This window comes from Cydia fagiglandana, chromosome 24 (genome assembly GCF_963556715.1).
Source record: "Cydia fagiglandana chromosome 24, ilCydFagi1.1, whole genome shotgun sequence".
NCBI lineage: Eukaryota > Metazoa > Arthropoda > Insecta > Lepidoptera > Tortricidae > Cydia > Cydia fagiglandana.
The window spans coordinates 7,562,920-7,635,008 of NC_085955.1; the positions used below are offsets into that span (position 1 = coordinate 7,562,920).

General features: G+C 39.3%; 5 protein-coding genes and 1 long non-coding RNA gene across 6 annotated transcripts; 2 read left to right on the top strand and 4 right to left on the bottom strand.

Moving 5' to 3' along the window:
- Positions 1 to 1,087: 1,087 nt before the first annotated feature.
- LOC134676660 (zinc finger protein 709-like) lies at positions 1,088 to 13,987 on the bottom strand. The gene is made up of 5 exons (XM_063535059.1): positions 13,793 to 13,987; positions 12,815 to 12,956; positions 12,144 to 12,206; positions 8,114 to 8,244; positions 1,088 to 7,711 (listed from the first exon to the last, which is right to left on the bottom strand). Exons 1-5 carry the CDS (start codon positions 13,919 to 13,921, stop codon positions 5,267 to 5,269), a joined length of 2,910 nt encoding a protein of 969 aa, XP_063391129.1. The 5' UTR covers positions 13,922 to 13,987; the 3' UTR covers positions 1,088 to 5,266.
- A 12,750-nt stretch (positions 13,988 to 26,737) lies between these two features.
- Positions 26,738 to 28,480, bottom strand: LOC134676224 (zinc finger protein OZF-like). The gene has a single exon (XM_063534545.1). The coding sequence runs from the start codon at positions 28,386 to 28,388 to the stop codon at positions 27,030 to 27,032; it is 1,359 nt and encodes a 452-aa protein (XP_063390615.1). The 5' UTR covers positions 28,389 to 28,480; the 3' UTR covers positions 26,738 to 27,029.
- A 7,116-nt stretch (positions 28,481 to 35,596) lies between these two features.
- Positions 35,597 to 37,991, bottom strand: LOC134676223 (zinc finger protein OZF-like). The gene has a single exon (XM_063534544.1). It carries the CDS (start codon positions 37,870 to 37,872, stop codon positions 36,262 to 36,264), a length of 1,611 nt encoding a protein of 536 aa, XP_063390614.1. The 5' UTR covers positions 37,873 to 37,991; the 3' UTR covers positions 35,597 to 36,261.
- Positions 37,992 to 45,974: 7,983 nt separating this feature from the next.
- Positions 45,975 to 46,715, top strand: LOC134676671 (uncharacterized). The gene has a single exon (XM_063535070.1). It carries the CDS (start codon positions 45,975 to 45,977, stop codon positions 46,713 to 46,715), a length of 741 nt encoding a protein of 246 aa, XP_063391140.1.
- Positions 46,716 to 52,268: 5,553 nt separating this feature from the next.
- LOC134676136 (zinc finger protein OZF-like) lies at positions 52,269 to 54,339 on the bottom strand. The gene has a single exon (XM_063534418.1). The coding sequence runs from the start codon at positions 54,147 to 54,149 to the stop codon at positions 52,731 to 52,733; it is 1,419 nt and encodes a 472-aa protein (XP_063390488.1). The 5' UTR covers positions 54,150 to 54,339; the 3' UTR covers positions 52,269 to 52,730.
- Positions 54,340 to 55,429: 1,090 nt separating this feature from the next.
- On the top strand, positions 55,430 to 57,453 carry LOC134676158 (uncharacterized). The gene is made up of 2 exons (XR_010099883.1): positions 55,430 to 55,703; positions 57,050 to 57,453. It is a non-coding gene; the product is annotated as an uncharacterized LOC134676158 (long non-coding RNA).
- Positions 57,454 to 72,089: the final 14,636 nt, after the last annotated feature.

Below are 72,089 nucleotides of genomic sequence, written 5' to 3' on the forward strand. Positions count from 1 at the left end.
TGTCCCCTTTCAGTATCGATAAACTTGGATTTGTTTGCTCCACCCCAAACTGGGATACAATATGTCATGGTCATGACGGATTGAGCTAATTTATTAATTTATTTATTCTCTATCTTAAGTGCAAATTTCTAGTTGTTTGCTCATATTAACCAGTAGGATGTATAGATGATGGTTTTTAACGGCCAACTTTTAAAGCATTAATTTGTAATGTTTTACAGCTAAATAATTAAAACCAAAATATTACTTTGCTAATCCGCGTAAAAAGATAACGTGCTAGTCAATCAGTGCTAACCCGTTATACTTACTTGCGTATTTTTTGCATGCAATTAATGTTCCCACCCTCCCACCGCAAAAATAAATACGCAAATAAATATAACAAACCACCACCAAAAGAATAATACTCGACACGTGTTTCGCCTCTCTACGAGGCATCCTCAGGAGCTGTTGACGGTCTGACGTCCGGCAACGGAAACGTTGCCGGAGTAAGTATAACGGGTTAGCACTGATTGACTAGCACGTTATCTTTTTACGCGGATTAGCAAAGTAATATTTTGGTGTTAATTAATATGGATTTCCGCAAAGTAACGTCTCGTTTGAGTATCACCAGGGCAAAAAAGTTTGTTCTCCTCTTGTGCCTTGAAACCCTCACAACACTCAAGATTCCACTTTTTTAACCACTCGCTACGCTTGTGGTCATGTGCGACGTTACTAAACAGATTCAACTCAACAGTTCCATGTTAAAAGAATGAGAGAGATGCCAGGATTGTAACATCAGAAGAGATTGTAACTCCTACCTACATTACCTATTAACTATAAACCTATTTTGTATTTTGAAAATAGGTCCCAAAAACTATTTCAAATAAAATACTAAATAGTTTTCTTCAAAAGGTATTTAAATACAAAATAGGTATTTTGCATTTTGTATTTGCATTTTAAATACAAGTATTTCAAATAAGTCACATCTCTGGTGTAGACACTGCCTGTGTATTAGCAATTAGCACTAAATGCTTACAATTGGTTAAAATGTTTGCGTTTTGGCGACGTCAATCCGTACCTGGGAGTTTGGGTAAAAAATAAAACAAATAATTTATTATAAACTAATTTACTTCAGCGTAATAGTGCATATAAAAATTATTGACATTTGTATTTTGTACATTTTTAGGGTTCCGTACCTCAAAAGGAAAAAACGGAACCCTTATAGGATCACTCGTGCGTCTGTCTGTCTATCCGTCTGTCACAGCCTATTTCCTCCGAAACTACTGGACCAATTAAGTTAAAATTTGGTACACTGTATGTATGTTTGTGACCCAAAGACGGACATGTAACGGAAACAAATTAATTTTAAACATGGGGGCCACTTTTGGGGGGTAAATGGGAAAAAAAAATTCAAAATACATCGTGTTATGTACATTTCAAATGAAAGAGCTCAATGTAAGAATGACAAATATATTATTTTTATAATTCAAAATAAATAGTTTAGAAGTAATTCAAGAAAATAGGCAAAAAATAACCATTCCCCCCCTTTATCTCCGAAACTACTGGGTCTTTAGACCCAAAATTTTAATTTTGAAAAAAATACATAAAATAGATATTTACCTATAGATGACAGGAAAACCTATTACAAATATGTAGTCAAGCGTAAGTCGGACTAATTACTTAGTTTTTGATCCGACTCCTACGGGTTTTTTTAAAGGCAATTCACTCGCATTTCACACATAAAAAATCCATTGTTTAAACCCTTATCTGTCATTCTGACTTATGTACGTATGTAAGAAAGGGATAAAATATAATTCAACTAAATCAGGCCAGTAAAGTTTTATGAATATGAGTTGTTTTAGACAGTGGCGTGACACTCGACTTATCGGCCGCTCTCGGCTCAGAATCGCTACGAGGAATTATTAGGGTTGCCACAACTTGACGTTCCCTTGGGTTCACAACCACCGATAAGAAAATTACTCGAAATCTGACAACCCTAAACAGCCGAAAGGGATAGTGCCATTCATTAGAAAGGGGACAACATGATTCGTCCTTGAATCGCTGTCGAACTTCGGTTGTGTAGGAAGTGTCTTTTCTGTATTTGATAACTGCACTTCAATTCAAATTGTATTTCAAAGACCAAATGAAACGTTTTTTTGTTTCCTGTGAAATTTTCAAGAACTTTTCGAACTTTTTGGAAACTTTCCGTAACTTGCCTTCTGTATTCACATGTGCAATTGAAAAATAGACGTTAGCATAGTTTCTCTGGGTCCACTATACGATATTATGTCTGCGAAAATGTACCCAGTAATATGGTGACGTGAATAGCAGTAGAGTGAAATTCTATTGACTGAACCCGAATAAAACACTATGAGCTATTGTTCGAGCCGATTTAGTTAGAAGTCCTAATTTCCTAAGAGATGGCGCTGTTACAAACGCAAACTGGGTAACGGTGGTTCATCATAAAATGTACATATGTAATGTCAAATATGTGAATAAATGATTGGTAATTGGTATTGGTAACTAAGCAACTTATTCAAACATAGTGGTCCTTCGAGTTGAGAAGTGAAACGACTTAAGTGACATAGACAGTGCATTTAAAAGTGAACTTTAATTACAGGACAATAGAATCTAAAATCGAACTAAAGTGTCAGTGAGTTAGAACATTTCCAGTCTGGGGCGGTGGCAATAAAAGCAAATTCATCGAGGTTGAAAGAGGACAAAGATGCCTAATTAAAGTTATGCTCTCTAAACCTCAACGCTTTTCCACTAAAGAGCTATATAGGACCACAGGTCTACTCTCTATGAGAAAGCTATATATTTTAAGAACAATATTAAAAATTCACCATACCGTTAAATACAATCAGGGCGTAAATTCCAGAAGAAGGACATTAAGAGTAAAACCAGTACCATTATGTAAGTCTGCATTCGCAAAAAGGCAATATGAATCACAATCTGCCAGACTTTACAATGCTATAAATAATTATGTATCTATCTATAACCTGACATCAAACAAATGTAAAATTACAGTTACAGAAAAACTGAAATCCTTAACCTATGAAGAAATAGAATCCCTTATTTCTTTTGCAGTATAGATGTATTAATAGTAGAATCATACTCACACACACACACACACACACACACACACACACACACGCACACACTTAATAATAATAAAAATGTATATTTTAGCTTAAGTTAGTGTAAGGTAGTTTTTAGATTAGATTACACTAAACTAAATCAAATTTTAAATGTATAACGAATAAATTGTTAGAACAAAAATGTTAGCTGGGAAGAGCGGGGTCTCCTGTCACAGGTATAATTATACTTACTAGGAGACTCCATTAACTGTATTGTTAAAACGAAACCTTTACCTAAATATATAATTTTTCATTTTCATTTTTCATTTTCATTTAGAAATATTCCGAGAAGCCGTCAGTCAAAATTGTCATCAAAATTACAAAATTATAATTAAAGATTTCGGGAAGATAAGATTAATAAAATATATGTTAAGACCTACGAGTAAACTCAGAAAATTCGCCGCTATAAATCAGTGCTATTTACAAGATAAGAATTTGTTGAGTTGGAAAAAACAAGATTTCAGAAATAGAACACGTCAAAATTTTTTCCATGTCAAAAAAAACAATCATGATTTCGGTGTGAATTTTCATGTTTTCAAAGAATAGTTATCTCAAAATGTCTCAAGAATTACCGGGTTTGTTAGCCAAGCAAGAGAATGTTTGTGAATTAATCCTAGAAGCGCAAATGAGTTAGGTAGCTACCATGTTCTTGTTCAAGTTTCAGATATCTATTTCAAGTTGAGATTTCAGTTAGTTTTTAAAAGCTAAACATCAAGATGTCGGAAGCATTGCAAGATTTAATCGTGGAACAAGAATTTACGTATGATAGAATATTAAAAGCTAGAGAAAAATTCAAAAATCTATCAAACAAGAAACTTACGATCGGTTATATGAAAACTAGATTAGAATCTTTGCAAGAATACTGGAGCAGATTCTCGGTAAACCATAGATTAATAGTGAAGCAAGTGAAGCTGGCGGAACAAGACGCTTTACAGTATTTTAAGAATAACATCTATTTCGAGTGCGAGGAAGTGTATATTGCGTTGATAGCTGATATAACAGATGTCCTAGAGCGATGGGAAGAAGAAGCAAAGACCTTGAGTATTTTCAATTTACCACCCATGTTAGAAACAACCCAATCATTCGAGCCTACAAATACGTACACAAAAGAGGAAATCAATGTGCAATCAGAAGTCACAGTTAAGTCACAGTCATTTCACACGATACCAGTAGATAAACCAGAATTATGCGAGCAGAATCATTCACTAAGCCTAAAAAAAGAGTTTCAAGAAGTAACAAGCAAAAGCCATCATTCATTGTTGCGGAGAGAATACCAAAGTACACCTTACCAATCCAAAGAGTCAGAAACCATAAACTACGAGATAGAAAACAAGCAAGCGTTCAAGCAAGATATATAGTTCAAACGAGAGCAAAATCGAAGCAAAAAGCTAAAATAGCTACAGAGATGAGAAGAGATTTCAAACCAGAGTATAAACGAGAGATAATAGAAGAGATTAACGAAGACGTGCAAAGAGATCGATCTTTCATTGGCATGTACTTAAGAGATGAGTTTTACCACATGTCAAAGAAGTTAAAATTCACAGAGGAGATAAAGAACCATATAACAGAAGAGACAAGAGAAGAATTATACGAGAAAGGAGTCATAAAAGAAGAGATAGCGTCAAACTGCTGGAGGTCTACTGAGGTTGTTATGTGTGAGAGAAAACAGAGAGTAAGACAAAGAGAGAGGAAGATTCGAAGTTCATCAAACATCCGACTCATGGCCGTTAGACAATCCTCTAATAGCCTCCTCCTTCCAAATTTGAGAATTTGTCTCTGGAAGCCCTGGCAGGCTGAGTTTCTAAATCTAAAAAGAAAGGTGGAAGTGATACAGATGATGATGGTGCAAGTGAAGACAGTATACACACGAGCTATCGAAGAGAAGATTTTTTTTAGTAATTTTAGTAATGTTGGTTTTATTAAGAAATGACATTCTGTCATTTAGGCGGGAGTATGTTCGAGCCGATTTAGTTAGAAGTCCTAATTTCCTAAGAGATGGCGCTGTTACAAACGCAAACTGGGTAACGGTGGTTCATCATAAAATGTACATATGTAATGTCAAATATGTGAATAAATGATTGGTAATTGGTATTGGTAACTAAGCAACTTATTCAAACAGCTATTATGAACCATTTTACAAAACAAAAAAGTTATGGTATCTTGGATATATGTGTTTCAATATGTTTCATTAAACTTGTTTCATCGAAAAAAAGTGTTTCACATATTTCGCATTCGTATGATTGTTCATCGGTGTGTATTTTTTTATGTCTCTCTAATTCAGATTTTAATGTAAAGTGGTTGTTACATTCTTCACATCTATACGGCTTCTCTCCGATGTGACTCATGTTATGTGTCTCTAAACTATCTTCTTGACTTAATTGCTGGTGACGTTCATTACATTTGTATGGTTTCACGTCACTATGGACTCTTTTGTGGATCTTTAAATAATATTTTCTATTAAATTGCTTGTTACATTCTTTACATTTGAATGGTTTTATTCCACTATGGATTCTTTCATGGATAACTAAACAATATTTTTGTGTGAATTCTTTGTTACATTCATTACATTTGTATGGTTTCACGCCACTATGAACTCTTGTGTGGATCTCTAAATGATCTTTTCTTGTTAATTGTTTGTTACATTCTTTACATTTGTATGGTTTCACGTCACTATGGGCTCTTTTGTGGACATCCAAATCATATTTTCTTGTAAATTGCTTGTTACATTCTTTATATTTGTATGGTTTTATTCTACTATGGATTCTTTCATGGTAAACTAAAGATTGTTTAGCCGTGAATTCCTTGTTACATTCTTTACACTTGTATGGTTTCACGCCACTATGGACTCTTTCGTGGTACTTTAAACCATCTCTTCCTGTGAATCCCTTGTTACATTCTTTACATTTGTATGGTTTCACGCCACTATGGACTCTTTCGTGGATCTTTAAATAAGTTTTTCGTGTAAATTGCTTGTTGCATTCTTTACATTTGTATGGTTTCACGCCACTATGGCCTCTTTCGTGGATCGTTAAATGAATTTTTTGTGTAAATTGCTTGTTACATTCTTTACATTTGTATGGTTTCACTCCACTATGGATTCTTTCATGGATAACTAAATTATGTTTTAGTGTGAATTCCTTGTCACATTGTTTACAACTGTATGGTTTCATTCCACTATGGATTCTTTCATGGGCAACTAAATGTTTTTTTTGTGCGAATTCTTTGTTACATTCTTTACATTTGTATGGCTTCACGCCACTATGGACTCTTTCATGGATAACTAATGATTGTTTTGTTGTGAATTCTTTGTTACAGTCTTTACATTTGTATGGTTTCATTCCACTATGGATTCTTTCATGGATAACTAATGATTGTTTTGTTGTGAATCTTTTGCTACATTCATTACATTTGTATGGTTTCACGCCACTATGGACTCTTTCGTGGATCTTTAAATAAGTTTTTTGTGTAAATTGCTTGTTGCATTCTTTACATTTGTATGGTTTCACGCCACTATGGCCTCTTTCGTGGATCGTTAAATGAATTTTTTGTGTAAATTGCTTGTTACATTCTTTACATTTGTATGGTTTCACGCCACTATGGACTCTTTCGTGGTACTTTAAACCATTGCTTCCTTGGAATTGCTTGTTACATTCTTTACATTTGTATGGTTTGACGCCACTATGGACTCTTTCGTGGATCTTTAAATTAGTTTTTTGTGTAAATTGCTTGTTACATTCTTTACATTTGTATGGTTTGATGCCACTATGGACTCTTTCGTGGATCTTTAAATTAGTTTTTTGTGTAAATTGCTTGTTACATTCTTTACATTTGTATGGTTTCAAGCCAGTATGGATTCTTTTGTGGGTCTCTAAATTACCTTTTTGTGCAAATTGCTTGTTACATTTTATACATTTGTATGGTTTCACGCTACTATGGACTCTTTTGTGCGTCTCTAAGTAATGTTTTGTTGTAAATTGCTTGTTACATTCTTTACATTTGTATGGTTTCATTCCACTATGGATTCTTTCATGGATAACTAAAGAATGTTTGTGTGTGAATTCTTTGCTACATTCTTTACATTTGTATGGTTTCACGCCACTATGGACTCTTTCGTGGTACTTTAAACCATTTCTTCCTTTGAATTGCTTGTTACATACTTTACATTTGAATGGTTTGACTCCAGTGTGGGTTCTTCTATGTATATACAAAATGCTTTTTGTTGCAAATTGCTTGTTGCATTCTCCACACACGTACCGTCTCTCCGCTGAGTGCAAACTTAAATGCTTATTCAGTAATAAGTTATTTTGAAATGCTTCATTACAAACTCCGCAGGTATGTTCCGGGTGTGTATGTGTTCTGATATGTCGGATTAAAGTAAGTTTTGTCGTAAATTGCTGACTACACATGTCGCAATAGTAGGTCTGCTTGTTCATTTGCGGTGCGATATGGTGTTGTTGATGTGTGATTAAACTAGAGTTGTGTGTGGTGTGTGTAGGGCGAGTATCGTGTGTTTGGGTTTGTTGCTCGGCGGGTGTGTGAGCGGGCACGTTCTGCACCCTGCTGGCGGGGCTCGGCTCGCGGTGTGACGTCACGTCCTCCACACTGCTGGCGGGGCTCGGCTCGCGGTGTGACGTCACGTCCTGCACACTGCTGGCGGGGCTCGGCTCGCGGTGTGACGTCACGTCCTGCACACTGCTGGCGGGGCTCGTCTCGCGGTGTGACGTCACGTCCTGCACACTGCTGGCGGGGCTCGGCTCGCGGTGTGACGTCACGTCCTGCACACTGCTGGCGGGGCTCGGCTCGCGGTGTGACGTCACGTCCTGCACACTGCTGGCGGGGCTCGGCTCGCGGTGTGACGTCACGTCCTGCACACTGCTGGCGGGGCTCGTCTCGCGGTGTGACGTCACGTCCTGCACACTGCTGGCGGGGCTCGGCTCGCGGTGTGACGTCACGTCCTGCACACTGCTGGCGGGGCTCGGCTCGCGGTGTGACGTCACGGGACACGGCTGGCTCGCGCGCGGGGAGTGGCGGAGGCGCTCGAGCCTCACGGAGCACGCCAGCGCGAGCTGCTGCCTACAGCGCAGGGACAGAGGCGCCGAGCTAACTCCGTACTCGCCGGCTGAAGACACTGAAACGACATATTCACATTAGAGTGAGCCATGATGCAATAATACCTGCGCCAGGTATAGCATTCTGAGACATGGCGTTACACAAGCTACGTCATTAACGTGCAATAAACTATCATAAAAACGCTTTATAATAAATGGAGGTAAGTTTATGCGGGTTAATAAGTATGACATAAATTTGGGGTAAAAACGCTACCAGAGAAGCTTTGGGTAATAAATTATGCGAAACTTGGTATGCGAAATACGTTTCGGACATAATAAATCGTGCCAAATAGATGGCACCCGCTCTGGGTCCAAATAAATTATAAGAGAGTTGTTCCCTAATGGTTGCTTCGCCCGACACGGTGGTTATACGATAAATTATATCTGTCAGGGAATATTACTGACTGAACTTTAAAACCTGAGTCATTTGCGTTTTGCAGACGATTTGATTTTATTCTCAGAATGTCCAGAAAATCTAGAACAAATGCTACAACAACTATCAGACCAAAGCATAATACGATTTATGACGTGTTAATTTAATTTAAGGAATTGGTGATAATTAATTATTTATTTTTAGTTATTTTTGTAATTATTATGTATATGGACTGTTTGTCTGAAATAAATGTTACATTACATAATAGCAGGGCTTTCAATGAACACAAACAAAACCAAATTTATGACTAACGGTTCATAAAGTCACAGCATCATGGCACAGAATTTATTATTTATTCTGTGTCATGATGCTGTACTAGGTACAGAAGATTCACTCTCTAACAAAACGCGTCCGTTACTATTAGGACAGATATGACCGCTAAGTGTCGCAAGCGCCACGCGCGGCCTATGGCTAGCCACCAAAATTGGTGTGGGACAGATGTACTTGTAGCCACTTGTTGCGACGCGACGAAATCGTGGAGTCAGCCACGCCTGATCATGGTAAATAAGGAGAAAATAGACTACGTCGAAGAGTATGTACACATGGGTCAGCTAACAGCCACAAGTGATACTATAGCTAAAGAAATTGATAGAAGAATAGCCAACACTTGGAAAGGTTTTGGTCACTTTGCGAAGTAATGAAACTAATGAAAAACCAAGACATGCCAATTTAACACAAGCATCCTACCGTTTTTAATATACGGGTGCCAAGCATCGGCACTAACTGAAAAATTACGTAAAAAAATTAAAGTATGCCAAAATAGTACATCTAGAGAGAAGTAATTGGAGTAAAAAGAAGAGCTAAAATAAAACTAAACAAAATTAAAGGTATAACCAAATTCAAAGATGCGAACAAAATATGTAAAACACTAAAATGGAAGTGGGCAGGACATATGATAAGAGCAAAAACTGATAAATGGACCAGGAAGATAACAGAATGGTAACCAAGAGGCTATGAAAGGAACTAGGGCGGCCAATGGAAACGCTGGGAAGATGACCTCAAAAAAGTGGCCGGCCCAGGATGGATTAGACTTGCAAGAGACAAGGAGAAATGGCAATATTTAGAGGAGGCGTTTGTCGAAAGACAAGCTGTTGTTACAATCTGTGCCAATCATCGGAAAAGAAATACTTAATATTGTTATCACTGTAGAGCAGCAATTAGGGTTTCTGGTTTCTCGACCTTTTTAATTTCTCGAGGCACGGGAATTCTCGACCAAGATTTCTCGAGTTTCTCGAGTATCTCGAGAAATTTTGAAAGCTCCGAAAAACACCATGTTATTTAATTTTTTTTGCTTTTTTACAAATCAGACTCGTAGGAATCGTAGGTGAGATCAATAATCAAACATATGGTACATTTTTAGTCACCATAAATTGCACTTAATAATCAAAAATACAACAACAAAAAAAACTATAGGTGCAGGCGTGCGCACCGGCAATGTGTTATGCTATAGTGTATTTCTTTAGGTAATATTCAACAAAATGTAAACAAACTACAATATGGTATTTTATTAGGCAGCAATATTCAAGTCAATAAATTTAACTCGATGTGGCAAAACTTACATAAGTATTACTACATAATATTAATTACTCGTACTTACTCAACGTAACAATAAAGCTGCTAAAATTGTAATATTTTGCTAATAGGAATATATTGGGATGATTTGATTTATCAATTAGTAATTTAGTTCGGTAATATTTGTTATTAAACTTATTACATGTTCCTATAATTCGTTACAATTTTTTTTAAACCGTTTTTCAATAAAAAGACACTACATGAATGTCATAAATCATGATAGTTCAAAAGTTTCAAAACATGATAATCGGTTAAAGCTTTCTAGCTAGGGATAGCGGACGGATCAAGGTAGTTTTCATTTGGTTGGTAATAAAGGTTTTAAGTAGGTTCCTACCTGAAAACCTAAAAAAAAAACATTGTTCATATTTATTTAACTACCTAAAGAAATACGTTATAGACACATCATGTGTTATACGCGTGTTATCTTTTTACTTATCACAAGAGATTTATTTCTCGAGTTCTCGAGGCATTGAATATTTTTTTCCCGTCTCGACTTAGGACAAATTTCTCGAGATTTCCCGCCTCGGGAATTCTCGAGCAGAAACCCTAGCAGCAATAAAGGCTTATTTTATTTATTATTACTGACTGAGACTGAGAGCATAAGGATTTATGTAGAATGTGGTTTTGGAGAGTTTTTTAATGAGATGTAAGTAGCCAATTTTTTCAGAAGATACCAGAAACCTACAACAAATGCTAAATGACCTAGACAAGGAAAGCTGTATAGTTGGATTGGAAATGAACCATACTAAAACAAAAATCATGACTAACGGGGAACACACAAAAATCTTCATACAAAACAAAGAACTTGAATATGTAGACCATTACATTTACTTGGGAAAACGGATTTCATTCAGCACCGACAGCAACAGCGAAGAGATAGATCGCACAGTTAGTATCAGCTGGAGAAAATTTTGGAGTTTCAAAGAGCTCTTAAAGGGAAACTACAACCTAAACATGAAAAAAACAGTGATGGACACATGCATCTTACCAAGTCTCACTTATGGTTGCCAAACATGGGTGCACACTAATAAGAACAAACTAAAAGTTAGAACCTGTCAAAGAGCGATGGAAAGGAGCATCCTAAAAATAAAACTAAAAGAGAAAGTTAATATTAAACACATAAGATCCAAAACAAATGTCATAGACGCATTAGAGTTCATCTCAAGCAAAAATGGAGATGGGCCGGCCACATAGCCAGGATGACAGATGGAAGATGGACCAGCAAAATCACTAAGTGGCCAGGACCATACGGGAAAAGAACAGCAGGAAAACCCAAAACGAGATGGTCAAAGGATATTATAGACATAGCCGGTGAAAATTGGGCAATTAAGGCCAAAGACCGAGATAAATGGAAAAATATGGAGGAGGCCTATACCCGACAGGGGTCCTTAATATGAAAAATATATAATATAACGAAATACATTTAAGTTAGAGTTTAATGCATTTAAGGAAATAAAGAAGGCTTTAATAATAATAATAATAAGTAGCCCATTATGGAGGTTATGTAAGTTTATTCTCGTTTTCATTTACCTTCCCCCTCAAGTCGGGGCTTCCCTGGGTGCAATTATAAATAAATTATGAGGGCTGGCGTTCCTTCTTCCAAGCTCCCATCCCATATTTTAACCCGGATATGTTTTTGTTCACATATATATGAATGAAATAGCCTTTATTTCAGATAAGTATTTTGTAGTACATTTCATTTTGTTGTTAACATATATATATATCTAATCTAAATTTATATCTGTATGCCTTTTGTAGGCAAAGGCCTCCTCACATATATATGAGCAATTGAAAATATATCAAATGATATTTAGTATGGAAGCTGCCTTCCTGTAAGTAGCGCTCAATACATATCCTTTAATAACTGCTGCCAATTTATTAAACCAAATTCTGAACACCAGTTTAAATACTTACACAGAGACAGCTCGGAAGGCTCGCTGCACGCACCGTCTTCAGGTTCATCTAAGCCTTCCTCATCTAAAATTTAACAAGTTAAAATATAACAACCTATTTCCTTGATATTGGAAACAAAATATGTGATAAATAGCCACAGAATGACTGGCGGGGACCAAACAATACGAGTATGTATATATTACTATAATAATACACTATACAATAGAGATGCAACGGATAGTTGTTTCGCCGGATACCGGATATCCGGCCTGGACACTGGCCGAATATCCGGTATCCGGCCGCCGGATATTCGGCCGGCGGGACTATACCTACTTTTCGGTTTTTGAGGTGCGCATTCTGCAGGTTTGACCTGTTTCCTAGTAAACATTTGTGAGGACTCATTTTTAGGTTCGAAATAAGTGCGCGTGCAAGTCAGTGGAATTATTAAATTGTTTTAAAATAATAAACAAGTACGATTATGACCCTGTCTGTTTCTTAAATACAATTTGTTTACTCCAAAATCAAGCAATGTTACTATCCGGTATCCGGCCGGATAGAAGGTCACTATCCGGTATCCGGCCGGATAGTAAAATAATGGCCGGATAGGCCGGATACCGGATAGTAACCGGATATCCGGTGCATCTCTACTATACAAAACCACTATAGGTGTGCCTAATGCCTATAATATTTACCTTTGACCCTCAGTCCTCCCTCTAGCCTCTCCTGCAGCTCGGCCTGGCAGTGCTGCACCTGCATCTTGAAGTGGCACGCCTCCCGCAGCCGCCCCAGACACACCTGGCAGATACCACTCCTGCCATTGTTGCTCGGTGTCAGCTACAAAATGTAGAATATTTGTTTCTGATGTTCAATTTATGCCTATATTATTTGCACATAAGACTCAAAGCATATTCTATGTAGTAAAAATGTATTAGAAAGTTACAGGGCTACTTGACTGAGGTAGATATGGGCTGAATATTCGAATTTGGCATGTTTTTTTATGTTTGTATTAGGCCAAATATTTGGAAAATTAAATAGTGAGTCATGAACTTGATGGCTGAACTGAGTCAAGCTGATTTGCATGTTGTTTAGTGAAAATGTCACATATAAACTATTTTACACCCAAAACTCAGCTGCCTTCTAAAAATCACTGTGCAATTTCTGTACAAACTGCCAAAAAAAAGCGGAAAACCTATGCTTTTTCTAATACAGAATATGATTTAAAACAAATAAAAAAAATTTAATAAGAAGTTAAGATATTAGTTGAGGAATCAACACAGTAGTGTCCTATTTTATTAATAAGTAAGAGATGGAACTAGCGCAGTTTTGTCAACAAGAGAGTTATCCGTAGATTTCTATAAAAGAGGAACAAGCTAATTAACAATATGAACAAACATAAAATTGCTAGTAGTTTTGGTTTTGAACTTGATGATTAGGTAGTTTTATATATTAAAGAATACGTTTTTCACATAAAAGATTTTTTTTTAAGTGTATAAAGTAGAACTTGTAATACTTAATACCATATTGATAGAAGTTTTTTGAGGTTAGTTTTACAGCTTTACGTTTAGTTGATCCTGAGTAAATAATAATAATAGTAAACATAGCTGCAAGGGTCTTTACTCTGTGGTTACAACAGATTTCAGGCAATGAAAATATTCTGCGTCGTTACTTACTTTGATTACAAAGCATTCTTCGATCATGACCGAGTATATTTCCGTTATGCCGAGACGAGTGTACGGTGTCCTCAAATCTTTCGCCGAAGGCCGCTGCAGGCAGCAGTGGCACTGGTTTATAGATTCCATCACATTAGTACTTTAAAACTCTCTTCTATTCACCGATTTTATAATCACATACGATTATTAAATCAACAACCATGAAGCACAACCAAGCACAACAAAAGTGACATTACTTAAAGAAGTTGACAGCTGTGCGCGGGAGCGTAGCCGCTGCGTTCAGAAATTTGATACAAACACGTTTTTAACTCTCTTTGATTTTTTTCCTTTACTTTAAATACTAGTGGCTCTGTGACCTGCGGATCTCGCGTTAAGCTTAAGGCCCCTCTACAGAATGGGCCAGCGTGATCCAGTCTGGGGGACGCATTTATGCGTTAGAGAGTGATATTGATATCTCATTCTACCGTGTGGCTGCGTCCCTTGGACTAGCCGGCGTTGGCCCATTGTGTACAGGGGTCTTTAGATGTGAAAGTCAAATTCGTTCGTCGAGTCGTTATCACAGCGTACTCACAATGGTCTTAAGCGCCATAAGATAAGGACTAGACTATAATTACATAATAGCCAGGCTTTAATAGCTGTCTAACTTCGGTTTTGTAAGAAGTGTCCTTCTGTGCGGTGGTACTATAATTTATTATGTGCTGCGGGTTAAGTGTAGCAGGAATACTTAGTTCTTATGATATTCAAGTCGAGCCACGTTGATATATTGAAATTATGTACAATTTAACACTTCAGACATTATGACACACTAGACAAGTAGCCGTGTTGATGCTCTAGACCAGGTGGACCGGAAGGCCCTCACCGCACTCAGGCAAACCAACTTGTGCCCTGCCTGTGGATCAGCACTGAATGTCAACCCCTCCCCCGATAGGTAGGGGTTATGGGCGTCTGGGTAAAAAATAAAACAAATTTAATTCACCTTAATAGTGCATATAAAAATTAAGGAGGTGGTACTGGTGGTCGACGCGGTCCCAGTACATGTCATCTTGAAACTTAAAAAGTTATTATATCAATATAGGCGACAGCAGGGCGTCATCTATTGGGCATTAGCATGTCGAGCACTAGTACCATGACATTTGTATATATGCAATTTTTTTATTGCAAAACGGTTAGTGTGTGATCCTTTCGTATTTTCTCAAAGGTTACCTGGAAGAGAGCCCTTCTACCTGCTAGGGATAAGTTCGCCTTTGTCACATAATAAATAATAGCACTAGGTACAGAAGACTCACTCTCTGACAAAACGCGTCTGTTACGATCAGCACAGATATGGCCGCTAGGTGGCGACAGCGCCACGCGCGGCTTATGGCTTTCCCCAAAATTGGGGTGGAACGGATGTACTTTTAGCTACGTGTAGCAAAGCGACAAAATCGCGGACTGAGCCACGCCTGCCTTTGTACATAACATTTTTATTTTTGTTTTGTTTTGTCCGTTTTATGTAAACCTGTTTATTTGCAATAGCAAAGTAACATACATACATACACACAGTCAACATTTCTATTACAAAGTAGAACTAATCAGAAATACGACTCTGCTCCGCGTCGCGTATTCTCAGTAATACCAATATGACTAAAGCTTCTCGGTACACTTAATATTGATATAAACGGGGTTAATCATATAAGGCCCACCGAAAAATACTCACGGACGTAGAGAGTAAACGGGATAGTGTACACTGGCCAAAAAGTGTGTCCACATGAGACATCAAACCTGAGCCCTCCATCTCTTTCTAATTAGGGTGACCATAAGTCATATGTATGTGGGATATTAGCATAAGATTGAATGTATAGTTTGGCCAGGATCTTTTCTCATTCGTACATAATCAGAGAGAATCATACTGTATTTTCCCTATGCTAGTATAATTGTCCCAGAAAAGAGATGGATATAGTTCTTTTCTCTCCTGTAAAACGCTTCACAACAACCTTACTTAATTTAGTCGTTATAACAGCTTTTAGTCGTTATAAAAGCTGTTACAGATGGGATGGGCGTATTGAATCGCGATCATGGTCGATTGTGAGGAAGGTGTGGTCCGCCGTACCTACATCAAAAACACAGCTATAAGAGAGAGCGAGACAGATATCCAGGATGGGGTAAAACGTTGTACTACGTAACTAGGTAATTCGCAAATCGTGTCGATTAAAAACACTGCCTTCGGTCGTATTTTAATTTTTTTAACAAAATACCTATCACTATCAATATCATACTCATGGTGTGTTCATATACGTGATGACTTCCCTTTTGCATACTTAAGCTATTCTTTAAGCGTAAGCGTCATCGTAGATCTGTGGTCTGCAACAAAATTTTCAAATTTGCCGCCTTTGTATACTGACGGAAATGTGTGTCCAACCTATATAGAATTGATTACATCTATATAAATAGTTAGAATTAACGTTTCAGTAATTAAATATTATGTAAGTAAGTATAAACATGAGTCTGTAATGTCTAAGGACTTTGGATTTAATTTTTGGCAATTATATAGCTCCCATTACATGAATCGAATAATTAAACATGCCGAAATAAGTATATCTTTATTTATTTATTAGTATACTATTTAGGTAAACTTATTTTTACATTAAGTACGTAACAATTCTGTAAGACCGATCCAAATCGCACCGATATCATAGTCACCCTAATGAGTTTGACAGTGTTTTCTTGATTGTACACGTGTGTGTGTGTGTGTGTGTGTACACGAAAAATATGTCATCAAGTTGGGGATACCAATTAATATCCAAAGTTACTACAATTTCTACCATATTTAATTTAATGTTTTTTTTGTTATGCACATGCTTGGTTTAATCAGTTAATAATATTGACATCATAATGATTAACAAATTATTTAAAAGATATCGGAACTGTAATCGGAATATAGCACTAAAATAGTATATGAAGGTAATTACTTTCAGTAGTATATTGATATAAATACTGCCACAATGGTATCTTTTTTACATTGGCAACATGTGCGAGTGAGACACGGGGCTCTGGTTTTCTATCTCATGTGGACCGTTTTCTCTAGTCTGGTACGAACAACTTTCTGGCTCGGTGATAAGGTTCAATTTAGTATGACAAAAAAAGTGACAGTTCGCTCCCGATTAATATATAACTTCCTGAAAATACTTCGATACCCTTAGCAGTGGTATGTAAAAAAGAAGTACCTACCTAGGGCGACACGTAGTGCAACCCTATGAGGTACAGAACATTACGGCCCAAAGAATCTGGAACTTTCTGGATGCAACGGGCATTAGTAATGAACTTTAAAGGGCCATCACAATAGATCAATGCTGGTCGATGCGACACTCAAGGCCCACAACACCACAATAATAATAATAGCAGTGGGGAGACACTACTCCGTTCGGGCCAACTCGGCTCCATTCGGCTCAGCATTACTTCGAGCAATTATTAGGGTTAGTATAACTTGACGTCCCTTTACGTGCACGACCACAGATAATATAGACTTGTATTTTGACAACCCTAAATAGCCAAAACGGACAGTGCTATACATTAGAAAGGGATAGCATGATTCGTCCCTGAATCGCTGTCAAACTTCGGTTTTGTAAGAAGTGTCCTTTCTGTACGGTAGTACTATTATTTATTGTGCTAAGCTCTCTTACCAAAAAATGAAACACCAAAAGAATAAAGGCTAAATTTACAATAGTTGTAATTGTTTTAGTAAGTGGGGTGTTAGCGACGTGCTCATATTTGATATTTTATATTGCTAAATGTTGTTTTAATATATAATTAGGTAGATTAAGAAACCTAAACTTAAGGGTAGTTTTAACGGCGGCCGCGACCCGCGATTCTGTAGTTTTGTATGTGCGCCGTATGACAAGTCAGTCGGTCCATGCTATCCGCGCGAGCGCACGTACGCACATAACTGTCATTTTCGAGTTCTCTATTTGTGTACTTTTGTGTGTCTTAGCCAAATATAAGTTGTTAAAAGTTCTACTGTGTTCACCATTTCGCCGCGGCGAGACCCTATCCCTAACAAGTGGTCTTCGAGCCGAATCTACGCATGTTCCACACGCCGCCGCGTACCGTTATGGTGAAAACTCGTCGTACCGCACGAAAAGAACGCGAGCAGCTACAGATGGAGGATAGCGCATCCAAGTTGGAAGAACAGCCTGAACAACAGCCAGGACCCAGCCAGTTTCGAACGCCTAAAATAAATAGTGTGAAATCGGAACCTAAGTTATTTGCCGCGCCGGTCAAAGTACAGCCGCCATTATGCAGTGCGTCGAAACCGTTATCCGCGCCGCCGCCATTACCCGTTTCATGCAAATCTGAATCAAAACGGTCAGTGTCGTCGTCTGTGCTGGCACAAAGAAAGAGGTTACAATTGGAGGCTGAAAGAAAAAAGGCTGAAATTAGGATGCAACTTATAGATAAAGAGCTAGAGGCCGACCTAGCCGATTTAGATGGTAATAGTAATATTTACAGTCCACAAGCTAGCGAGTATGGTACACGTCCTGATGTGGAACAGTGGATGGAACACAGCGAAAAAGAGCTGGAGAAGTCGCAGCCCGCCCCCCTCGATGGTCCAGATACGGGCGACCTGCACCAGTCGGCGGCACCCGTCGCCGGCTCCTCTGATGGGACAATCCAGCTACTGGCCGCTGCCGTGAAGAACCTGACCGTTGCCTCTGTCCACAACAAACCAAACGCCAACTTACTGAGCCGTATTTGTACGCCGCGGGATTTACCTGAATATTCTGGAGATCCACTCGAGTGGCTGCATTTTAAGAAGGCGTACGAAGAGTCGACAGACGTGTGCAACTTTAGTCCAAAAGAAAACCTCTGGAGGCTGCGAAAGTGTCTGCGCGGAGCTGCCAAGGAAACCGCATCAGCTCTGCTCATGAGTGCTGCTTCACCTGAACGCATAATGGCTACGCTAGAGCTACGTCACGGTGATCCGGAATACATAATTAGCAGACTCGTGCAGGATATTAGAAAGCTGCCGCCTATGTCTTCAGAGTACCAAAAAGACATAATTAACTTTTCTATAAAGGTACAAAATTTCGTCGAAGCCGTGAAAGTGGTGGGACGCGAAGAATACGTCCAGGGACTAAGTATTGTTCCACTACTTATATCTAAACTTCCCACAGTGCTCGTGTCCAAGTGGTCTGATTTTAGTTACCCGTTAATCAAAGCCGGTACTAAATCACGCTTAAGCATTATGTCCGATTTTCTAAATACGGAAGCTGTGAAGATAGCTACAACTGCTAATATGCACCTGCAAAGTCATCGATCTGAGCATCAACAAAAGTCAAAACAATACGATAACGTTCGACCGCAAGCTATTTTCTTACAAGCCGAACGACAAAGTGGCAAGAAAACCGATCAGACTGATAAGTGTCATTTTTGCCGCGCTCAGCCAAATCACAATCTGTCCGAATGTAAACCATTTAAGCGGGCATTACGTAAGGTGCGGTGGCAGTATGTTAAACGCAATGGAATATGCTTTAAATGCTTAGATTCACGACATGAGAGAGAAACATGCCCTGCGCCGGTGTGCGATAAGGACGACTGCGGCGGGATGCATCACAGACTTCTGCACTTCGATAACAAAAATCGTCAGGAGGCGAGCGCCGGCGAGGTCCATGAACCTGCGCCGCGATCAGCTGATGCACCTACACCGGAAGTAGTGAACTGTGTCACCGCGAGTAGCAACAGAGTTCTACTTAAAACTGTCCCCGTACGTATTCGTGCAAAAAACGGCAACGTTATTGAATGTAGTGCAATGCTTGACGATTGTTCTTCAGTAACGGTGATAAGTGCTAAATTAGCTCAGCGCGCAGGACTTACCGGGCTTCGCGAATCTATGCACGTGTGCGGTCCGTGGAAACAAAGTGACGTAACATGTGATAGCACAGTGGTGAAGTTGGAGCTTTATGATAACGACAATAAGGTTCATTCTATTATAGCACGAAGTGTTAATGAGTTATGTTTACCTGAGCAAGACTTATCTCTTGTTGATTGTAGTAAATTATATCAGTATTTAAATGCAACACAGAGCGAACTTAAAAATGTTGTTACTAAGCCAGAAATGTTAATTGGTCAAGACAATTATCATTTAATTATACCATTGAAAATATTGTCAGGTAAATTATATGAGCCGCCGTACGCAACACTTTCTCCTTTAGGGTGGTGTATTCATGGTAAAATTCGTGTGTCGGGAGCGACGCGCGGGGCGAGCGCTGGGCCGGTTCACTGCACGCTGCTGGTGGGCGCGCCGCCGATGACGGCGGGCGACCGGAGCGAACAGCGCGCGCTGCAGGACTTGCATGAAGAGGTACGGCGCGCGTTCGAGGTGGACTCCGTAGGAGTGGCAGGTAAGCCTCGCCAGAATAAGGACGACGTTAGGGCTGTCGAACACCTTGAGCGTACCGCTCAACTCATTAATGGAAGGTGGCGCGTGGGCTTACCATGGAAGGATCCAGACTGCTCGATGCCTGACACTCTGCCGCATGCATTGAAAAGGCTAAAAGGCGTCACAGGTACGCCGAGCGAGTACAACATTTATTTTCTAATAATTTTGCCAGGGAACTAATGGACACTCAACGCACGCCAAAGACATTTCATTTGTCTCACTTTGGCGTGGACAACCCTAATAAAAAAAAGTTAAGGCTGGTCTTTGACGCTGCAGATAGTTCCGCGGGTTCGTGTTTAAACGACTATCTGCTCAAGGGTCCGGATCTACTGACGTCTCTCTGGGGAATCATGCTGCGCTTTAAGGAAAATCGTATCGCAGTATCTGGAGACATAAAAGATATGTTTCTACGTATCCAGATCCACCCACAAGATCAAGACGCCCTGAGATTTCTTTGGCGGGACAACCCTGCGGAACCCGTCAAAACGTACGTAATGACATCCCTAATATTCGGTGCAAAATGCTCGCCGTTTGTCGCGCAGTTCATTAAAAATAAAAATGCGCTGCGCCACGAGCAAACCGAGCCGGCTGCAGTCGACGCGATCTGCAACTCTCACTACGCAGACGACTACATTCAGAGTTTGCCAGACGAGGAGACAGCAGTAAAAATGGTCAGTACAATATCAAAGATACACGCAGAAGGTGGGTTCGAGATTCGCAATTGGACGAGCAATAGTACATCTGTGCTCGACAGCGTGCCAAATGAAACTCTCGGTACTGCTGCTGTAAAGTTTAAAATGGATCAGCAGTTCGAGGGCGAGCGGACGCTCGGACTCATCTGGTTCCCGGCCACGGACGAGCTAGGGTTCGACGTATCGCTTAAACGTATTCCTGAGCAGATTGTTTTAGGCCACCAAAGGCCTACTAAAAGGATTATGTTAAAAGTAGTCATGTCTATTTTTGATGTATTTGGATTTTTGGCACCATTCATTCATTCATTTCATTTATTTCTATAACAATAATACATTGTGTTAGAAAACTTATGAACTAATTACATACTTATAATCTAATTAAACGAAGTAAAAGATGGGACATGTCAGCAAATAAGTAAATAAGTTTTCAATAATTAAATTAAACAATTAAATAACAGGTGAAAAGTACTAATAAAATAATATAATATAATGTCAAATATAAAATGTTATAAAATCATACCTTACAATAGTTACAGTGAAATAAATATTTGATAACATGTCAATAAAAAAAAAAACAAATACTTAACTAAAAAACAAAGAAAACTTGATTCAATTAAATAATATACGGTGTACATGTCAGAATTAAATAGCTTCATTATTGTATTGGAAAAACTCTTCAACTGAATAAAAACATTTAGCTAGCAAAAACGACCTTAACCTTTAGGCTTTAACCACCTTTTACTATACAGGGTAAAATCATGCTCCAGGATACGTGGCGATCGGCCACTGGCTGGGATGAAGAAATTCCCGACGATATCTACACTAGGTGGGTAAAGTGGCTCGATTTATTACAATTAATAGGACGCATGCGCATACCTAGATGGTATCAGAAAGCATCCATAGGTGCGAGCGAGACGGAGCGAGGCTCACCCGCTGCGAACAATACCGGTGCTACGACGAGCGCTACGGCTGCTACGCGTCCCGCTACGCCGCACTCCGGGCCGAAATCGACTACGAGCGCGATTGCTGCAAGTGTAAGTATTATAAATAATTATAATAACTTGCAACTGCATTTGTTTTCGGATTCATCTTCAAAGGCTATGTGTGCTGTAGCATATTGGAGATGGGAATCAAATGGGCAGATATATGTGGCCTTTGTTGCCAGTAAATGCAAGGTCACACCTGTTAAGCCGTTGACCATAAACAGATGTGAACTTCAAGGCGCATTACTGGCAGCGAGATTGGCCGACAGTGTGCTGCGCGAACATAAGGCAACTACAGCGCAACGGTACTTCTGGTGCGACTCGGCGTGTGTTTTGCATTGGCTCCGGAATGATACTCGCAGCTACAATATATTCATTGCAAACCGGTTGGGCGAAATAGACGAGTTATCGCGCGTCAATGAATGGCGTTATATACCTACCAAGTTAAACATTGCCGATGTAGCTACAAGAGAGGTTTATGATGACTCCATATTTAAGAACGAGTGGCTTTATGGTCCGGAGTTTCTTCACGCCGACGAATCGCAGTGGCCGAGTGATACGGTGAGCCCTGAAATAAATGAACTTACTTTAGAGTATATTAATATAGTTCATAGCAAAAGTGATGACTTACCTGTGCCGGACGTCACGCGATTCTCTTCATGGCTGCGCTTGCAGAGGGCGACGGCAGCTGTTTTAAAATTCATCGAGAGGTGCAAACATCGTTCTGCGGACATTGACTGCGCGCTAATGGCGCGAGCTGAGCAACTGCTGCTAAAACAAGCGCAGCAGGAGTCATTCGGTGACGACATAGCCGCCATAAAGAATGGCAACATTTTGGACCGCAGCAGTAAACTCCGTCATTTATCGCCGTTTTTAGATGAAAACGGACTTCTCCGATGCGGTGGCCGTATATGTAGATGCCGCAGCAGATGTTGCGCTGGAAACAAAGAGGCCTATTATACTCGACGGTAAGCATGCGGTGTCTAGACTGCTGGTCAGAAGTTATCACGATAAGGCCGCGCATGGAAACCACGAGGGAGTCGTGAATAACCTGAAACAAAAATACTGGTTATTTAAACTACGTCCTACAGTGAAATCTGTAGTAGCCGGTTGTATGTTTTGTCGCATTAAGAAGGCTAAACCGGAGGTACCTAGAATGGGAAACTTACCGGAGGCGCGCCTTGCGCATCACCAGCGTCCCTTCACGTACTGCGGCCTTGACCTGTTCGGGCCGATGGAGGTGACCGTCGGGAGGCGCCACGAACTCAGATACGGGGTCCTATTCACTTGTCTTACGCTGCGGGCGATACACCTGGAACTTGTTTATTCACTTACCTCGGACTCGCTGATCATGGCTCTTCGGCGTATGGCGGCGAGACGTGGATGGCCTAAGTACCTATTCAGTGACAATGGGACAAACTTACGCGGCGCTGACACGGAGTTAAAAAAATCACTGCGGGAACTGGATGAGGAGGACCTGAAAAATAAAGGTGTTAATTACGGAGTACAATGGACTTTTATCCCCCCCGCCAGCCCACACTGGGGTGGGGCGTGGGAACGTCTGATCAGGAGTGTGAAGACGTCGCTAAAGGTAATCCTGAAGGAGCGCGCCCCTAGAGACGAGGTACTTTCCACATTGATGGCGGAGGTGGAGAACATGGTGAATGGGCGTCCGCTCACCCATGTCTCTGTGGAGCCTGGCAGCGAAGAGACGCTTACACCTAATCATTTTCTGGTTATGGGGCAAGCATCAAACTTACCTGTCGTAGGGAGTTTCGATGACTCCGATCTCTTTTCTCGAAAGCAGTGGCGTAAGTCTCAAAGGCTCGCCGACATGTACTGGACACGGTGGGTCAAGGAGATTTTGCCAGATCTCATACCGAGAACGAAATGGACCCAAGAGCAAAAGCCACTACAGGTAGGTGATTTTGTTCTCATAGTAGATCCCGCTGCGCAGAGGAACGTGTGGATGAAAGGCGTTATCCAGCAAGTCTACCCTGGCAGAGACGGCCGCATAAGGGTGGTCGAGGTAAAAACTAAGTCTGGAACCTTGAAACGTTCTGCTTCGCGCGTCGCTCGTATTCCAGTAGGTATTGAGTGCTGAGTCAGCACTCAGGGTGGGGAAATGTTAGCGACGTGCTCATATTTGATATTTTATATTGCTAAATGTTGTTTTAATATATAATTAGGTAGATTAAGAAACCTAAACTTAAGGGTAGTTTTAACGGCGGCCGCGACCCGCGATTCTGTAGTTTTGTATGTGTGCCGTATGACAAGTCAGTCGGTCCATGCTATCCGCGCGAGCGCACGTACGCACATAACTGTCATTTTCGAGTTCTCTATTTGTGTACTTTTGTGTGTCTTAGCCAAATATAAGTTGTTAAAAGTTCTACTGTGTTCACCATTTCGCCGCGGCGAGACCCTATCCCCAACATGGGGTGACACTCGACATATCGGCCGCTCTCGGCTCAGAATTGCTACGAGTTATTATTAGGGATGCCACAAGTTGACGTTCCCTTCGTGTACAACCACAGATAACATAATTACTTGAAATTGGATAACCCTAATAGCCGAAATGGATAGTGCCATACATTAGAAAGGGATAGCATGATTCGTCCTTGAATCGCTGTCAAACTTCGGATTTGTAGGAAGTGTCCTTTCTGTATTTGATGACAACACACAGTGTTCGATTTCCCTCAAAAAATTTCCCTATGCTGTTAATTGCATAAATCAATCAAGGAATGCATTTGAAATGCAAGACTAGAACACCCAGAAGTCTATTTCAAATACTTTTTTTTATAAAAAATAAATTATATTTCATGAGCTTGACATCGAAAAATTACTAAATAAATTCTACAAAAGTATCTGATGAAGAAGTCGCTTTTTAATCAATGTAGTTTGATAAAGAAGCCTTTGGCGCATATTTTCTAGTTCTTAGTTTTGGAATTTACCCTCTGCTTACCGAGTTATTCATATAAATACAGATTTTATATTTCATTTTTTTTCTCCTGAAAAACTCAAAAGTGCGACTTGTAACTAGCACTGAAAGATGGCTCTTAACTAGGTCTACTACTGGTAAAAAAATCACGTTCCACTATCGCAGCGTTTGGGAGTTACGTATAAAGGTCAAATTATACTTTTTAGGGTTGTTACTTAAAGGTCAAACAAATATGAAAGGTCGGACTAATTAAAACATCTGATTAAATTAAATTAAGGAACAACATAAGAAACTTTATTTATATTTATTTATTTAACCTTTATTGCACAATACAAGAAATTACAAATGGCAGACTTGCCAAAAGGCATTCTCTACCAGTCAACCATTGGGCCACGCAGAAACTTTTAAGTGCAGTGCACTTTATTAAACAATAAAGTCATTAAATTCAGAAAAGAAAGAAAGAAATTCAGAAGTCAAGTTATAGTTTCTTTTCGCAAGTTGGTCTCAGATTTTATGTATTTTGTGGCTCATACAAATCATTTTAATTTTCGAGAACTAACGTGCAGTCGTCAGCATGGGATGGATTTTCATCACCGTCTATTAACGAAGATCCATCATTAGCTAGATCTTCATCATCGACTTCAGCCTCTTGTAAGATTTCTTCATGAATCGGCTTCAGAAGTTCACGAACTGCTTCTGGTAGACTAATCCTACTGGACGATTTTTGGCGTTGTCTGTAGTGTGCCATAGACACGAACGGATCTGATGATTCTAGTGCACGGTGAAAGAGATCTATCATAGTTTTTCTCCTGTTCATTTTCCGGCAATGGTGTTCCCTATCTGACCGCCAAAATTTATTGCGCGATTCGGCCGCTTGCTCTGAGAGCATACCAACAGGAAGAGAACATGAATCTATGATATCTTCGCCGTGTACTAGAATTTTGTGTACCGTTACAGTCATCGGATGCCATTCATATGACGACTTCTTCACATACCTTTCCGCGAGCGTACGGCAAAAAGTACCGAACCTTCTTGCGTCGATAGGATACTCGCAACATATGGCGACAAGTACTTATAATATGTAATCCGTCGATTAACCACGCATCAAGACCTAATATCTCAGTAAATATGGCACGATATTCATCGGATAGTGCTGTCCGGGCTGAATTGCCATCATTAGTTGTACCTGAATTAGGTTTTACTACGTCCACCAATAATCCTATCTTTTTTCTTATTTCAGATTGAATAAGTTATGGATAAAATTGTTTTTTACGATTAGTCGATTTTTAATTAATCACTAGCACTGGTGCACTTTTGCCCCCGTCAATCCAGTGTTCCTGTATTTTTATTTATGTACCTGGAGTATGTCTAAACAATATACAGTTTTGTAATAGAGGAAAATTTTGAATTAATTCTGACTTAAAATTAAAGGTCAAGTTGAGGGTCAACCCTAACACTGTATTTTTAAATTCGATAACTCCCAAACGCCGCGATAGTGGAACGTGATTTTTTTACTAGTGGTAGACCTAGTTAAGAGCAATCTGTAAGTGCTAGTCACAAGTCGCACTTTTGAGTTATTTAGGAGAAAAAAATGAAATAAAAAATCTCTATTTATATGAATTACTCGGTAACCAGAGGGTAAATTCCAAAACTAAGAACTATAAAATATGCGCCAAAGGCTTCTTTATCGAACTACATTGATTAAATAGCGACTTCTTCATCAGATACTTTTTTAGAATTTATTTAGTAATTTTTCGATGTCAAGGTCATGAAATATAATTTATTTTTTATTAAAAAAAGTATTTGAAATAGACTTCTGGGTGTTCTAGTCTTGCATTTCAAATGCATTCCTTGATTGATTTATGCAATTAACAGCATAGGGAAATTTTTTGAGGGAAATCGAACACTGTGCAACACTTCAATTAAAATTGTATTTCAAAGAACAAATGTAACGTTTTCTTGTTTCCTGTGAAATTTCCGAGAACTTTTCGAACTTTTTGGAAACTTTCCGTAACTTGCCATCTGTATTCACATGTGCAATTGAAAGATAGACGTTAGCATAGTTTATCTCGGTCGACTATACGATATTTTGTCTGTGAGAATGTACCCAGCAATATGGTGAAGTGAATAGCAGTAGAGTGAAATTCTGTTGACTGAATCCGAATAAAACACTATGAGCTATTATGAACCATTTTACAAAACAACAAAGTTATTGTATCTTGGATATATGTATTTCAATATGTTTCATTAAACTTGTTTCATCGAAAAAAAGTGTTTCACATATTTCGCATTCGTATGATTGTTCATCGGTGTGTATTTTTTTATGTCTCTCTAATTCAGATTTTAATGTAAAGTGGTTGTTACATTCTTCACATCTATACGGCTTCTCTCCGATGTGACTCATTCTATTTGTCTCAAAACTATCTTCTTGACTTAATTGCTGGTTACGTTCATTACATTTGTATGGTTTCACATCACTATGGATTCTTTCATGGACAGCTAAATGATGTTTTAGTGTGAATTCCTTGTCATATTGTTTACAACTGTATGGTTTCATTCCACTATGGACTCTTTCATGGGCAACTAAATGAATTTTTTGTGCGAATTCTTTGTTACATTCTTTACATTTGTATGGCTTCACGCCACTATGGACGCTTTCATGGGTAACTAATGATTGTTTTGTTGTGAATTCTTTGTTACAGTCTTTACATTTGTATGGTTTCATTCCACTATGGATTCTTTCATGGATAACTAAAGAATAATTTTGTTTGAATTCTTTGCTACATTCTTTACATTTGTATGGTTTGACGCCACTATGTACTCTTTCGTGGTACTTTAAACTATGTCTTCCTTTGAATTGCTTGTCACATTCTTTACATTTGTATGGTTTGACGCCACTATGGACTCTTTCGTGCATCTTTAAATTAGTTTTTTGTGTAAATTGCTGGTTACATTCTTTACATTTGTACGGTTTAACGCCACTATGGACTCTTTTGTGGGTCTCTAAATTACCTTTTTGTGTAAATTGCTTGTTACATTCTTTACATTTGTATGGTTTCACGCCACTATGTACTCTTTTGTGCGTCTCTAAGTAATGTTTTGTTGTAAATTGCTTGTCACATTCTTTACATTTGTATGGTTTCACGCCACTATGGACTCTTTCGTGGTACTTTAAACCATTGCTTCCTTTGAATTGCTTGTTACATTCTTTACATTTGTATGGTTTCACGTCACTATGGACACTTTTGTGGTTCTCTAAATGATGTTTTCTTGTAAATTGCTTGTCACATTCTTTACATTTGAATGGTTTGACTCCAGTGTGGGTTCTTCTATGTATATACAAAATGCTTTTTGTTGCAAATTGCTTGTTGCATTCTCCACACACGTACCGTCTCTCTGCTGAGTGCAAACTTAAATGCTTATTCAGTAATAAGTTATTTTGAAATGCTTCATTACAAACTCCGCAGGTATGTTCCGGGTGTGTATGTGTTCTGATATGTCGGATTAAAGTAAGTTTTGTCGTAAATTGTTTGCTACACATGTCGCAATAGTAGGTCTGCTTGTTCATTTGCGGTGCGATATGGTGTTGTTGATGTGTGATTAAACTAGGGTTGTGTGTGATGTGTGCAGGGCGAGTATCGTGTGTTTGGGCTTGTTGCTCGGCGGGTGTGTGAGCGGGCACGTTCTGCACACTGCTGGCGGGGCTCGGCTCGCGGTGTGACGTCACGTCCTGCACACTGCTGGCGGGGCTCGTCTCGCGGTTTGACGTCACGTCCTGCACACTGCTGGCGGGGCTCGTCTCGCGGTGTGACGTCACGTCCTGCACGCTGCTGGCGGGGCTCGGCTCGCGGTGTGACGTCACGTCCTGCACACTGCTGGCGGGGCTCGGCTCGCGGTGTGACGTCACGTCCTGCACACTGCTGGCGGGGCTCGGCTCGCGGTGTGACGTCACGGGACACTGCTGGCTCGCGCGCGGGGAGTGGCGGAGGCGCTCGAGCCTCACGGAGCACGCCAGCGCGAGCTGCTGCCTACAGCGCAGGGACAGAGGCGCCGAGCTAACTCCGTACTCGCCGGCTGAAGACACTGAAACGACATATTCACATTAGAGTGAGCCATGATGCAATAATACCTGCGCCAGGTATAGCGTTCTGAATCATAGCGTTACACAAGCTACGTCATCATTGCTTTACGTGGCCAGTTAATAAATTGCAGAAATCTGCTCTAAGATTACATCGCTAGTACGTAACAAAATCTCACTTTTGTTTATTCTTATTCTTGGCGTTAGTTTAGCAATGCCAGATAATCTTTCCTTGATTATTGTTTATTAATACGGAGTAAGCAAGAGAACAGATAGTATAGCTATAGGAAATCGTAAAACTAGCAATTATTATGAAAATGGACAATACCTGGCACAGTAGACAACTAGAAATGCATAAACTATCATAAGAACGCATTACAATAAATTTAAGTAAATTTCTGCGGGTAAATAAGTATGACAGCTTTGAGTCCAAATAAATTATAAGAGAGTTATTCCCTAAATGTTGCTTCGCCCGACACGGTGGTTATACGAAAAATTATAACTGTCTGTCAATATTACTGACTGAGACTGAGAGCATAGGATTTATATAGAATTTAGACGGTTATACCTAAGTCGAATATCTTTTACAGTGAACATGATAATAAGAATAGAAAAGTGTACTTACGTAACAGATGTTCGCCCGGCGGCCCATCTTCACACGGCGCGACCGGGGACTCCTCGTCTGAACCTGAACATGCAAAGTGAGCTCATGTTGTTTACGAGAGTTTTTTAATAAGATGTAAGTAGCCCATTATGGTACAAATCAAAATTGTAATGGAGGTTATGTAATTGTATTCTCCAGTTTCTTCTCATTTTCATTTACCTTCCTCCTCAAGTTCCCCAGCTGCAATTATTAATAAATTATGAGGGCTAGCGTTCCTTCTTCTAAGCTCCCATTGCATATTTCAACCCAGATATGTTTCTGTTCACATATGAGCAATTGAAAATATATCAAATGATATTCAGTATGGAAGCTGCACGCCTTCCTGTAAGTAGCGCTCAATTCGTTTCCTTTTATAACTGCCGCCATTTTATTCTACCAAGTTCTGAATACCACTTTAGATACTTACGTAGAGACGGCTCGGAAGGCTCGCTGCACGCGGCATCTTCAGGTTCATCTAAAATTGAACAAGTTAAAATAATAACAACCTATTTCCTTGATGTTGGAAACAAAATATATGATAAATAGCCACAGAATGAGTTGCTGGCACCAAACAATACGAGTATGCATAAATTACTATAAAAATACACGAGTGAAGATCACTATAGGTGTGCCTAATGCCTATAATATTGAAGTATTCCCTCGATTTCTCCATAATGCCATCATCAGATCCTGAAATGATGATAATGGGACTGTGATTACAAATAACTTGATATCAAGCGTAATATTTACCTTTGACCCTCAGTCCTCCCTCTAGCCTCTCCTGCAGCTCGGCCTGGCAGTGCTGCACCTGCATCTTGAAGTGGCACGCCTCCCGCAGCCGCCCCAGACACACCTCGCAGATACCACTCTTGCCATTGTTGCTTGGTGTCAGCTGCAAAATGTAGTATATTTGTTTCTGATGTTCAATTTATGCCTATATTATTTGCACATAAGACTCAAATCATATTTTATGTAATAAAAAAGTATTAGAAAGTTACAGGGCTACTTGACTGAGGTAGATATGGGCCGAATATTCGAATTTGGCATGTTTTTTTTATGTTTGTATTAGGCCAAATATTTGGAAAATTAAATTGTGAGTCATGAACTTGACGGCTGAACTGAGTCAAGCTGATTTGCATGTTGTTTAGTGAAAATGTCACATATAAACTATTTTACACCCAAAACTCAGCTGCCTTCTAAAAATCACTGTGCAATTTCTGTACAAAATGCCAAAAAAAGCGGAAAACCTATGCTTTTTCTAATACAGAATATGATTTAAAACAAAGAAAAGATTATTTATAAGAAATTAAGATATTAGTTCAGGAATCAACACAGTAGTGTCCTATTTTATTAATAAGTAAGAGATGGAACTAGCGCAGTTTTGTCAACAAGAGAGTTATCCGTAGATTTCTATAAAAGAGGAACAAGCTAATTAACAATATGAACAATAGTGCCATGCCTTATGGGAAACGGTCGCAGAGATAGTTCAGAGCCGGAAACCGCTACCAACTTTTAGTATGTTGTTGGGCATGGCATTGGGTCTCCAAAACTGCCGGGAGACGGCGGCGCCGGCCATCTACTTCAGCGGAATGACGTCATCAAAATGACTCCCGCTTCGTTGCGAATATTGCATACTGCACCCAAATTATGCATAGCACATACACGTGTGGGGTATTAAATGAAAGCCAATTAAATAAACTATATTTTATTCATACAAAGTGTATCAAAATATGCAACAGTTTAAGAAAAATTTACAAAATAATAAAAATTACGTAAAAAAATATTCGATTATTTGGGTTTTACAACCAAACCAAAAGTCGGACGATAAAGCAATGTACTACAACATTAAAGATGACGTCTCAAGCCATACACTGATATCAATAAAATCAAAATTGAACCAAATATGTGGAAATTATGCATCAAAATGTAGATATTTGCCCATACAAATGCATAAAAGTTAAAAAAATCAAAATTGGTCATTTTCAGGATAATCCGCATAAGCTTCTAGTATGTTATTAGCAATATGACCTGGATTCTAAAACTGCCGGGAGACCATCTCTGTTGTTCCTCAGTTACAAATAATGACGTCATATAAATAATCACTCCGAATTTCGTAAAATATAAATTATAGCTATACCACGAGTCTCACATACACGTGAGTTACATGTAATGAAAGGTTATTAAATGTATTATGATTCACTTAAACATTGTTTGTAAAAAAAATTAGGTGTCAATTTATTTGTGTTTGTAGCTCAGGTCACAAAAGCTACATTTTAACCGACTTTGAAAGGAGGAGATTAAGTACTTAAAGAAACAGTATATTGCTTACTTATCAAGTAAATTTTTTTTTTATTAATTATGGTTCCATTCGAAAATGTCGTTTTCATGTATTTTATGTAATGTACATTCATTTAATACTCGATAAATAGAACTATTCTTTGCATAATATGAGCGCATTAAGGTAGAATTGTTGGGGCACTTTAGTTTTTTTTCCACACCTTCCACAGTTTTTGTCGGAAATGTAAAATTTAAATTGTGATATATAGTTGAATAACTAGTTTTTCAAATATTATATGCAAAAAAATTTTGACGGTTTTAGTTTAGCTATAAAATTGATACATATCTACTTTTTCCATAAAAAGTGGTATTTCGTTGTTTCTAGCTCTGAAACCGTACATTTTTTTTACAAACAATGTTTAAGTGAATCATAATACATTTAATAACCTTTCATTACATGTAACTCACGTGTATGTGAGACTCGTGGTATAGCTATAATTTACATTTTACGAAATTCGGCAGTGATTATTTATATGACGTCATTATTTGTAACTGAGGAACAACAGAGATGGTCTTCCGGCAGTTTTAGAATCCAGGTCATATTGCTAATAACATACTAGAAGCTTATGCGGATTATCCTGAAAATGACCAATTTTAATTTTTTTAACTTTTATGCATTTGTATGGGCCAATATCTACATTTTGATGCATAATTTCCACATATTTGGTTCAATTTTGATTTTATTGATATCAGTGTATGGCTTGAGACGTCATCTTTAATGTTGTAGTACATTGCTTTATCGTTCGACTTTTGGTTTGGTTGCAAAACCCAAATAATCGAATATTTTTTTACGTAATTTTTATTATTTTGTAAATTTTTCTTAAACTGTTGCATATTTTGATACACTTTGTATGAATAAAATATAGTTTATTTAATTGGCTTTCATTTAATATCCCACACGTGTATGTGCTATGCATAATTTGGGCGCAGTATGCAATATTCGCAACGAAGCGGGAGTCATTTTGATGACGTCATTCCGCTGAAGTAGATGGCCGGCGCCGCCGTCTCCCGGCAGTTTTGGAGACCCAATGCTATGCCCAACAACATACTAAAAGTTGGTAGCGGTTTCCGGCTCTGAACTATATTCCCATAAGGCATATGACTACAAACATACAATTGCTAGTAGTTTTGAACTTGATGATTAGGTAGTTTTATATATTTAAGAATACGTTTTTCACATAAAATATTTTTTTTTAAGTGTATATTATTAAGTAGAATTTGTAATACTTAATACCATATTGATAGAAGTTTTTTGAGGTTAGTTTTACTGATTTTCGGTTAGTTGATCCTAAGTAAAAAACAATAATAGTAAACATAGCTGCAAGGGTCTTTACTCTGTGGTTACAACAGATTTCAGGCAATGAAAAAATTCTGCGTCGTTACTTACTTTGATTACAAAGCATTCTTCGATCATGACCGAGTATATTTCCGTTATGCCGAGACGAGTGTACGGTGTCCTCAAATCTTTCGCCGAAGGCCGCTGCAGGCAGCAGTGGCACTGGTTTATAGATTCCATCACATTAGTACTTTAAAACTCTCTTCTATTCACCGATTTTATAATCACATACGATTATTAAATCAACAACCATGAAGCGGAACCAAGCACAACAAAAGTGACACTTAAAGAAGTTGACAGCTGTGCGCGGGAGCGTAGCCGCTGCGTTCAGAAATTTGATACAAACACGTTTTTAACTCGCTTTGATTTCTTTTTCCTTTACTTTAAATACTAGTGGCTCTGTGACCTGTGGATCTCGCGTTAAGCTTAAGGCCCCTCTACAGAATGGGCCAGCGTGAGCTAGTCTGGGGGACGCATTTATGCGTTAGAGAGTGATATTGATATCTCATTCTACCGTGTGGCTGCGTCCCTTGGACTAGCCGGCGTTGGCCCATTGTGTACAGGGGTCTTTAGATGTGAAAGTCAAATTAGTTCGTAGAGTCGTTATCACTGCGCACTCACAATGGTCTTAAGCGCCATAAGATAAGGACTATAATTACATAATAGCCAGGCTTTAATTGTTGTCTAACTTCGGTTTTGTAAGAAGTGTCCTTCTGTGCGGTAGTACTATAATTTATTATGTGCTGCGGGTTAAGTGTAGCAGGAATACTTAGTTCTTATGATACTCAAGTCGAGCCACGTTGATATATTGAAATTATGTACAATTTAACACTTCAGACATTATGACACACTAGACAAGTAGCCGTGTTGATGCTCTAGACCAGGTGGACCGGAAGGCCCTCACCGCACTCAGGCAAACCAACTTGTGCCCTGCCTGTGGATCAGCACTGAATGTCAACCCCTCCCCCGGTAGGTAGGGGTTATGGGCGTCTGGGTAAAAAAAAACAAATAATTGATAGCAAAAGAAATTTAATTCACCTTAATAGTGCATATAAAAATTAAGGTGGTGGTACTGGTGGTCGACGCGGTCCCAGTACATGTCATCTTGAAACTTAAAAAGTTATTATATCAATATAGGCGACAGCAGGGCGTCATCTATTGGGCATTAGCATGTCGAGCACTAGTACCATCACCTTATTGACATTTGTATATATGCAATTTTTTTATTGCAAAACAGTTAGTGTGTGATCCTTTCGTATTTTCTCAAAGGTTACCTGGAAGAGATCCCTTCTACCTGCTAGGGATAAGTTCGCCTTTGTCACATAATAAATAATAGTACTAGGTGCAGAAGACTCACTCTCTAACAAAACGCGTCTGTTACGATCAGCACAGATATGGCCGCTAGGTGGCGACAGCGCCACGCCAAAATTGGGGTGGAACGGATGTACTTTTAGCTACGTGTAGCAAAGCGACAAAATCGCGGAGTGAGCCACGCCTGCCTTTGTACATAACCTTTTTATTTTTGTTTTGTCCGTTTTATGTAAACCTGTTTATTTGCAATACCAAAGTAACATACATACATACACACAGTCAACATTTCTATTACAAAGTAGAACTAATCAGAAACACGACTCTGCTCCGCGTCGCGTAATCTCAGTAATACCAATATGACTAAAGCTTCTCGGTATACTTAATATTGATATAAACGGGGTTAATAATATAACGCCCACCGAAAAATACTTCGATACCCTTAGCAGTGCTATGTAAAAAAGAAGTACCTACCTAGGGCGACACGTAGTGCAACCCTATGAGGTACAGAACATTACGGCCCAAAGAATCTGGAACTTTCTGGATGCAACGGGCATTAGTAATGAACTTTAAAGGGCCGTCACAATAGATCAATGCTGGTCGATGCGACACTCAAAGGCCCACAACACCACAATAATAATAATAGCAGTGGGGAGACACTACTCCGTCCGGGCAAACTCGGCTCCATTCGCCTCAGCATTACTTCGAGCAATTATTAGGGTTGGTATAACTTGACGTCCCTTTACGTGCACGACCACAGATAATATAGACTTGTATTTTGACAACCCTAAATAGCCAAAACGGACAGTGCTATACATTAGAAAGGGATAGCATGATTCGTCCCTGAATCGCTGTCAAACTTCGGTTTTGTAAGAAGTGTCCTTTCTGTACGGTAGTACTATTATTTATTCTGTGCCCTAAGCTCTCTTACCAAAAAATATACTAAACACCAAAAAAATAAAGGCTAAATTTACAATAGTTGTAATTGTTTTAGTAAGTGGGGTGACACTCGACTTATCGGCCGCTCTCGGCTCAGAATTGCTACGAGTTATTATTAGGGATGCCACAAGTTGACGTTCCCTTGCGTGTACAACCACAGATAACATAATTACTTGAAATTGGATAACCCTAATAGCCGAAATGGATAGTGCCATACATTAGAAAGGGATAGCATGATTCGTCCTTGAATCGCTGTCAAACTTCGGATTTGTAGGAAGTGTCCTTTCTGTATTTGGAGCATTCCACGGGCTGTCCCGTACAAACGCATTTTATTTCCTGTGTTGCGACTTTTTTCTCGGCATTTAAAGCAGGCGATTATTTTTCTGTGCATATTTTTGACCATTTGTCATAGAAAAGGAAACTCTTATACCTTTATATCTTCAGAAACTTCGCGTTTGTACGGGACAACGGTAGACAATTTCATGGAATGCTCCATTTGATGACAACACTTCAATTAAAATTGTATTTCAAAGAACAAATGTAACATTTTTTGTTTCCTGTGAAATTTGCGAGAACTTTTCGAACTTTTTGGAAACTTTCCGTAACTTGCCATCTGTATTCACATGTGCAATTGAAAGATAGACGTTAGCATAGTTTATCTCGGTCGACTATACGATATTTTGTCTGTGAGAATGTACCCAGTAATATGGTGACGTGAATAGCAGTAGAGTGAAATTCTATTGACTGAACCCGAATAAAACACTATGAGCTATTATGAACCATTTTACAAAACAACAAAGTTATGGTATCTTGGATATATGTGTTTCAATATGTTTCATTAAACTTGTTTCATCGAAAAAAAGTGTTTCACATATTTCGCATTCGTATGATTGTTCATCGGTGTGTATTTTTTTATGTCTCTCTAATTCAGATTTTAATGTAAAGTGGTTGTTACATTCTTCACATCTATACGGCTTCTCTCCGATGTGACTCGTTTTATGTGTCTCTAAACTATCTTCTTGACTTAATTGCTGGTTACGTTCATTACATTTGTATGGTTTCACGTCTCTATGGACTCTTTTGTGGATCTCTAAACGATATTTTCTTGTAAATTGCTTGTCACATTCTTTACATTTGTATGGTTTCACATCACTATGGATTCTTTCATGGACAACTAAATGATGTTTTAGTGTGAATTCCTTGTCACATTGTTTACAACTGTATGGTTTCATTCCACTATGGTTTCTTTCATGGGCAACTAAATGATTTTTTTGTGCGAATTCTTTGTTACATTCTTTACATTTGTATGGCTTCACGCCACTATGGACTCTTTCATGGATAACTAATGAATGTTTTGTTCTGAATTCTTTGTTACAGTCTTTACATTTGTATGGTTTCATTCCACTATGGATTCTTTCATGGATAACTAAAGAATAATTTTGTTTGAATTCTTTGCTACATTCTTTACATTTGTATGGTTTCACGCCACTATGGACTCTTTCGTGGATCTTTAAATAAGTTTTTTGTGTAAATTGCTTGTTGCATTCTTTACATTTGTATGGTTTCACGCCACTATGGCGTCTTTCGTGGATCGTTAAATGAGTTTTTTGTGTAAATTGCTTATTACATTCTTTACATTTATATGGTTTCACGCCACTATGGACTCTTTCGTGGTACTTTAAACCATTGCTTCCTTTGAATTGCTTGTTACATTCTTTACATTTGTATGGTTTGACGCCACTATGGACTCTTTCGTGGATCTTTAAATTAGTTTTTTGTGTAAATTGCTTGTTACATTCTTTACATTTGTATGGTTTCACGCCACTATGGATTCTTTCGTGGTCATTTAAATTAGTCCTTTGTGTAAATCGCTTGTTACATTCTTTACAACTGTATGGTTTCATACCAGTATGGACTCTTTCGTGGTTTATTAAACTATGTCTTCCTTTGAATTGCTTGTTACATTCTTTACAACTGTACGGTTTCACGCCACTATGGACTCTTTCGTGGTACTTTAAACCATATCTTCCTGTGAATTCCTTGTTACATTCTTTACATTTGTATGGTTTCACGCCACTATGGACTCTTTCGTGGTACTTTAAACCATCTCTTCCTTTGAATTGCTTGTTACATTCTTTACATTTGAATGGTTTGACTCCAGTGTGGGTTCTTCTATGTTTATACAAAATGCTTTTTGTTGCAAATCGCTTGTTGCATTCTCCACACACGTACGGTCTCTCTGCGGAGTGCAATCTTAAATGCTTATTCAGTAATAAGTTATTTTGAAATGCTTCATTACAAACTCCGCAGGTATGTTCCGGGTGTGTATGTGTTCTGATATGTCGGATTAAAGTAAGTTTTGTCGTAAATTGCTGACTACACATGTCGCAATAGTAGGTCTGCTTGTTCATTTGCGGTGCGATATGGTGTTGTTGATGTGTGATTAAACTAGAGCTGTGTGTGGTGTGTGTAGGGCGAGTATCGTGTGTTTGGGCTTGTTGCTCGACGGGTGTGTGAGCGGGCACGTCCTGCACACTGCTGGCGGGACTCGGCTCGCGGTGTGACGTCACGTCCTGCACACTGCTGGCGGGGCTCGGCTCGCGGTGTGAGGTCACGTCCTGCACACTGCTGGCGGGGCTCGGCTCGCGGTGTGACGTCACGTCCTGCACACTGCTGGCGGGGCTCGGCTCGCGATGTGACGTTACGTCCTGCACACTGCTGGCGGGGCTCGGCTCGCGGTGTGACGTCACGTCCTGCACACTGCTGGCGGGGCTCGGCTCGCGGTGTGACGTCACGTCCTGCACACTGCTGGCGGGGCTCGGCTCGCGGTGTGACGTCACGGGACACGGCTGGCTCGCGCGCGGGGAGTGGCGGAGGCGCTCGAGCCTCACGGAGCACGCCAGCGCGAGCTGCTGCCTACAGCGCAGGGACAGAGGCACCGAGCTAACTCCGTACTCGCCGGCTGAAGACACTGAAACGACATATTCACATTAGAGTGAGCCATGATACAATAATACCTGCGCCAGGTATAGCATTCTGAGACATGGCGTTACACAAGCTACGGCATTAACATGCAATAAACTATCATAAAAACGCTTTATAATAAATGGAGGTAAGTTTATGCGGGTTAATAAGTATGACATAAATTTGGGGTAAAAACGCTACTAGAGAAGCTTTGGGTAATAAATTATGCGAAACTTGGTATGCGAAATACGTTTCGGACATAATAAACCATGCCAAATAGATGGCACCCGCTCTGGGTCCAAATAAATTATAAGAGAGTTATTCCCTAATGGTTGCTTCGCCCGACACGGTGGTTATACGATAAATTATATCTGTCAGGGAATATTACTGACTGAACGGTGAAAACCTGAGTCATTTGCGTTTTGCAGACGATTTGATTTTATTCTCAGAATGTCCAGAAAATCTAGAACAAATGCTACAACAACTATCAGACCAAAGCATAATAGCAGGGCTTTCAATGAACACAAACAAAACCAAAATTATGACTAACGGTTAATAAAGTCACAGCATCATGGCACAGAATTTATTATTTATTCTGTGTCATGATGTTGTACTAGGTACAGAAAATTCACTCTCTAACAAAACGCGTTCGTTACTATTAGGACAGATATGACCGCTAAGTGTCGCAAACGCCACGCGCGGCCTATGGCTAGCCACCAAAATTGGTGTGGGACAGATGTACTTGTAGCCACTTGTTGCGACGCGACGAAATCGTGGAGTCAGCCACGCCTGATCATGGTAAATAAGGAGAAAATAGACTGGGTGGGTCAGCTAACGGCCACAAGTGATACTATGGCTAAAGAAATTGATAGAAGAATAGCCAACAGTTGGAAAGGTTTTGGTCACTTAGCGAAGTAATGAAAAACCAAGACATGCCAATAAAGGAAAAGAGGAAAGTCTTTAACACGTGCATCCTACCGTGTTTAATATACGGGTGCCAAGCATGGGCACTAACTGAAAAATTAAGCAACAAAATTAAAGTATGCCAAAATAGTACATCTAGAGAGAAGTAATTGGAGTAAAAAGAAGAGATAAAATAGAACTAAACAAAATTAAAGGTATAACCAAATTCAAAGATGCGATCAAAATATGTAAAACACTGAAATGGAAGTGGGCAGGACATATGATAAGAGCAAAAACTGATAAATGGACCAGGAAGATAACAGAACGGTAACTAAGAGGCTATGAAAGGAACTAGGGCGGCCAATGGAAACGCTGGGAAGATGACCTCAAAAAAGTGGCCGGCCCAGGATGGATTAGACTTGCAAGAGACAAGGAGAAATGGCAATCTTTAGAGGAGGCGTTTGTCGAAAGACAAGCTGTTGTTACAAAACCCAATCATCGGAAAAGAAATACTTAATATTGTTATTACTGTAGAGCAGCAATAAAGGCTTATTTTATTTATTATTACTGACTGAGACTGAGAGCATAAGGATTTATGTAGAATGTGGTTTTGGAGAGTTTTTTAATGAGATGTAAGTAGCCCATTATGGAGGTTATGTAAGTTTATTCTCGTTTTCATTTACCTTCCCCCTCAAGTCGGGGCTTCCCTGGGTGCAATTATAAATAAATTATGAGAGCTGGCGTTCCTTCTTCCAAGCTCCCATCCCATATTTCAACCCGGATATGTTTTTGTTCACATATATATGAGCAATTGAAAATATATCAAATGATATTTAGTATGGAAGCTGCCTTCCTGTAAGTAGCGCTCAATACATATCCTTTAATAACTGCTGCCTATTTATTAATCCAAATTCTGAACACCAGTTTAAATACTTACACAGAGACGGCTCGGAAGGCTCGCTGCACGCGCCGTCTTCAGGTTCATCTAAGCCTTCCTCATCTAAAATTTAACAAGTTAAAATATTAACAACCTATTTCCTTGATGACAAAATATGTGATAAATAGCCACAGAATGACTGGCTGGGACCAAACAATAAGAGTATGTTTTTTTTTTTTTTTTTTTTATTATGCATGGGTTTACTCATGGCCACAGACTAGCCGAGGCGTAGACGTGGCCTACGATGGAGCGAGCTCGCCCAGAAGGTGCCTGTTCACTCTTGATTTGAAGGTTGCCGGGTTATAAGAGCACGGAAATATAGACGCCGGCAAGGAATTCCACTCCTTGGCAGTGCGCATAAGGAAAGTAGAAGCAAAGCGCTTCGTGCGAATTGGCGGAATATCTACCAAGTAAGGATGGAAACCGGCCGTGCGTCTAAAAGTCCGATGGTAAAATGGGGACGGTGGAATGAGCTCGTGTAGCTCTTGGGCACACTCCCCGAAGTGCAACCTGTAGAATACCGACAGGCTGGCGACTTTCCGCCGATGGGCCAAAGTCTGAAGCTTAGCCGTTAGCTTCTTGTCGCCAATCATCCTCCTGGCTCTGCGCTCCACTGAGTCCAAAGCGGCGAGTTGGTATTTAGCTGAGCCATCCCACAGGTGGCTGCAATACTCCATACACGACCGGACTTGAGCTTTGTAAAGTGTTAGAAGCTGTCCAGGTGTGAAGTATCGCTTCACCTTATTTAGGACGCCCAGCTTTCTGGCCGCAGTTTGTGCTTTAGACTCAATGAAGCTGCCGAAGCCGAGGACTGAACTCAGCTCCATGCCGAGGAGTTCCAGGCTGTCGGTAATAGGTACAGATGCACCCCGGAAAGAAGGAGTCAGGTCGAATGGACTCCGTTTTGCGGAAAATAGACACGCCTGCGTTTTGGAGGCATTGAACGTGACCAGATTGTCATCACCCCACTGGGAAACGAGACTAAGGGTCAAGTTCATTCGCTCAACCATGGCCTCTCTCTGTGAACGTATATCCTCCCTGCTGTCCCCTGCACTAGCCAAATATCTCTCAACAACCGTACTGTCATCTGCATAACCTACAATGCTGGGTTGCAGCATGTCGTTAATGTGGAGCAGGAAAAGGGTTGCGGAGAGAACAGACCCCTGAGGAACACCGGCGTCAATGGCCATGAGGTCCGAAGAGCAGCCATCAATAACTACTCTGATCGACCGTTCACTCAAGAAATCAGATAGCCAGCTACAAAAATCAGCAGGGATGCCGTAAGCAGGAAGCTTGCTAAGGAGACTTGCGTGCCAAACCCTGTCAAAGGCCTTCGAGATGTCCAGTGAAACAGCAAGCGCTTCACCGTTTCTCGTGATGGCCTCGCCGCAGCAGTGCGTGACATACGCTAAAAGATCCCCAGTAGACCGACCTCGGCGAAAGCCATATTGACGGTCACTGAGCAGATCATTTGCTTCGAGGTATGCCAGCAGTTTGCCGTTAAGTACCCTTTCCATGACTTTACAGAGCATGGAGGTAATGGCGATTGGTCGGTAATTGCAGGGATCAGCACGACTACCCTTCTTGGGTACTGGCTGCACGTTTGCAAGCTTCCAGGATTTCGGCACCGTTCTTGTTTGGAGAGAGAGGCGGTACAGGCGTGTCAGTACAGGAGACAACTCAGGCGCACACTGCTTTAGTACACGTGCAGGTATACCGTCTGGTCCATTGGCCTTATTCACGTCAAGATTCAGCAGAGCTCTGCGTACCTCTTTTTGATGTATAGCAATTCTCTGCATAGAGGAACTGCAATGAGGTAGCGTAGGTGGAAGTTTTGAGCCTGCATCTAGACGTGAATTGCTCGCAAACAGAGAAGCAAACAAGTTAGCTTTCTCTGTCGCGGAGTGGGCCAGTGTCCCATCAGGTTTCTGCAGAGGTGGCAATGTGGGTCGGCAGAAGTTGGATTCGACCGCTTTCGACAGGGACCAGAACCGCTTGCTACCAGGAGGGTAGGAGGCGAGTTTGGCCCCTATTCGACTGACGTGGTCGAATCGAGCCTTTCGAAGCACCCGTTTGCAGGACTTGGCAGCTGAGTTAAAGGCTTTTTTCTTCGCGCGAACCCTCTGTGCTCCAGCTTTGGTATCGCGGGCTAGTACCCAAGCCTGGTATGCAGACTGCTTAAGAGCCTCGGCTCGAGCACAGTCCGAATTGTACCATGCTCGGGTCTTGTGATCGAGCGATAGGTCGGAGAACGGAATGAAATATTCCATTCCCTGCCGAATCACATCCGCAACAGCCTCAGCAGAACAGGAGGGGTCACCCGAAGAAAAACAGACCTGCTGCCAGGGGAAAGACGCAAAGAAATGCCGCATCTCATCCCAGTCCGCTGACTCGTATCGCCATACTCTCCTCGTGCCCCTAGGGCAGAGATCAGGAGGAGAGTGGATCGACACGGATTTCACCAGACAGTGATCGGACGATCCTAGCGGAGCTGAGACCGAAACCGAGTGCCTGTCTGGATCAGTTGTCAGCAGAAGGTCAAGGCAATTGGGTGTATGGTCAGTAACATCCGGTATCCGCGTCGCAACATTTACCAGCTGGGTAAGGTTTAGGGATACAGGGACAGCGCTTCCCTCCCAGCGTGGCAAGTATTCTTGTACGGGAACAGCCACTCCTCGTGGTGGGCGTTAAAGTCCCCAAGGAATACGAGTTGAGCCGCGGGGTACCGCTGTTGGGCTTTATCTGCCATCTCAGTAAGGTGGTCAAAGAGCCTAGTTGTCTCCTGGTTTCCGCTGTGCGATCGGTAGACACAGGCATACAGAGTTTTCTCTGAGCCCGAGTCGACCATAATCCACAAAGTGGAAAACCCGGCAGCCTCAAAGCAACGGAGACGCTTGCAGCAAATGTCGTCGCGGACGTACACACAGACCCCAGCACGTGCTCTGAACTTATGTTCCAGTGAGTAGCCTGGGTAGTTGAGGTACGATGCGTCCGCTGGGATTTTGATTTGCGTCTCCGTCAAAAAGAATAGGTGCGGTTTTTCGGTTTCAAGATGGTGGTGGACCGGATCGATATTTGAGTGCAACCCCCTGATGTTGGTGAGGTGCACTTTCAATGGGAGGAAGTGCAGCCGGTGTTTAACCCTATTCTTTTTTCTTTTTGTTTTCATATTTGTGGAGTGTGGGATGGGTGAAAAAATGCCTGTCGAGGTGTTGCGTTTACCAATTGGATCACTTGAGCTAATCCGGACAATGAGGAGCTCACTTGGAGACTGCGGGGACGCCCGAGCCCCCCTGAAATAACCCACCGGGTCCTCCCGTCCAGTCGCCAACTGGCACGGTGGAGCTATTCCAGGATTTTTCGCTAGGTGGCGGGGCAGCCTCTCGCACGTGGCTGTCGTACAATTGGGCCCCCAACTTCCTGCGGTCGGCCACCGGCAAGACCGTGCCTCGGATCCCGCTACCCTCCAGCGAGAGCTGCTCGGCCCGACGTCACTCAAGGATCCAAAAACCGGCATTATGCAACACAACTGACAGCAAATCATCCCCCAAAGGCACTGGTACTCCCGCTCATAGACGAAACGCAGCAAGGCTGCTTGGCGCCTGACTCCGGCGGGAGGGTGGTAGCAAACCAGGCGGCCCCTTGCGGGACCTACCACCGCTGGTTTGGACGTAGTTTAAGGACATACCCGGGTCCAAAAATTGTATATATTACTATAATAATACACTATACAAAACCACTATAGGAGTGCCTAATGCCTATAATATTTACCTTTGACCCTCAGTCCTCCCTCTAGCCTCTCCTGCAGCTCGGCCTGGCAGTGCTGCACCTGCATCTTGAAGTGGCACGCCTCCCGCAGCCGCCCCAGACACACCTCGCAGATACCACTCCTGCCATTGTTGCTTGATGTCAGCTGCAAAATGTAGAATATTTATTTCTGATGTTCAATTTATGCCTATATTATTTGCACATAAGACTCAAAGCATATTCTATGTAATAAAAAAGTATTAGAAAGTTACAGGGCTACTTGACTGAGGTAGATATGGGCTGAATATTCGAATTTGGCATGTTTTTTTCATGTTTGAATCCCATCAAAAACATAAATGTAAAAAAGGAGAGCCAAGTTCAATACAAAAATTATGCTTGGCTGTGGGGTTCGCCGCAAAAAGAATGGAGATTTAAATGAGTGCCAAGTTCTATGCAAAATCCAAATATGTATTTATAGGAACAAAATAACATTATAAACAAGTATTAAACTCTATTTATTTGCTTTATTGGATACTTATAACAATTGCTGTTATTTAAAAAAAATGCGAGATCTTAAAGCAGGTTAGATTTGACTTGGCCAGTTTTCATTACATCAGTCATTTTATAAAGTTATTCAACATATATATTTTGTAATTCTGATAAAAACTGGCCAAGCCAAATCTAACCTACTTTAAGATCTCACATTTTTTTTAAATAACAGCAATTGTTATAGGTATCCAATAAAGCAAAGAAATAGAGTTTAATACTTGTTTATAATCTTATTTTGTTCCTATAAATACATATTTGGATTTTGCATAGAACTTGGCACTCATTTAGATCTCCATTCTTTTTGCGGCGAACCCCACAGCCAAGCATAATTTTTGTATTGAACTTGGCTCTCCTTTTTTACATTTATGTTTTTGATGGGATATCAATACTTATTGTAAAGAAAACTAGGCAGGTATTGAGATTTAATGTTTTTTCTTGTGTTTCCGCTGCATGTTTTTTACTTCTGTTCTTTGTATTAATTATGTGGTGCCGCGCGCCGTCAACGACACACCGTTGGCCGGTTGTTTAGCGCGTATTACAGGTTTTTTGTATGGGGACCCCCCCTATTTTTTAACTTTTTTTATTTTTAGAATTTTTTCCGACGCTTACACACAATTACCGAGCTGGATTCCAAATTTCATCCTTCTAGGTCATCTGGAAGTAGGTTAGGTTTAGGTACTATATGTCAGTCACAATAAAAAAGAAATTTGTATGGGAACCCCCCCTATTTATTAACTTTTTTTTGTTTTTAGATTTTTTCCTACGCTTACACACAATAAGCGAGCTGGATTCCAAATTTCATCCTTCTAGGTCATCTGGAAGTAGGTTAGGTTTAGGTACTTATATGTCAGTCACAATAAAAAATGGTTTTTTTGTATGGGGACCCCCCCTATATTATAACTTTTTTTAATTTTTAGATTTTTTCCTACGCTTTCACACAATAACTGAGCTGGATTCCAAATTTCATCCTTCTAGGTCATCTGGAAGTAGGTTAGGTTTAGGTACTTATATGTCAGTCACTTCCGGTTGCAGCTGTCAAAGAAGCATCGTTAGGAATTCGGTCCGCGATTAAATTAAACGGAAAGTGGTTATTTCTCGTCAAATTACGTCGCAGGATACAAAAAACAGTGATTTACATCGAGTACCGCGTGAAGTGTACTGAAATACAGCCTGTCCTGTCGAAAAAGTGATAAAAAAGTGCTAAAACGTGACGAAAACCATATATAGATACGTATACATTGCGCTATAAACACGAGCGAAGATTACGCACTTCCGACAGTTCCATACAGTTCCGTCAGTGACAGTTGACATTAACACGATAGTGTTGCCACACTCGCACGTAATTATTGCCAGAGCGAATAACAAACTACTATTTGGTAGAAAAATTGCTAATTTCAATAACTAACAACTATAATGGATGCGCAAATGGAAAACCTCTTTGAAAAACTGAAGGCAGAGATGAAAATCCAAACGGAAACATTAACGAAAACAATAACAGATAATTTATCTACCACTATAGAGGAGAAATTGAAGCCAATAATACAGGATAATAAGGAACTCAAAGTAGAAGTAGGAAGATTAAAGACAAAAGTTCATATATTGGAGAAGGAGGTTAAGAAGAATAACTTTATACTTCATAAAGTCTGTGAAAGCGAGACGTCCACCAACGATCTATTAAAACTGGTTGTCGAAACATTGAATAAACTCAGTGAAAACGCAAACACGGAAGAGTGGGATATATGGGAAATCTGTAAAGTAACAAGGCTAGGGAAGAAAAGAGACGAACCTAGACCGATTCTAGTGACAGTAACACTAACTTGGAGAAAAATGGAGGTTCTTAAAAACAACAAGCAATTCCATAATAACATCTATGCTACTGAAGACTATCCTAAAGAGATTCTTATAAAAAGGAAAGAACTAAAAGAACAATTGATACAAGAAAGAGAGAAGGGAAAGAAAGCATATATTCGATATGATAAACTTATCGTAGAGGACAACACAGGTGAAAAGGAAACCCCCAACGAGAAGAGGAAGCGATCTCCCACACAATCTCCAAACAATATTCAGGAGAGTTCAGAACGTACAAGCAATGGACCTGAGAAGAAACAACCTAACAAAAAGAATAAAACAGATGCTTATGCAGTAGTGCATTAGAAATAATAACTAGCAGGCACCGGGAGGAAGAAACAAAACAACTACAACAACAACAAGAACTTAGAATAACTCAACATTCCCCAATCCGGCTGGTCCCCGTGGGGAGTACGACCAACACCCCCTAGAAAAAGTAATCCGAAATGCAAAAATACCGAAAAATACCGAAATATAAAAACGAAATGTAAAACAAAACTAACTTAATAAAAACCAGTTAAAACAATAAATATTTATATAAAGCAACTCTAGAATGCAAAACAAGAATCTAACCTGAATCAAGCCAGGGACAGAAGACTGGCAATTATAGGGGAGGCCTTTGCCAGAAGGCAAACTGACAAGGAAACATCCAGTTAAAAAACACAATTTAAAAACATGTATATAGATTAAGTTTACTATGTCAGAAATAAAGGCTATATTATATTATTATGTCAGTCACAATAAAAAATGGTTTTTTTGTATGGGGACCCCCCCTATTTTATAACTTTTTTTAATTTTTAGATTTTTTCCTACGCTTTCACACAATAACTGAGCTGGATTCCAAATTTCATCCTTCTAGGTCATCTGGAAGTAGGTTAGGTTTAGGTACTATAGGTATGTCAGTCAGTCTTAAAATTTACGACTTTTTGACCTTCATATCTTTATAACCGTTTGAGCTAGCTTCATGAAATTTGGGCTCCTAGATGTCCTTATGGATATAATTAAACACACGTAGTTTTATGTGTTTACGTTAAACATGTTTTGAGTTATAGAAGGGTCAAAAGTGGCACCAAGTGGTTCGTGTAATATTACACTTGGCGCTGGCTAGCCAGTTCCTTTGCTTGAACTTGGCTTGACACGCTGCCGCGTGTCTAGATTAGGCCAAATATTTGGCAAATTAAATAGTGAGTCATGAACTTGATGGCTGAACTGAGTCAAGCTGATTTGCATGTTGTTTAGTGAAAATCTTACATATAAACTATTTTACACCCAAAACATTGTAGTGTCCTATTTTATTAATAAGTAAGAGATGGAACTAGCACAGTTTTTTTCAAGAAGAGATGAAGATCCTTCAATGAAGCAGCTATCCGTAGATTTCTATAAAACACAACAACAAGTACAAGTTAACTAACAATATGAACAAACCTAAAGCTGCTACTAGTTTAGTATGTTTAGGTAATTTTATAGGCTTAATTAAGTTTTCTACAGAATATATTCTTATTTGGGAGTATATTATTAAGTAGAACTTGTAATAATACCATATTGATAGAAGTTTTTGAGGTTAGTTTTACAGCTTTACGTTTAGTTGATCCTGAGTAAAAAATAATAATAGTACACATAGCGGCAAGGGTCTTTACTCTGTGGTTACAGCAGATTTCAGCCAATGAAAATATTATGCGTCGTTACTTACTTTGATTACAAAGCATTCTTCGATCATGACCGAGTATATTTCCGTTATGCCGAGACGAGTGTACGGTGTCCTCAAATCTTTCGCCGAAGGCCGCTGCAGGCAGCAGTGGCACTGGTTTATAGATTCCATTACATTAGTACTTTAAAACGCTCTTCTATTCACCGATTTTATCACAAATTCTAAGAAGAGAAGATATTTGTCGTGGCCTTCCTACTCAGAAGATACTATGCAGGGCTGCCAGTACATAAATTTTGATTATACGATCCTGTGCCCGCAATTATACGAAATTCGATTGCATTATACGAGTACAAACAAAAACTATTATTTAAATCGATTTTTTAATAACTGGTGAATTTCGGTTTTCGCGGTAAGCCCCCAAATTGCGGGGATCTTTCTCTTTTACTCCAATGACAGCGTAATAAGAGTGACAGAGAAAGATGCCCGCAATTTGCGAACTTGGATTTTCGCGGTTATAGCCCACGTTGACGTGTATTTAAGTAGTTGCCGTTCCATTAAATCGTATAACAGTATTGGCACTGATTGGCACACTGTTTTTTGAAGCATTGACAGTAATTTGACATCTGTGTTTTTTTCGTATCCAATTATACCGATTGACCAACTATACGACATGTATACGAAAATAATTTCATTATACGAATTTCGTAGCCTATTATACGATCTGGCAGCCCTGATACTATGATCGCTATGAGTTGACATTGACAGCTGTGCGCGGGAGCGTAACCGCTGCGTTCAGAAATTTGATACAAACGAATCCTTTACTTTATCTGGGATCTGTAAAGCGGATTCCAAACGGAATGATCAAATCGACCGATTTGATCAGAAATTAAATTGGCGTCAATCTCCAATTTTAGATTTATGGTGATATTAGACCCCTCTAAATTGAACAAATGCCTCAGAACGCAAATACTGGCGTCACAAATTAGTATCCTTGCGTCCGCACCTCATTTTATCGGTAATTATAGGCGGTTGAATTTAGCGAGCCAAATTGGCGTTTGCGTCCGCACGTCTTCATTCGGTCGGGCAATTTAATCAGATTGGGAAAAATTGACTAGTCCGGATACATCTTAAGGCCACAATGTGCCAGTGCCGGCCAGTCCAAGGGACGCAGCCATGCGGTAGAATGAGATAGCAACATCACTTGCTCCCTCTAACGCATAAATGCATCCCCCAGACTAGCCCATTGTGTACAGGGGCCTTTAAGCATGGTAAGCAGACGTTCGGAATTTTCATCCGATTTCCGTACAGACAGGTGGGAACGGGACGTCGTTCTACAAATGCATAGCGCTGCACATGTAATTTCGTGCGTGTGGCCAGCAGTGGCGGATTTCCCATAAGGCACAGTAGGCCCGGGCCTAGGGCGGCAAATTGTGACAAAAAATTCGCTGATTATAACAAAAAATAACTCAAAATTAGACCAGGCAACAAATTCTCAAAAAAGTACCTATAGAGGGAAATGCTTGTAACACAATTTTTGACTTTGTACCTATTTTTATTTGAACTATCTAGGAGGTGAACATATCAAAAGTCCCCGGCCGTAGCCCTTGAGCCAGGGGAAGAGAGAGGTCTCCGAAACTGCCGGACCAATTAAGTTGAAATTTGGCACACATATGTAAGTTTGTGACCCAAAGATGGACGTGTAACGTAAATAATAGTACATTGTGCAACATGGGGCGTAAGTGGAATATTGCAAACGAGAGTAAGTTAAATCGCGACGGCTTGCCGGAGCGATTTATAGGCTCGAGTTTGCAATATTATTACGCCCCGAGATACACACAATGTTTTTCCTCACACTTGCGATACAAAAAATAAGTTTAAAGACAAAAAACTGTTAATTATGGCACTAGAAACTTCATAACTCCCTAGGGAAAACGAATTTTCTATAACTCCCGCTACGCCTACGTGCAATTCCACATTTACTGAGCGAGTGTGATGAAAATGAATTTTAAATATGGCCTCCATATTTTGGGGGGTAATAGAGAAAATTTAAAAATAAAGTTTTTTCAAACTATATCGTGTTACATATCAAATCAAAGAGCTCATTGTAAGAATCTCAGATTTTTTTATAATTTTAGGATAAATAGTTTAGCAGTTATTCAAGAAAATAGTTTTTAATGTTTTTGTAGGTATGTACATGAAAGTCAATGTTATTGGTAAAACTGTCACTTAAAATGAATAAGTATTTGCTTATTTTTTTCATAAAACCTATGTTCCTATGATCATGTCACAAGGACGTATAGTTTCTAAGATATAATAAGCGAAAAACCGAAAAATGTGACCTTCAAACCAAACCCCCCAACTTTTGATATGTTCACCTCCTAACGAGTCCAAAAAAGTTACTAAGTAAAAAATGTGTCCCATCCCAAGCATTTCCCTCTATAATATATCTTTCCGTTGCCTGATCTAAATGTAGTCAATATGATGGGTGCTGATGCTGAGAAAGGGGCGGCTACAAGGCTTGGGGCCTAGGGCGGCAGACTGCAAATCCGCCACTGGTGGCCAGTCTTTCGAAAAGTTCCTAAATAATTTACGCAATCACTTAAGCGGCTTTCCATAGGAAGAGGTTCCTGTACACGGAGCATAAGATACCTTCTGGAAAGCCACATATTATTTCTGAATGCAATATTTCCTTCTAGAGTAAGACGCGCTTTAATTAAGATATCAATCTACAATATTCATACTTAAAACCTATGAACACCACACCTACTGCCGTCTGGGTAAAAAAATAAAACAAATAATTGATAGTCAACTAATTTACTTCACGGTTCATAATCGTGCATATACTTAATAATTATTGACTTTTTTATTGCAATACAGTCAACATATTTATATTACAAAGTAAAACGAATCATTTAAGACTATAACACAGTAATACCAATATGAGTAACATGACTGACGCTTCTCCCGGTATAATTAATAATAATATAAAAACTAGTAGTTTTTATATTATTATTACATGTACATTAGTTTGATTAGCCTCAAATGACATGACGTGTGTCACCGCGCATATGTACCTACAGTCAGCCAATTTGATTCCTAGGTCACCACATGTAGAACCATGTCATAATGAAACAACTTGTTCATCCTCTACACCAGTGCTTATTGAGTGTTGTATGTCATTTATATAGTAGTTACAGAGACAAGGTTTTATAGTGGCCTATGGGAATCAAGTTGGTTGACTGTACAAACACTGTCCCGGAGAGCCTGCGCCCTTCAAGAGTGTTCCTTTATGGGCATTGTGTAGATCAACTAAAGGAGTCCCATCGCCGGACAAGGCTCGTAGCCTTTGTAAAGAATCCTTGGAATGGAACATAAAAAGAAAGCGTCCGCCATTGTGATCCGGCCGCCGCCGTGGAAATATCTCTACATCTACACTTAGCCAACAAGAAAATACGCGTTTTCCTTCTTAGTAACACAGTAATTCACATGTACTGATGTGCCGTCTGAAACTTTATTAAATTGCGAAATTTTCAGAAGGTCAAATTTCGGAAACTTCTCATATTTTAGAATGAGAATAGAAATCTACCATTTCCAGAAAAAAAAATCCATTGATTCCAAAGAAATTTTCATGAAGTTTCCGAGAAGTTTTCGAAACTCTCCGCAACACGACGGCACGTCTGTATTCACATGTGCAACTGAAAGATAAACATTGGCAATCGTAACTCAGGGTAGAGGTACAGGGCAACAGAGTTGACCAGTATGTTCAATGCCCCGCGCTTTTCCTAACTCCATAACTGTTCAATTATACATACAAGAAATGTGGTTCACATATAATCAAAGCGGGTAATTAGACCTACAATGTGCCCCCTGTGACTCTTTGTGGCACTCCTTTAGCACAATTGAAGCATTTTAAGTATTTGGGCCACTGGGTCACCGATGACATGTGCGACAATATGCAAATTGAGAGGGAACGCAGAGCGCTGGCTGTGCGCTGCAATATGATTGCTCGTAGGTTTGCACGATGTACCGAGAAGGTGAAGGCTACGCTTTTTAAAGTATATTGCCAATCCTTCTACACGTGCAGCCTATGGGTCAGCTATAACAGCGGGCATACAGCGCTCTGCTGGTGCAGTACAACAATGCGTTCAGGGTGGTGTTCGGGCTGCCGCGACACTGCAGCGCCTCGGGAATGTTCACGGAGGGACGGATCGATGGCTTCCACGCGATCATCAGGAAGCTGTTGAGGCGGTGGCGCGCCAGCTCGAATACCATCCTGTGCACGTTGGCCGACCAGAGGGACACACCATGGCTGAAGCACTGGGTGCAGCTACATGCCCCATTATGTAAAAATGTGTTTTATGTTTATGTTTTGTTTGTACTGACCCTAGATTTAAGCATTATTATGTTACTAACACATATAGACTATTTGTTAAAAATAAATTATTATTGATTGATTGATTGATATAAGATAATAAATATCTTCACGCGGTTGACTTTCCGATATTTTGTCTACGCAAATGTAACTAGCAATAAGGTGAAGTAAATAGCAGTGGAGTAAAATTCTATTGACTGAATCCGAATAAAACAACTATGTATAGTTACGCCTCTGTCGATGGATTAACCACATTAACCTGAGCTATTATAATTATAAACCATTTTACGAAACAACAACGTTATAGTATCCTGGATATATGTGTTTCAACATGTTTCATTAAACTTGTTTCATCGAAAAAAAGTGATTCACATATTTCGCATTCGTATGATTGTTCATCGGTGTGTATTTTTTTATGTCTCTCTAATTCAGATTTTAATGTAAAGTTGTTGTTACATTCTTCACATCTATACGGCTTCTCTCCGATGTGACTCATTTTATTTGTCTCTAAACTATCTTCTTGACTTAATTGCTGGTTTCGTTCATTACATGTGTATGGTTTCACTTCACTATGGACTCTTTTGTGGATCTTTAAATGATCTTTTCTTGTAAATTGCTTGTTACATTCTTTACATTTGTATGGTTTTATTCCACTATGGATTCTTTCATGGATAACTAAATTTTTTTTTTGTGTGAATTCTTTGTTACATTCATTGCATTTGTATGGTTTCACGCCACAATGGACTCTTTTGTGAATCTCTAAATGATCTTTTCTTGAAAATTGCTTGTCACATTCTTTACACTTGAATGGTTTCATTCCACTATGGATTCTTTCATGGATAACTAAATTTCTTTTTTGTGTGAATTCTTTGTTACATTCATTACATTTGTATGGTTTCACGCCACTATGAACTCTTGTGTGGATCTCTAAATGATCTTTTCTTGTAAACTGTTTGTTACATTCTTTACATTTATATGGCTTCATTGCACTATGGATTCTTTCATGTATAACTAAAGAATTTTTTAAAATAAATTCTCTGTTACATTCTTTACATTTGTATGGTTTCACGCCACTATGGGCTCTTTCGTGGATAACTAAATAATATTTTTGTGTGTATTCCTTGTCACATTTTTTACATTTGAATGGTTTTATTCCACTATGGATTCTTTCATGGATAACTAAATGATGTTTTTGAGTGAATTCCTTGTCACATGCTTTACATTTGTATGGTTTCACGCCACTATGGACTCTTTCGTGGGTCTGTAAATGGCATTTTTGTGTAAATTGCTTGTTACATTCTTTGCATTTGTATGGTTTCTCTCCAGTATGGATACTTTCGCGGATCTTTAAATGAGCTTTTAGTGTAAATTGCTTGTTACATTCTTTACATTTGTATGGTTTCACATCACTATGGAGTCTTTTGTGGGTCTCTAAATTATCTTTTCTTGTAAATTGCTTGTTACATTCTTTACATTTGTATAGTTTCCCTAGAGTGTGAATTTTTCTATGTTGATTTAAAGTGGCTCTTGTTGCGAATCGCTTGTTGCATACGTCACACACGTGCGGTCTCTCTGCAGAGTGAAATCTTAAATGCTCATCCAATATTAATATATTTGCAAATGTTTCTTTACAAACTCCGCATGGATAAGGTTCCAGCAGTGTATGTGTTCTGATATGTCGGATTAAAGTAAATTTAGACGTAAATTGCTGACTACACATGTCGCAATAGTAGGTCTTCTTATTCGTTTGTGGTGCGATATGGTGTTGTTGATGTGTTATTAATCTAATAGAATTATGTGTGGTGTGCGTAGGGCGAGTATCGTGTGTTTGGGCTGTGTGAGCGGGCACGTCCTGCACACTGCTAGCGGGGCTCTGCTCGCGGTGTGACGTCACGTCCTGCACACTGCCGGCGGGGCTCGGCTCGCGGTGTGACGTCACATCCTGCACACTGCCGGCGGGGCTCGGCTCGCGGTGTGACGTCACGTCCTGCACACTGCTGGCGGGGCTCGGCTCGCGGTGTGACGTCACGTCCTGCACACTGCTGCCGGGGCTCAGCTCGCGGTGTGACGTCACGGGACACGGCTGGCTCGCGCGCGGGGAGTGGCGGAGGCGCTCGAGCCTCACGGAGCACGCCAGCGCGAGCTGCTGCCTACAGCGCAGGGACAGAGGCGCCGAGCTAACTCCGTACTCGCCGGCTGAAGACACTGAAACGACATATTCACATTAGAGTGAGCCATGATGCAATAATACCTGCGCCAGGTATAGCATTCTGAGACATGGCGTTACACAAGCTACGTCATTAACGTGCAATAAACTATCATAAAAACGCTTTATAATAAATGGAGGTAAGTTTATGCGGGTTAATAAGTATGACATAAATTTGGGGTAAAAACGCTACTAGAGAAGCTTTGGGTAATAAATTATGCGAAACTTGGTATGCGAAATACGTTTCGGACATAATAAATCATGCCAAATAGATGGCACCCGCTCTGGGTCCAAATAAATTATAAGAGAGTTATTCCCTAATGGTTGCTTCTCCCGACACGGTGGTTATACGATAAATTATATCTGTCAGTGAATATTACTGACTGAACTTGAAAACCTGAGTCATTTGCGTTTTGCAGACGATTTGATTTTATTCTCAGAATGTCCAGAAAATCTAGAACAAATGCTACAGCAACTATCAGACCAAAGCATAATAGCAGGGCTTTCAATGAACACAAATAAAACCAAAATTATGACTAACGGTTCATAAAGTCACAGCATCATGGCACAGAATTTATTATTTATTCTATGTCATGATGCTGTACTAGGTACAGAAGATTCACTCTCTAACAAAACGCGTCCGTTACTATTAGGACAGATATGACCGCTAGGTGTCGCAAGCGCCACGCGCGGCCTATGGCTAGCCACAAATTGGTATGGGACAGATGTACTTGTAGCCACTTGTTGCGACGCGACGAAATCGTGGAGTCAGCCACGCCTGATCATGGTAAATAAGGAGAAAATAGACTACGTCGACGAGTATGTACACATGGGTCAGCTAACAGCCACAAGTGATACTATGGCTAAAGAAATTGATAGAAGAATAGCCAACACTTGGAAAGGTTTTGGTCACTTAGCGAAGTAATGAAAAACCAAGACATGCCAATAAAGGAAAAGAGGAAAGTCTTTAACACGTGCATCCTACCGTGTTTAATATACGGGTGCCAAGCATGGGCACTAACTGAAATATTAAGTAACAAAATTAAAGTATGTCAAAATAGTACATCTGTTAGCGACGCTACGACAAGGCGCGGATTAGTCTAAGCTAGATTTAAAATAAATTCGATTAAGGCTGTATTCGAAATAAAGATTTACAGATAGGTAGGGAAACCGCGATTAGATTGTTAATAGATATAAGGACTCGTAATATTCGTAAGTTAAGTCGTAAGCTCGTATTAAGTTTTAGGTCACCTAGTACGATAGGTAAAAATGGCTAAACTTATTTTCAGAATCCCAAGTAATCCCTATAAACTAGGCAAATTAATGTAGACGCTGCCATTGGTCAACCAAAGTGGGCGGGTCAAGACAAGGAAGTCACGAAATGAAAGAGATAGCGCGACACGCTCCCATTGGTCGATCAAATCCAGGCTTAACGCGACAGTATAGCGCAATTTTCACTATGAAACTAATATGTTTCCTTTAATAGCTCATTATCCGTTAGAGTTACATCATGACAATGTTTGTAAATATTGTAGATCATTAGCCTAGTTACCCAGTAAGATAAGAATCGTAAGGCAAAACAAGCAAACAAAGCCCTGCGAGCGGGCGAAGGGGTAATAAAACGCTTATTGTTCGTGAACCGTAGGCCTTTTGTTATCGCTCGTGGATAGGTTGAAGGGATTACTGAGCTCGTTATTGTTTATTTTTGTAGCTAAGTAACGTGTTTAACTATTTGTAATAGTTTTAAGTCGATAGATAATTAGATATTTATAATCTGGCCGCGTAGCCAAGATGCCAATCGCTTACGCTCCGTAGCGATCGAAACGCAACTGTCACTGTCACACTAATATGGAAGAGTGATAGAGAGACATAATGCTTTTCGTTGTCGAAGCGATAGCGATTGTAACCTTGGCTAGGCCGGCTGAGTCGCGAAGCGATATGGAGATAATGAAAATTCACCCGAAAATGACCGTATTAAGTGACTAGCCAATCAGAGATCGAGAAAAACCGCGAATTAAGATTTGATTTTATCTCCCTATCAAAGGTGACTCTCTTTCTAGATTTTTAGTATAAAAGCCAGACGGCACCGCTTCGGATCGTACAGTAATCCAGCAGCAGCCGAAAAGGAAAAAGGAAGAAAACCGAAGAAAGCCTGAGGGATCCGAAGCTGTACCGCCTAATCGTTATAGGAGCATTTTTATATGAAGAACGCCGTTAATAAAAGTCAGTTTTTTATACTCGGAATCTTTTAATTTATCGTCGGGGCGATCGAGGACAATTCGTTGAGGGCTTCGCATTACGGTGCATCAGAGTCTGGGCCGGCTGCGGTTTCGAGCGAGGCGCCAGTAGACCAGTTACCTTCTCCAACTGCTATCGTCGGCTATATTGGACGTTGAGAGTTCAATAACATCTAGAGAGAAGTAATTGGAGTAAAAAGAAGAGATAAAATAGAACTAAACAAAATTAAAGGTATAACCAAATTCAAAGATGCGAACAAAATATGTAAAACACTGAAATGGAAGTGAGCAGGACATATGATAAGAGCAAAAACTGATAAATGGACCAGGAAGATAACAGAATGGTAACCAAGAGGCTATGAAAGGAACTAGGGCGGCCAATGGAAACGCTGGGAAGATGACCTCAAAAAAGTGGCCGGCCCAGGATGGATTAGACTTGCAAGAGACAAGGAGAAATGGCAATCTTTAGAGGAGGCGTTTGTCGAAAGACAAGCTGTTGTTACAAAACCCAATCATCGGAAAAGAAATACTTAATATTGTTATCACTGTAGAGCAGCAATAAAGGCTTATTTTATTTATTATTACTGACTGAGACTGAGAGCATATAAGGATTTATGTAGAATGTGGTTTTGGAGAGTTTTTTAATGAGATGTAAGTAGCCCATTATGGAGGTTATGTCAGTTTATTCTCGTTTTCATTTACCTTCCCCCTCAAGTCGGGGCTTCCCTGGGTGCAATTATAAATAAATTATGAGAGCTGGCGTTCCTTCTTCCAAGCTCCCATCCCATATTTCAACCCGGATATGTTTTTGTTCACATATATATGTGCAATTGAAAATATATCAAATGATATTTAGTATGGAGGCTGCCTTCCTGTAAGTAGCGCTCAATACATATCCTTTAATAACTGCTGCCAATTTATTAAACCAAATTCTGAACACCACTTTAGATACTTACGTAGAGACGGCTCGGAAGGCTCGCTGCAGGGGCCCTCTTCAGGTTCATCTAAGCCTTCCTCATCTAAAATTTAACAAGTTAAAATATAACAACCTATTTCCTTGATATTGGAAACAAAATATGTGATAAATAGCCACAGAATGACTCGCTGGGACCAAACAATACGAGTATGTATATACACGGTGTAACATGAGTAAACCGAATAATTTTAACAGCGTATTCCTGATCATATTTAGAGACAAAAATGTCCTATAAACTTTTTTGATACCTATTCGCCTAGTTTCAGAGATATTATTAATTTTAAAAAAATAACATTTTATTGTTACATGGTGTAAAAGGCATTTTTGATGGTGATGTTGCTGCTTAAGGGACGTAGTCTAAATATCCTTATTGATAGATGTCAAAAAGTGACAAGTAACACTTTGCAAAAAGTAGGTTCTACGAAAAAAAAATGTAAAAATCAATTTTAAGTGACAAGTTTACCAATAACATTTATTATTTATGTACAAATACATTCAAAACATTGAAAAAAAACTAATCAAAAATTTATTTTTTTGGCGAAATTGAACTAAACTCATATTATATTTTTTACTTCTTTTGACCTCAGAAATGCGTGGTTAAAATTATTCGGTTTCCTCATGTTACACCGTGTATTACTATAATAATACACGATACAAAACCACTATAGGTGTGCCTAATGCCTAAAATATTTACCTTTGACCCTTAGTGCTCCCTCTAGCCTCTCCTGCAGCTCGGCCTGGCAGTGCTGCACCTGCATCTTGAAGTGGCACGCCTCCCGCAGCCGCCCCAGACATACCTCGCAGATACCACTCCTGCCATTGTTGCTCGGTGTCAGCTGCAAAATGTAGTATATTTGTTTCTGATGTTCAATTTATGCCTATATTATCTGCACATAAGACTCAAAGCATATTCTATGTAATAAAAAAGTATTAGAAAGTTACAGGGCTACTTGACTGAGGTAGATATGGGCTGAATATTCGAATTTGGCATGTTTTTTTTTATGTTTGTATTAGGCCAAATATTTGGAAAATTAAATAGTGAGTCATGAACTTGATGGCTGAACTGAGTCAAGCTGATTTGCATGTTGTTTAGTGAAAATGTCACATATAAACTATTTTACACCCAAAACTCAGCAGCCTTCTAAAAATCACTGTGCAATTTCTGTACAAACTGCCAAAAAAAAGCGGAAAACCTATGCTTTTTCTAATACAGAATATGATTTAAAACAAAGAAAAGATTATTTATAAGAAATTAAGATATTAGTTCAGGAATCAACACAGTAGTGTCCTATTTTATTAATAAGTAAGAGATGGAACTAGCGCAGTTTTGTCAACAAGAGAGTTATCCGTAGATTTCTATAAAAGAGGAACAAGCTAATTAACAATATGAACAAACATAAAACTGCTAGTAGTTTTGGTTTTGAACTTGATGATTAGGTAGTTTTATATTTTTAAGAATTCGTTTTTCACATAAAAGATTTTTTTAAAGTGTATATTATTAAGTAGAACTTGTAATACTTAATACCATATTGATAGAAGTTTTTGAGGTTAGTTTTACAGCTTTACGTTTAGTTGATACTGAGTAAAAAATAATAATAGTAAACATAGCTGCAAGGGTCTTTACTCTGTGGTTACAACAGATTTCAGGCAATGAAAAAAATCTGCGTCGTTACTTACTTTGATTACAAAGCATTCTTCGATCATGACCGAGTATATTTCCGTTATGCCGAGACGAGTGTACGGTGTCCTCAAATCTTTCGCCGAAGGCCGCTGCAGGCAGCAGTGGCACTGGTTTATAGATTCCATCACATTAGTACTTTAAAACTCTCTTCTATTCACCTATTTTATAGTCACATACGATTATTAAATCAACAACCATGAAGCACAACCAAGCACAACAAAAGTGACATTACTTAAAGAAGTTGACAGCTGTGCGCGGGAGCGTAGCCGCTGCGTTCAGAAATTTCATACACGTTTTTAACTCTCTTTGATTTATTTTTCCTTTACTTTAAATACTAGTGGCTCTGTGACCTGTGGATCTCGAGCCCCCTCCAGACTATGTGCGTGAATCGCGGCGCGACGTCACGGAGCGAACATATCGCGAAGTTGACGTATGACTCCACACTCGCACACTTCATGGCGATTTCGCAGTTTGGTTTGCGGCAATATGGCGGAAAAGCATCAGCTGATCGAGTTTAACTCTTAGTTATCTATGGCATCATACGTGATTTAGCTGTTTTTCCATTTTGTTTTATTGTAAAACCGTAAAATATAGCTGCTTAATATAATATAATCATAATACAATTCATATTTATCTTGCCACAGAGGAACCAAACTATTGTGTAATGTGGAGTCTTGCAAGTTCGCGCTTCGCGTTTCCTTTGACGCGGGCCGAAATACCGACAAAAAACGGAGAACAAGGCGTGAAGCCGGAAACAATCTGCGAAATCGACGCCACACTTGCGTTCGCGGCTTCGCACGCGATTCACGCGCATAGTCTGGAGGGGGCTTCGCGTTAACTTAAGGCCCCTCTACAGAATGGGCCAGCGTGAGCCAGTCTGGGGGACGCATTTATGCGTTAGAGAGTGATATTGATATCTCATTCTACCGTGTGGCTGCGTCCCTTGGACTAGCCGGCGTTGGCCCATTGTGTACAGGGGTCTTTAGATGTGAAAGTCAAATTAGTTCGTCGAGTCGTTATCACAGCGCACTCACAATGGTCTTAAGCGCCATAAGATAAGGACTATAATTACATAATAGCCAGGCTTTAATTGTTGTCTAACTTCGGTTTTGTAAGAAGTGTCCTTCTGTGCGGTAGTACTATAATTTATTATGTGCTGCGGGTTAAGTGTAGCAGGAATACTTAGTTCTTATGATACTCAAGTCGAGCCACGTTGATATATTGAAATTATGTACAATTTAACACTTCAGACATTATGACACACTAGACAAGTAGCCGTGTTGATGCTCTAGACCAGGTGGACCGGAAGGCCCTCACCGCACTCAGGCAAACCAACTTGTGCCCTGCCTGTGGATCAGCACTGAATGTCAACCCCTCCCCCGGTAGGTAGGGGTTATGGGCGTCTGGGTAAAAAAAAACAAATAATTGATAGCAAAAGAAATTTAATTCACCTTAATAGTGCATATAAAAATTAAGGTGGTGGTACTGGTGGTCGACGCGGTCCCAGTACATGTCATCTTGAAACTTAAAAAGTTATTATATCAATATAGGCGACAGCAGGGCGTCATCTATTGGGCATTAGCATGTCGAGCACTAGTACCATCACCTTATTGACATTTGTATATATGCAATTTTTTTATTGCAAAACAGTTAGTGTGTGATCCTTTCGTATTTTCTCAAAGGTTACCTGGAAGAGATCCCTTCTACCTGCTAGGGATAAGTTCGCCTTTGTCACATAATAAATAATAGTACTAGGTACAGAAGACTCACTCTCTAACAAAACGCGTCTGTTACGATCAGCACAGATATGGCCGCTAGGTGGCGACAGCGCCACGCGCGGCTTATGGCTTTCCCCAAAATTGGGGTGGAACGGATGTACTTTTAGCTACGTGTAGCAAAGCGACAAAATCGCGGAGTGAGCCACGCCTGCCTTTGTACATAACATTTTTAATTTGTTTTGTTTTGTCCGTTTTATGTAAACCTGTTTATTTGCAATAGCAAAGTAACATACATACATACACACAGTCAACATTTCTATTACAAAGTAGAACTAATCAGAAATACGACTCTGCTCCGCGTCGCGTATTCTCAGTAAAGCGCCCTCCAGACTATGCGCGTGAATCGCGGGCGAAGCCGCGAACGCGAGTGTGGAGTCTAGTTCGCTGATATGCGAAATCGACTCCAGACTCGCGTTCGCGGCTTCGCGCCGCGATTCGCGCACGAGTGTGGAGCGGCTTAATACCAATATGACTAAAGCTTCTCGGTATACTTAATATTGATATAAACGGGGTTAATCATATAACGCCCACCGAAAAATACATCGATACCCTTAGCAGTGCTATGTAAAAAAGAAGTACCTACCTAGGGCGACACAAGTTGACGTTCCCTTGCGTGTACAACCACAGATAACATAATTACTTGAAATTGGATAACCCTAATAGCCGAAATGGATAGTGCCATACATTAGAAAGGGATAGCATGATTCGTCCTTGAATCGCTGTCAAACTTCGGATTTGTAGGAAGTGTCCTTTCTGTATTTGATGACAACACTTCAATTAAAATTGTATTTCAAAGAACAAATGTAACGTTTTTTTGTTTCCTGTGAAATTTCCGAGAACTTTTCGAACTTTTTGGAAACTTTCCGTAACTTGCCATCTGTATTCACATGTGCAATTGAAAGATAGACGTTAGCATAGTTTCTCTCGGTTGACTAATTTGACTATACGATATTTTCTCTGTGAAAATGTACCCAGCAATATGGTGACGTGAATAGCTAGGTTGACTGAACCCGAATAAAACACTATGAGCTATTATGAACCATTTTACAAAACAACAAAGTTATGGTATCTTGGATATATGTGTTTCAATATGTTTCATTAAACTTGTTTCATCGAAAAAAAGTGTTTCACATATTTCGCATTCGTATGATTGTTCATCGGTGTGTATTTTTTTATGTCTCTCTAATTCAGATTTTAATGTAAAGTGGTTGTTACATTCTTCACATCTATACGGCTTCCCTCCGATGTGACTCGTTTTATGTGTCTCTAAACTATCTTCATGACTTAATTGCTGGTTACCTTCATTACATTAGTATGGTTTAACGTCGCTATGGACTCGTTTGTGGATCACTAACTGATTTTTTCTTGTAAATTGTTTGTTACATTTTTTACATTTGTATGGTTTCATTCCACTATGGATTCTTTCATGGATAACTAAACTATTTTTTTGTGCGAATTCTTTGTTACATTCTTTACATTTGTATGGTTTCACGCCACTATGGACTCTTTCGTGGACCTTTAAATGAGTTTTTTGTGTAAATTGCTTGTTACATTCTTTACATTTGTATGGTTTCACGCCACTATGGACTCTTTTGTGGATCTTTAAATTATATTTTATTGTAAATTGCTTGGTACAATCTTTACATTTGTATGGTTTCATTCCATTATGGATTCTTTCATGGATAACTAAAGAATGTTTTTGTGTGAATTCTTTGCTACATTCTTTACATTTGTATGGTTTCACGCCACTATGTACTCTTTTATGGATCTCTAAATTATATTTTTTTGCAAATTGCTTGTTACAATCTTTACATTTGTACGAGTATGGTTTCATTCCACTATGGATTCTTTCATGGATAACTAAAGAATGTGTTTGTGTGAATTCTTTGCTACATTCTTTACATTTGTATGGTTTCACGCCACTATGGACTCTTTCGTGGATCTTTAAATGAGTTTTTTGTGTAAATTGCTTGTTACATTCTTTACATTTGTATGGTTTCACGCCACTATGGACTCTTTCGTGGATCTTTAAATGAGTTATTTGTGTAAATTGCTTGTTACATTCTTTACATTGGTATGGTTTCATTCCACTATGGATTCTTTCATGGATAACTAAAGAATGTTTTTGTGTGTATTCTTTGCTACATTCTTTACATTTGTATGGTTTCACGCCACTATGGACTCTTCCGTGGATCTTTAACTGAGTTTTTTGTGTAAATTGCTTGTTACATTCTTTACATTTGTATGGTTTCACGCCACTATGGACACTTTCGTGGATCTTTAAATGAGTTTTTTGTGTAAATTGCTTGTTACATTCTTTACATTTGTATGGTTTCACGCCACTATGGACTCTTTCGTGGCACTTTAAATTGCTTTTTGTTGTAAATCGCTTGTTGCATTCTCCACACACGTACGGTCTCTCTGCTGAGTGCAATCTGAAATTCGGGTGTGTATGTGTTCTGATATGTCGGATTAAAACAAGTTTTGACGTAAATTGCTGACTACACATGTCGCAATAGTAGGTCTTCTTATTCGTTTGTGGTGCGATATGGTGTTGTCGATGTATGATTAAACTAAAGTTGTGTGTGGTGTGTGGGCGAGTATCGTGTGTTATGGCTTGTTCCTCGGCGGCTGTGTGAGCGGGCACGTCCTGCACACTGCTGGCGGGGCTCGGCTCGCAGTGTGACGTCACGTCCTGCACACTGCTGGCGGGGCTCGGCTCGCGGTGTGACGTCACGTCCTGCATACTGCTGGCGGGGCTCGGCTCGCGGTGTGACGTCACGTCCTGCACACTGCTGGCGGGGCTCGGCTTGCGGTGTGACGTCACGGGACACGGCTGGCTCGCGCGCGGGGAGTGGCGGAGGCGCTCGAGCCTCACGGAGCACGCCAGCGCGAGCTGCTGCCTACAGCGCAGGGACAGAGGCGCCGAGCTAACTCCGTACTCGCCGGCTGAAGACACTGAAACGACATATTCACATTAGAGTGAGCCATGATGCAATAATACCTGCGCCAGGTATAGCGTTCTGAATCATAGCGTTACACAAGCTACGTCATCATTGCTTTACGTGGCCGGTTAATAAATTGCAGAAATCTGCTCTAAGATTACATCGCTAGTACGTAACAATATCTCACTTTTGTTTATTCTTATTTTTGGCGCTAGTTTAGCAATGCCAGATAATCTTTCCTTGATTATTGTTTATTAATACGGAGTAAGCAAGAGAACAGATAGTATAGCTATAGGAAATCGTAAAACTAGCAATTATTATGAAAATGGAGAATACCTGGCACAGTAGACAACTTGAAATGCATAAACTATCATAAGAACGCATTACAATAAATTTAAGTAAATTTCTGTGGGTAAATAAGTATGACAGCTTTGGGTCCAAATAAATTATAAGAGAGTTATTCCCTAAACGTTGCTTCGCCCGACACGGTGGTTATACGAAAAATTATAACTGTCTGTCAATATTACTGACTGAGACTGAGAGCATAGGATTTATATAGAATTTAGATGGTTATACGTAAGTCGAATATCTTTTACAGTGAACATGATAATAAGAATAGAAAAGTGTACTTACGTAACAGATGTTCGCCCGGCGGCCCATCTTCACACGGCGCGACCGGGAACTCCTCGTCTGAACCTGAACATGCAAAGTGAACTCATGTTGTTTAAGAGAGTTTTTTAATAAGATGTAAGTAGCCAATTATAAAGACATATCGACTATTACTAGAATTAAAAATTAAATATTAAATAAATAAATAAATTAGTAATAATTTAAACTACCTAAAAAATACACTAAGTATAAAAAAAAAACCTATAAAGGACCCAATCATAAGAGAAATGCCCCGTCTAAAAGTTCGGCCTTAATTTAAAATGTAATGTGTGAAAATAAATCCCTGTAAGTAGCCCATTAAGGTACAAATCAAAATTGTAATGGAGGTTATGTAATTGTATTCTCACGTTTCTTCTCATTTTCATTTACCTTCCCCCTCAAGTTCCCCGGCTGCAATTATTAATAAATTATGAGAGCTAGCGTTCCTTCTTCTAAGCTCCCGTCCCATATTTCAACCCAGATATGTTTCTGTTCACATATGAGCAATTGAAAATATATCAAATGATATTCAGTATGGAAGCTGCACGCCTTCCTGTAAGTAGCGCTCAATTCGTTTCCTTTTATAACTGCTGCCATTTTATTATACCAAGTTCTGAACACCACTTTAGATACTTACGTTGAGATGGCTCGGAAGGCTCTTTGCATGCACCATCTTCAGGTTCATCCAAGCCTTCCTCATCTAAAATTTAACAAGTTAAAATATAACAACCTATTTCCTTGATATTGGAAATAAAATATGTGATAAATAGCCACAGAATGGCTGGCTGGGACCAAACAATACGAGTATGCATAAATTAGAATTACTATAAAAATACACAATTCAAGACAGGTGTGCCTAATGCCTATAATATTGTAGTGTTCCCTAAATTTCTTCATAATGCCATCATCAGATCCTGAAATGATGATAATGGGACTGTGATTACCAATAACTTGATATCAAGCGTAATATTCACCTTTGACCCTCATGCAGTCCTCCCTCTAGCCTCTCCTGCAGCTCGGCCTGGCAGTGCTGCACCTGCATCTTGAAGTGGCACGCCTCCCGCAGCTGCCCCAGACACACCTCGCAGATACCACTCTTGCCATTGTTGCTTGGTGTTAGCTGCAAAATGTAGTATATTTGTTTCTGATGTTCAATTTATGCCTATATTATTTGCACATAAGACTCAAAGCATATTCTATGCAATAAAAAAGTATTAGAAAGTTACAGGGCTACTTGACTGAGGTAGATATGGGCTGAATATTCGAATTTGGCATGTTTTTTTTATGTTTGTATTAGGCCAAATATTTGGAAAATTAAATAGTGAGTCATGAACTTGATGGCTGAACTGAGTCAAGCTGATTTGCATGTTGTTTAGTGAAAATGTCACATATAAACTATTTTACACCCAAAACTCAGCTGCCTTCTAAAAATCACTGTGCAATTTCTGTACAAACTGCCAAAAAAAAGCGGAAAACCTATGCTTTTTCTAATACAGAATATGATTTAAAACAAATAAAAAAAATTTAATAAGAAATTAAGATATTAGTTCAGGAATCAACACAGTAGTGTCCTATTTTATTAATAAGTAAGAGATGGAACTAGCGCAGTTTTGTCAACAAGAGAGTTATCCGTAGATTTCTATAAAAGAGGAACAAGCTAATTAACAATATGAACAAACATAAAATTGCTAGTAGTTTTGGTTTTGAACTTGATGATTAGGTAGTTTTATATATTGAAGAATACGTTTTTCACATAAAATATTTTTTTTGAAGTGTATATTATTAAGTAGAATTTGTAATACTTAATACCATATTGATAGAAGTTTTTTGAGGTTAGTTTTACTGATTTTCGGTTAGTTGACCCTAAGTAAAAAACAATAATAGTAAACATAGCTGCAAGGGTCTTTACTCTGTGGTTACAACAGATTTCAGGCAATGAAAATATTCTGCGTCGTTACTTTTATTTTATTTTATTTTATTTTATTCATTTTAGGGATAACAAACAGCTATACAATACAGTGTTACATTTAGCAGTAGAATTAAAATTAACTTAATGCATAACCAACGACATTATCCACGGATTACAACAAAATTATGCAATGGTTGGCACAAAAAAAAGGAAACTGATAATTATTTGATGTACATTGTAGGTACCTACTTATTTAAACAGGTCAAAATTATGTGCTAAGTTAGTGACGTCATGCCTTAGAAATATAACAAATATGTAATGAAAAAGTTTGCTTAGATCAGATGCAGATGCAAAGCTTTAACTTAAACTAAATTCAACTAAAACTAAATTAACTAAACCTAAATTTCACTTAGGAGTTTTAAAGGAATCTAAGATAGCATATTTAAACTTAATCTCGGGTAAATGACATATATCTAAGTGGGTAAAGTTTTGGTTATACGTGGTAAGTAGCCTGCGGAGAGGCGCACGCGCGCCGGCGTTGGTGCGGCATGTGGCGACCGCGAACAGTCGGTACGCGCGCGTGTCTCGGCGATTAACAGTTCTGGGCACTATATAACATATTTTATTAACAAGGTGTGCACAGTCAAATTTGTTGTGACACAGTCCGTGAAGGAACATTGCTTGAAGAAAAATTCGTCTATTTTTTAAAGAGACTAATCCATATTTGGATGTTAAGTTACTGTACGTTAATTTGCTGTTTCGGAACAGTTTATAGTTGACATTTTTAAAGAACTTATATTGTATTTTTTCAATAGCTTCAATATATTTATTGTAAAATGGGTCCCAGATGGTGCTTGCATATTCAAGCTTAGGGCGAACTAGACTGTTAAACAAATAAGTATAAGTAGCGGCTATTTTAAAGTCTGTAGCTGCCCTTGTAACAAAGTGTAACATTTTATAACCTTTGGAGACGATCATATCAACATGTTGGTCTAGGTGTAATTTGGAGTCGAGGAGTATTCCGAGGTCTCGCACGTGGTCTACTTGTTGTAGAGGCTCATCACATAGCTTGTATGTATAACTATATTTATTTTTGTTTTTAGTGAAGCTAATTACGCTGCATTTAGAAATACTTAGTTCTAAGTTATTTGTATGACAGTAATCGGTCAGGCGATCCAGGTCATCTTGTAGGAGTTTGCAATCTATTGCATTCGTAATTTTTCGGTATATTTTTAGGTCGTCTGCGTACAATAAGATGTTAGTATTCTTGAAACATGTTTTTATATCATTGATGAAAATATTAAATAGCAGGGGACCTAAAATGGAGCCCTGCGGAACTCCAGAAGTAACCTCGACTACGTCCGACCGAAAACCATTCAGCACAACTCTTTGGGTTCTATTTGTAACGTAAGACAGGAACCATCTGAGCAGATTTCCGCGAATGCCATTAACCCTTAAAACGTTTCTGTCACTTTTTTAGTACAGGTACTAAATGTGGCGCCAAGTTTAAACACTAAGTGCAGGCTAGAAAAGGAAGTACGTTAAAGAAAGTACGAGAATTGTACTTTTTTTCCTAGTTTAAGACAATATCAGACAAAATTCGGTTTATACGCAGGTGGCAGTTGAAATTTGAAATTCGCTGAATTTGCGACGGAGTGTGTTCCTGACGCCATAGAATATAAAGTAAATAGCCAAAGTGTTTTCTTTCTGTTGATATTATTACTAGATGAGTTAGACATTGTTATTTTATATAAAGCTCATTAAATCATAGATTAATTCTAAGTCAAAAATTGCGAAATAAATCTTGTCCCATTTTTGTGACATTGTCGATAGTACTGGTAACAAAGTACCATTTAGCACGTCCTAAAAAACGGACAGTGCCGGCTTGTGCGGAGACAAGATTGTGACAGAAAACGGACATTGCCATACATAGGGTATATACTTTTTTTTCATTTATCGTCGTTTTATAGGCTATTGTTGCGTTGGGGTTTTGTTATACATATGTACATGTAAATATTTTATATATTTTAATTTCAGGTGGTTCCACCATCTGACTCAGAAGAGTGAGATAACAAAAAAAACGACAATGACGAAATTTTACTAGAGGCAGATTGTACATCTGCCTTGCCCCAATCTGACTCTTTTTGAGTCAGGTCACTTTCTATGAGGATGTCAAATATGATGGACAAATATATGTTCATTTACGAACACGCGTGCTTTTATTCTTATTGTCATGCTATTAAAGTTTAGTGCGCGTCATTGTGAATGGCACTGTCTGTATTTTAAATATAATTTCGATGTCTAACGTAGTCCTTGTGGGAAAAAAGTTGTTCATAATACTCGACCTGATGACCTAAACACGACCTGTCCTCTAGTACTCCATCTACAAAACTTAATTCCTCGCAATTAAACGCATAACTCGCTTCAGTATCCAAATTATTAGCACATCTTGAAATGTCCTACGGTTAAAACCTATTTCAAGTCGATGATGAAGATGCTACAGTTCCTGAGGCCTGTAAAATATAATCTATGTCTTGCTTGTTTTTCGAATTGAATTTCGAATCTAGTCTTTCATATGTCGGGCAAACGAAGCAAAGCATTTCTACTCGGGTACAAGAACATATTATTATAGCTGATGATGTCAAGCACCGCCAACTAAAGCCTGCGGTCTGGGAGCATGACATAGATAAGACTCTGGTTCTGGCCAAGGAAGAGCCATATATTCCCAAAATGTTGCCAGAGGCCATTGAGACTGAAAAATATCTAAGCTTTTACAGGAACAACAGCTACACTCTACCACCAGCTTAGGTTCCAGATAGTCCGGGTAATAAGAAAACAAGCAAGACATAGAACTGTGAGACCATAGTGATAAACGGTGTGGTCATTTAAGTAAAGTAATATTACTTACAATAATAAAATTGTAATGTGTAACTAGCTTTATGAGCCTATTTCCCATGTATACGTAGATTTAAAATGTATATTTTTGGTTTAATATATCTGTACGTGGGTCGTTTTATACATCAACACTAGAAGTAAATATAGTATTATTATGTTTCCCATAAGTTTTTTCTTCTTAATAATCTAATCTAACATTTTTTCCAAACATTCACTAGTGTGTTATTGAAATAATTTTAAATTTTCTTGCCCTGTAATTCTTTAATATTTTTTATATTCTTGAACTGTATAACGGCATTGTCCGTTTTTTAGGACAACCTTGGGAGCAATCAATATATAAGGTTCGTGGCAATGTCCGTTTTAACGGACGTCCTGAAAACCCTACTTTCAGAATGCTTTTAATTTTTTTTTCTTAAATATAGTACTTTTTTACTCATGACTATCCCCAAAAACATTCCACGTGATAGGTGGATACATTATTTCATGTCTTGCCATGTTAAGGGTTAAAAGCTATTTTATCGAGGAGCAGCTTATGATCGACCCTGTCAAACGCTTTGCGGAAGTCTGTATATACCGCATCCACCTGAGCAGCTCGATTCATGTGTTCAAATAGGAATTCAGTGAATACCATTAAGTTAGTATTTGTAGATCTCTGTCTTGTGAAGCCGTGAAGCCGATTACTTTGATTACAAAGCATTCTTCGATCATGACCGAGTATATTTCCGTTATGCCGAGACGAGTGTACGGTGTCCTCAAATCTTTCGCCGAAGGCCGCTGCAGGCAGCAGTGGCACTGGTTTATAGATTCCATCACATTAGTACTTTAAAACTCTCTTCTATTCACCGATTTTATAATCACATACGATTATTAAATCAACAACCATGAAGCACAACCAAGCACAACAAAAGTGAGTGAAGTTGACATTGACAGCTGTGCGCGGGAGCGTAACCGCTGCGTTCAGAAATTTGGTACAAACGAATCCTTTACTTTATCTGCGATCTGTAAAGCGGAATCCAAACGGAATGATCAAATCGACCGATTTGATCAGAAATGAAATTGGCGTCAATCTCCAATTTTAGATTTATGGTGATATTAGACCCCTCTAAATTGAAAAAATGCCCCAGAACGCAAATACTGGCGTCACAAATTAGTATCCTTGCGTCCGCACCTCATTTTATCGGTAATTATAGGCGGTTGAATTTAGCGAGCCAAATTGGCGTTTGCGTCCGCACGTCTTCATTCGGTCGGGCAATTTAATCAGATTGGGAAAAATTGACTAGTCCGGATACATCTTAAGGCCACAATGTGCCAGTGCCGGCCAGTCCAAGGGACGCAGCCATGCGGTAGAATGAGATAGCAACATCACTTGCTCCCTCTAACGCATAAATGCGTCCCCAAGACTGGCCCATTGTGTACAGGGGCCTTTAAGCATGGTAAGCAGACGTTCGGAATTTTCATCCGATTTCCGTACTGAATGACAGGTGGGACGTCGTTCTACAAATGCATAGCGCTGCACATGTAATTTCGTGCGTGTGGCCAGTCTTTCGAAAAGTTCCTAAATAATTTACGCAATCACTTAAGCGGCTTTCCATTGGAAGAGGTTCCTGTACACGGAGCATAAGATACCTTCTGGAAAGCCACATATTATTTCTGAATGGTATATTTCCTTCTAGAGCTTCGCGCTTTAAGTATTCAAGTAGTTTATTTGCATTCATGTTGTACATAAGATCTTATGAAATAAAAGTTTCAAACATGAGCCCCGTTAGGGCATGGCAATCCTTATAAGTAACTTAAGCTAACTTAAACTAATGTGTTTTTTTTTTACACTAGGTAACAACTGTAACAAGCTTATTAGTTATTGTACAGAAAAATGACATTTTATAATTTGTCGTTTAAATATTCATTCACAGAATAATAGGTTTTTGTTATAAGCATTTGTTTTAGTTTATTTGAAAAAGTTTTAATTAAGATATCAATCTACAATATTCATACTTAAAACCTATGAACACCACACCTACTGCCGTCTGGGTAAAAAAATAAAACGAATAATTGATAGTGAACTAATTTACTTCACGGTTCATAATCGTGCATATACCTAATAATTATTGACTTTTTTATTGCAAGTACAGTCAACATATTTATATTACAAAGTAAAACTAATCTGAAATAAGACTATAACACAGTAATACCAATATGAGTAATATGACTGACGCTTCTCTCGGTATAATTAACAATAATATTAACTGTGTACATTAGTTTGATATAAAGTATCCTCAAATGACATGACGTGTGTCACCGCGCATATGTACCTACAGTCAGCCAATTTGATTCCTAGGTCACCACATGTAGAACCATGTCATAATGAAACAACTTGTCCATCCTCTA

Excerpts from the sequence above, each read along its gene's own strand:
- LOC134676223 (XM_063534544.1), bottom strand. The coding sequence starts at position 37,872 with ATGAACAAGCAGACCTACTATTGCGACATGTGTAGTCAGCAATTTACG.
- LOC134676671 (XM_063535070.1), top strand. The coding sequence starts at position 45,975 with ATGGATGCGCAAATGGAAAACCTCTTTGAAAAACTGAAGGCAGAGATG.
- LOC134676660 (XM_063535059.1), bottom strand. The coding sequence starts at position 13,921 with ATGGAATCTATAAACCAGTGCCACTGCTGCCTGCAGCGGCCTTCGGCG. Across the intron at positions 12,207-12,814 it reads GGGAGGACTGAGGGTCAAAG|ATGAGGAAGGCTTAGATGAA; the intron begins GTAAATATTATA and ends GTTAAATTTTAG. Across the intron at positions 7,712-8,113 it reads GCGCGAGCCAGCCGTGTCCC|GACGTGACGTCACACCGCGA; the intron begins GTGACGTCACAC and ends AGCAGTGTGGAG.
- LOC134676136 (XM_063534418.1), bottom strand. The coding sequence starts at position 54,149 with ATGTGTAGTCAGCAATTTACGTCTAAATTTACTTTAATCCGACATATC.
- LOC134676224 (XM_063534545.1), bottom strand. The coding sequence starts at position 28,388 with ATGAACAAGCAGACCTACTATTGCGACATGTGTAGCAAACAATTTACG.